The sequence below is a fragment of the Enoplosus armatus genome, chromosome 9 (assembly GCF_043641665.1).
Source record: "Enoplosus armatus isolate fEnoArm2 chromosome 9, fEnoArm2.hap1, whole genome shotgun sequence".
NCBI lineage: Eukaryota > Metazoa > Chordata > Actinopteri > Centrarchiformes > Enoplosidae > Enoplosus > Enoplosus armatus.
The window spans coordinates 3,244,582-3,316,193 of NC_092188.1; the positions used below are offsets into that span (position 1 = coordinate 3,244,582).

Below are 71,612 nucleotides of genomic sequence, written 5' to 3' on the forward strand. Positions count from 1 at the left end.
TACTGGATGCACCTTTGGATGGTGTTGGGGGGTCAAATACACAGATCCCCCCCCACACAGTAAAACCTGAAGGAAGGGCTGTTAATTAACAAAAAACAAAACATCAGGACATCAACCTCATACAAAACACAGTTTATTCGACAGTGTCTAGGTCCAAGTACCAACAGACCCCATACAAAATAAAAAAAAAGGAAAACAAATGCTACAAACTTCCAAAGAACAGAGATAACTTCCATCTACACAAAACTTCTCCTTAAAAATACATTACCATGAACACAAAAAAGTAGCGATTAAAGATAATATATGTAAGGGGGATTCCTGTCATATTTAAGTGATATTACATAACAAGCCTGGCAAGATGTTTAATGGGAAAGGAGGGCGCGGTGAAAGACAAGCGAGAGTGAATGAACGTACGCGCGTTCATGTTTTATTTTCTTCTTCCGACAGACCGGGAGAAGAGGGCAACAGTCAGTGATGCAGCAGTCACGTGGGCAGGAAAAAGAAAAGGTCAAAGAAAGGAAATGGGAACGAGAGGTAGCGAAGGGGTGCGCAGAGAGGTAGCAGAGAGCGAGAGGAAGATTTCTAGAAGAGGTAGCTAGCGGATGAACGAGGAAGAGGTAGCAGAGATACTAACAGTGCTAGCGAAGGGGGGAGAGGAGTCGTTTGAGACTTCACATTAAAAACGACCTTATTTGAGCTTATTTTCAACCTGTGTGTCGACTGCGTGCGCCACATTGTGTAAGTGTCCGAGGAAATTAGTATATAATTTACCTTTAGATCTACAAATGTATCAAGCTAATTCACGTGTCATAACTATGAATATAATTTTAAATGTTTCTTTTATATTCGTGTAGGGCTGAAAACAATCGATTAGTTGGCGAAACGATCTTCTCAAAAAAAGGTCCTTTAACAGCTGTTCTGGAGCTTTTGACTGCGTCACATGGTATTCCTCAGCAGTCGCTACGGAATTGAAGCTGTTCAAGCTCAAGAATTTTTAAGAGGAAGAAGTTTTAAGCAAACGTGGACAAAAAGTCGTTAAAATGCTCAGAAAAATGTACAATACCATGACAACTGCTGAGGAATACTGTGTGACACAGTCAAAGGCTAATGGATCTTGTAGTGAGACTGTTTCTGTTGTCACTGCTTGTTGGACAAAAACAAAGAGCACAAACTCCTGACTTCTTCAAACGTCTCGTTTTGTCCGACAAAGAAAACAAGCAGATATTCACGTTTGAGAAGCTGGAACCAGAGAACGTTTGACTAAACAATTAACGATTTCGGTCGGTGGTCGTTCCCGCCCCTTTTTATTTACTGAAACATCACCGGACACACAGGATTGGAGGACTAAACCGTGACATCATGATTGCTTCTCGTTGGCAACGCAGTATTTTTCAGTGTACTGACCACAAATAGGTGGACACACAGGGAGGAGGATATTGCTTAGTTTTCTCGTGGCTAAAAAGCAAAAATGCTGTGTGCTTGGAGGTGTGTGTGTGTGTGTGAGGTGGGGTTAGCGAGGTAGGCAGCACTAAGCATTAGGAAACCGTGAGCAGAGGGGGAAGTGGGGGGTGGGGGTGGCTACAGTATCAGCACCTAAAAACATCTAGAAGCCCACCGCGCTGAGGAAGAGCGTCGTTCATGTTCTGATGTTTCAGTCGAGCCGCGTCACAGCGTCTCCCTCTCTGTAAAGGCTGTGTGAAGGTCAGCAGGAGATTATATGTATATATGTATATGTGTGTGTGTGTGTGTGTGTGTCCAGTGCTTTGTGGCAAGGTCTGGCCAAGTCAGTGGGTGCTCACAGCCTCCAGTGTGAGCCTCAGCTTAGCTTACATTTCTGTGTGTGTGTGTGTGTTACAGTGCTGCGGTTGGGTGTGTTTAGCCGTCTGTCTCTCATGTAATCAGATCTGAGACTTTTGCATTAATGTTTAAAAGATAAGTCCGGCGATGTTGTATATTTTTCCTCACTGTCAACAAATCCCATGAAAAAGACCAACACCAACTACTAGATCTACTACCAAGTATCGTCTGCTCCATTGTGTCCAAAACAGTTTAAAAGTTTTTGCTACGTGTTCCTTCATTACCGAACACACACACACACACACAGTTTATTTTGACTCAATCCCACATATCCTGCAGCCAGAAATACTAGAGCACCAAATATGGATTAATCCACTGCTGAAAATAGTCCCAAACAAATGCATTGTTTACTCCTGTTTGAGTAACTTTTGTTAAAAAGGAAATTTCTGAGCCTTCTTTAAAAAAAATGACATTTTTATTAAGATTTACTTCCTTCAGTAGGAACCAATGAGCTGAGAGCCACAGACAGAGTCGGGAAGTCAGAGAGTAATCAGAGATAACTACACTTAAGATACTAACATATTGTTTTTATGGGATTTGTTGACAATAAGAAAAAATATAAAGCCTACCTTACACTTTAAATTTAGTCTGGGACAGTTTCTGAAGATAACCTACCAAAATGTACAGAATGTAACAGATTCCATCCTGTTGTGACAAATATTTCCAGTTGCCATCTTTGTTTGGGTCAAAGAACGGAAACACACTTTGTCGAACATAAAACTACTTTATTGTAGACTTTAGGGTTTCTTTTTTTTTGGAGCAGCAAGACAGAAGAGTTTTCAATTATTAGCATGTCTTGAAAAACATGTCCTGCGTCTTTTCTACAATTTGTACTTTTTGACCGAATAGTGTCGTATTTCTGTAACTCAACTATAGCCATTAATGCAAAAGTCTCAGAAGGAAAAGCAAAGATTAAGTAAGAGGCACAAACTGAGGTCAGAGGAGGCACACATGAATGAGCCGCCATCAAACACCCAGCTGTCTATAACATACACACACACACACACACACACACACACACACAAGTACAGTGTATAATCTAAAGAGGAGCGAGAGGTAGATACTCGACAAGACAAGAGCGAGGGCAGGCTGGGTCCCCTATGTGTGTGTTTTATTCATATTATCATCTGAATAATCTGCTTGCCTCATGTGTGTTACAGCTCAGCACACACACTCACACCCCTGCATGTCTGACCGGCTCTCTGGTCTCACTAGCTCCCCCTAGTGTTTGGCTTGAAGAAAGAGGCTCCAGACAAGAAGAGGTGTGTGTGTGAAGGAGAGACAGGAGGGGGGTTACAGTGTTATTTAAAACAGCATTGAAAGAGAAGAAAGGTGAGACAGGCGGAGCTTTTTATCTGTTCTGTCTCCTTGTTGTGTTTTCTGTACACAGTCATTCTCTCCAGCCTCCATGTGGCCCAACACAGCAAAAAACAGTGTTTATTACTAGACGACCCTTGGCGCTGTGCCCTGAGAGGAAGTCTGGATGTGTGTGTGTGTGAGAAATTGGGTTACCCTTGCCACTGAACCCTGAGTGTGTGTGTGTGTGTGTGTGTGTGTGTGTGTGTGTGTCCTGTGATAAAATGTATTGTAGTTTTGAGTGTTGAGGGGACAATACAGAGCCAGTAGCAAAGGCCATCAAAAAGGGGCTGAGGTTCAGAGATAAAGTTAGTTTTGTGTGTGTGCCTTTGTGTGTATGTGTGTATGTGGTGTAGCTCTTAGTTGTCGGCCACTCGAGCACTCGGGGGCGCTGGAGGACCCGCAACTGGTGCAGGTACCGCTTCAGGCTGTGCAGGTAGTGGGCCAGGGTCTGGAAAGAAGAAAGATGCTAGTTTTAGATCAAGAAAGAAGAGCTTTACGGGGTGACGGAGACCGCATGGTGGCTTGACAGTAGTTTCCAGCCTGGGGGTCTGCAGTCTGGATCCACCCAGGGGCCTGCTAGTTAAAATCTCAAGGATCATGAGATGATTAACAGGACAGAAAAGAAGACAAAACACTTCTGATACTGATGATGTACATACCCTTTCAGAATTTTCTGTAATCTTTGGATATTTTTTTGCAGTAAAACATTAAAAATCAAAAAGGTAACTATCTAAAAAAAGGGAAAATCACATGGCTTAGTGAAAGCTAAGAAAAGTTTTAAAATAACTGAAATAGATGTGATGGAAATGGTCCTCAGCAGATTGTCCAGATTCAATGATTAATAATCCATGACTGTTGATTGGTTGCAGACTCTACAAGGTTGGTTCAAATCAATGCAAACAACAGGCTTGCTGCGTGTGATGTGATGCTAGTAAACAGCAATGACACAAACGTTTAGCTGCAGCTGACATTCAAAGTAAATACCAGCTGTCAGCTCTCGGGTCACAATAATATTCCCATAGACACCTTTTTGTTGTTTGTGGTGTAAATACTGGCTATTAAAAACATAACCGCATCTTAAAATATACTTGTTTGGGTGAATTAAATGGTGCGCTCGACAGCAAAAATAAATTTGCCTAAAAATCTGATGTACACAAACATACAAGTTTATACACTTAAACACACACAATACAAACATAATGTGGCAGACGGAGATTTGTACTCACACATGCCGTTGGGAGCTCCAGGGTGGCGCGGGGGCATCATGGGAGGCATGCCACCAGGAGGGGGGCCAGCAGAGGGCGGGCCGGGCATCATACGTCCCGGAATGGGCTGGCCTGGTCCCATCGGTCCTGTAGTGGAGAAAGGATAGCAGGGACAAATAAGACGAGTGCAGATTTGGTGGAGAGGACGAACTGAAGCAGGAAACTTGACGCTGGGGGGGTATTTAGTCCATCAAATCAATCTTATGGGGAACTGAATGCAGTTTTAACAAAGAGGTACAAGAGTTGTCATTAAATCCATCTAACCATCCCTTTATCTCTATCCTCTTCATTTCTTACATAACATTGAACCTATCCATTTCATCACCCACTACTTACTATTACCAAAATGTCTCAAAAATAAATTCCAGCTTTATTTATTCTAATAAAATCATTACAGACAAAAGAGCAGCAGTCACAAGTGTAGTTTTACATCAAATTCATCTCGATCTCTTTTCGTAGTCGCATGTTTTGGACCACTGTCTCTTACCCGTCTGTCCTGGGTGGTGAGGGGCCATGGGGTGGTGACCCATCGGGGGGTAGCCGGGGTGCATGGCACCACCGGGTGGGGGCCCTCCGTGGTGGGGCACAGGTGCTCCGTGGTGGGGCTGGGGCCCTCCAGGGTGCATGCCTGGTGGAGGCCCTGAGTGGGGTCCAGATCCAGGAGCCTGTCCCTGTCCTTGAGCCTGGGCGGCGGCTGCTGCCGCAGCGGCGGCTTGCTGCTCCATCTGCTGCCTCGCCTTCATCTCTGCGTATTTGAGCTGCTCCATGTGGAAAGCCTGACGTTCGGTGAGCAGCTGCTGCCGCTGAAGCTCCAACTGCACAGAGAGACGGAGGAAATGCCAAGAAAAATGATTAAATGAAGATTTTTTTATAGCCAGCACCAAGAGCGATGGAGCTGAATCAATCTTCATTTGTGGTGCTCAGGGCAAAGAAAAATGACATTTCAAAGACTCAACAGCAACTTCTCTTTGCAGAAAACAATGTCCTGGTCACTCTGGATAACTCAGGCCTTGCTGCAAACTGTTTTCAGTGTTTCGTAAGGCTGCCATCTCAGAATGTGGTCGTATAAAACCAAAAGTATCTGCATGGCTAGATTCAATTAGGGCTAAGTGGAAAAATATGTCTTTTAGTAATTTGCGTGAACTGGCACTTTAAGACTATAAACCAGATGACCAGTGAGCAGCGAATTTGTATACTTCAGTGGCTACCTGCATGTTGTGCAGAGGAGATGGTGTATGTACAGGCCTGTGAAGCCTTAGACTCAATGTAAAACTGTCCTGTGTCTCTTTGCTGCTCTGTGTGTGGATCTTTGTTTTTTTAGAAGCTCAGTGTTTTATGGCCTATGGCAGCAGAAGAGGTTTGATTTCTCTCCAGTCTTTAGAAAGCTTATATAAACCAGAGTCCTTTTCATGCACTATTTACAGCTGTGAAACTGGGCTACTCTCCCGATGCCTCCACCACGAAAACATAGTTTAACACTCTCACCAGCGTCTCCAGGGATTGCTCAGCGGCAGGACACACACACACACACACACACACACACACACACACACACACACACACACACACACACACACACACACACACACACACACACACACACACACACACACACACACACACACACACACACACACACACACACACACACACACACACACACACACACACACACACACACACACACAGCTGAGGGCTATTCATTTGCCCTGAAGAGGCAGGTAACAGTTTCACTTGCCCGACTATACGGCCGCTTTGCTCTGGGAAATGTTTTATTCTCAAGTCTGCTCCCTCACAAAGAAGTAATTCAGTGTCTCCCCTCTGTGGAGGATTTGGACCAAGTGGGAAGTCACGTGTTCACTGGCCAATGCTGGCCGATGAACTCCAAATATTTACTGGCTACTTGTTTTTTTACAGAATGTTGTTTTTTTAAATGCAAACACAATTCACAAGTCTTATCATTCTAAATCATAATTATTATTTACACCTTTATTTTCACCGACTCTGAAGATATAAATTATTACGAGATGTTCAGTAACTCTAAGACCTGAGAGGACTGAAAAAGGGTTGATGTTAGCAAAACATCAAATGGCTTTTTACGTCAACTGGGTCTGGACTGGTTTCACTTGGGAATCCAAATTTAGACGGTCAATATTGAGGCGAGTCCCTGAGCAAACGTACTTGCACAGAATTTTCCTGGATCCGTATATGTGAACTTTCCCCGTAGATATTTGTACATTTAACAGTAACAAACAATGTGATACCAGTCGTAGTGATGATCAACCCTTCAGTCTCATTAAATATTAATATGTGGGAAAACTGTCCAGGAAAATAAATAAACCATCAGCTATTCACTATTATTCATTGCACCAGCGATACACAGGGCATGGCTGTAGGACACAAACCAGACGGAAACATAGTTTTAAACTTTCCCTTGCTAATGGAAACGTATAACAAGAACAACCAAGGCTGCTAAATTCATATGTAATGTTGCTCATCTCCAAGTTGTAGCTGACGGTTAATATTAACTGACACTCGAAACTGTTTCTGCCTTCTCAGACAAAAAGGAGATTAGAAATTTTGAGATTTTGTCATTTATAAATGTAATTTCTTGCAAATGTTGAAGGTTAAATGTAATTAGATTCGATAAAATGTTATCAAACCCCAACCTCTAAATAAATGTATGTATATATATATATATATATATATATATATATATATATATATATATATATATATATAGATATATATATATATATATAGATATATATATATATATATATATATATATATATATATATAGATATATATATATCTATATATTCACATTTACACTGTAGTGAGTAGGAGTGACTTCAACCCGCAGGATGGGCTTATGCTAACAGGTCACCTTCAATATTAATTACCACAGCTGAGAGCCCTTACTGAGTATGTGGAGACAAGTGAAATGCTGGAGCTAATGCAGCTGTTCAGGGTCAATGCATCAACATTTTAATCTCAACTTCATCACTCAAAAAAAGCTTCTTTTTTTGACTTACGGCCTCTTTCTCTCGGTCCATGATGGTCTCGAGCTCCTCGAAGTGCCTCAACTTGATCTCCAGCTTCTTCATCTGGGTCTCCACCAGCAGAGCCACCAGGGACTTGATCTTCCTCTCCTCCACCGCCGCCAAGTGCTGAGAGGATGAAGAAAAGAGGGGAGACGGACAGATGATAAATATCTGATCAATAACCGTTACATCTTCAAGATATTATGTGCAGACGTTTAGCTCATTCTGCAGTTATTTTGTGAGCAGAATGTGATTGAACCCCTTTCTTTACATATTTCCCAGGACGGCAGATCATTAATGATAGCAGAATAAGAGTCAATAAAAAGTGAAATATGTTGCCTTACGTCTCCCTGCATTCTTGTCTACCAAGGTCATAATACACAATATTCAAGTAAACCTTAACAGGATCAAACCAATAACTTGGAGAAAAGTTTTCAAAGATCAGACTTCCTAAAGTGCGTGTTTGCTGCTGTCTAGTCAGCACTCCTGCAGTCTCACCTTGGCCTTGGTGGCAGCAGACGCCAGCGCAGCAGCGGCCGCGGTGGCAATGTTACCCTCTTCAATGTCATGCTCCAGCTTCTTCCTCTTGTCCTCTGCCTCTTCTGTAGCTGCCTTCTCCTCCTTATCTTTCTCCTGCTCCGAGGAGGACGTCTCCATAGCCTCCTCCTTGTCTTTGTCTGACAGGGACGGAGACAGAAATGTAACAACCGCGGAGTGTTTTATGAAACTCAGCGTCATCGCACAAAGTTTTAAAAAGGACAGGTGTTTAAAAACTTACGGAGCTAATTGTAAAGAAATGAAATGTGAGCTTGTGAGACATTTTCTTATATATCTTTTCATGAATCTCATTATTACCTGCTGGAGCTGTCTTGGCCTCCCCTCCCTCTTCGCTCTCCTCCTCGCGCTCCGACGCCTCTCCTCCCTCCTTCTTCACCTTCTCTGTGGCCTCCGTCTTGTCGCTCTTCTCTGCAGACTCACTTGGCTTCTCTGCCTCGTCCTTCAACTCCGCCTGAAGGATGAGGACACAGACACACACCGATAAATGGACGATTTCGACGCCACAGGAAGTAAGAATAAGGCCCGTGTTACAAGTCTGACTTCAGGTCTAAGGAAAGATGTGATATTTAGTGTTGCAAGCTGCATAAACGAGAAAAGGATCAATTTTGGGTGGCAAAGCACAAGGAAAAAAACAACATACATAAATGCATACAGCATCAAAGAACAACCACAATAAATAAAATGTGCTTGTAGCCAAACATCATTTCAATATTCAAAATGTATCTGGCAAGCAACAGCTGGTAAATGCTGTGCTTCTCAGGGCGAATGGAATAATAGGTTGTATTGTGACCCTATCCACTTTTTGGGGACCGATTGCTGTGATTTGGACAAAGTGACTGACACTGGCTAATGGATGCTAATGAGGAAGCCATCAGCCAACAAGCTGCCCAGCAGAGTGGGGACAACGTGAATGTTAGAGAAAAGGCCATTACATTTAGCCTGTGGGCCTTTCCAAAGCAAGAGACACCAAATGTAGATGAGTGGAAACACCAAGTGGGAGAGAGTTCTGTGTTACAAAAGGAACGCACAGAAGTGAATATTAATGAATGGGATGACTGGAAAAAGACTTGCACAGTCATTAACTGATTTTTAATATACTGAAATGAATGCGTCTAACTAAGCCCAAAACTACAGGTGCATCACGGTCGAGTGCTCGCGCAATCTTCCCACCCATATACACCGTCCTACTGCCAGAAATACTCACTAGTGTATCAATCCACCAGTAAAAATAGGTCCCAACAAAGGGCACTTTGAGTAAAAACTAAAGCTGTTTTAGGAACTTGTTTATGCTTTTTTTTTTATTAAACATTATATTTGTTTTTTCAGATTTACATCTACAGTATGAACCAATGAGCTTGGGGCCTTGAGTGCCACAGTCAGGGTTGTTGGTTTTGGTCTTCACATGGGATTTGTTGACAATAAGAAAAATATTAATTACTGCCAGCTGTTCCTTGACATGTAGGATACATGAAGATATATGAAAGGTGGTCTTTACCTTATCGGCCTGCTGGGAGTCTGAGTCCGCGTCAATCTTCTCTGCCTCTGTGGTTTCTGCAAGTGACAAGTGTGGTAGAGAAATTAGCATCATGTCACACACTAAAACCGATCAAGATGGTTACAGACGTTGTGTTTCAGCCTAAATTTCCCTTGCAACCATTTATTCTCCAAAGAATTGTTTAAGCTGCCAAGAACACAAGCAAGAAACAGGGTGAGATCGGGTACAAGCATTCATAAACAGACAAAGAAATAACAGAACAAAGCAAATACTTTCAACACTTGTGATAGCTGTAACAGAAAGATGCAGCAGTGACATCTCATCCTGTTTGAAATGCATTTACAGATTCTCTGAGGCAAACACCGTCAAAAAATAGTGTTTGAGGGAGAAAAAAAAAACAAGACAGGAAAGGGTATGACGTGTGTGTGTGTGTGTGTGTGTGTGTGTGTGTGTGTGTGTGTGTGTGTGTGAGGGTTTGCACACACTCACAACTGACCAAACACACACACACGTGACCGGGTGAATACATGTGTACGGTTGAGTGTTAAACCATGTCACGGGTGCATTTGAGCGTGTGTTAAGGGTTTGAATATTGATTGCATGATGTGTGTGACGGTCGAGTGCTTCAGGCTGGGCGAGGCACTGAACGCATTTAAGCTTATTGATTGCAGCTCTAGAGAGCATTCATTCAGGTATAACAAATGACTGGTATTATGTGGAGGAGAGTGTGTGTGTGTGTGTGTGTGTGTGTATGTGTGTGTGGGAGGAAGAAGTGAGCAAAAGTGAAAGAGAGAAATATTTCAAGAAAGCAAAGAGCAAAATAGAGAAAGAGATAAGCATATGATAGAGTGTGATGACCCAGTTTTCAGCTCCCCCTCCTCCCACTCCCCTGCCCCATCTGCCACTGTTGTTTTAATCCACTGGTTACCAAGGCAGTATGCACACACACACCAATATATTTGTTTTGCTCACCCCCCTGCTGGCAAAAACTGACATGTGTACCACATTCAAATGTCGAGACAGACCAATCACCTCTGTCTGATGTTCAGGTCAAGAGAAACCATCATGTTTAATCAAAGGCGGAGGATGCGAGTACAGGATAAAATGATGACACCATCCACTCCTTCGTTAGCCTCAACACATCCTCTCACACACACATACACACACACACCAACAAACAGCAGTAATCTACATCAAAGCATCTCCCTGCCCAATAGATTGCTGTTATACTGCTACTATCTGCTGCCCTCCAGTGGCTGCAGAAGTTACAAAACATACCAAACATCCTGTGAATAAGATCAAATTTTACACGTTGCTTCTTTCTTTTTCCAACAATGTCCTGCTTCTAGTTCTACACACTTTTATACATGTGTTACTGCTCTGTCCTGTCTGGTCAGGAGACCTTAACGAGCAACTTCAGCTCCCATTTCTGCACCTCATCGTGTTTTACTCACCAGTCTTTTCTGGCTCCTCGGGGGCGGTGCCAGCGATGCCGCTGCTCTCCAGGCCGAAGGCGGGGTCCACCTTTCCTGTACTCCTGGCCGCCTCCTGCACCTTCTTAACATGAGCCTCCACCAACTCAGCCGGCACCTCCTCACGCACACGGGAGAACTCCTCTGCAGACAGAAAGAGGCCATTTATTAAAATACAGTTCAAAACGGACATTAATGTTGCAGTGAAATGGCTTCATATTTATTGTATTAATTAAAATCAATTTATAAAAACAGACAAACTATACAGATAAAGATTTCAAAGATGCGATGCTGCAGTTTCATCTTCCTTCCGTCAGTTCTCACCTAGAGCTGCCCTGGCTGCAGCAGATGCCACTCTGGGGTCGACCACAGAGGCCAGGAAGGCTACTGTGCTCATGACGGGGTTTCCAGACTGGCTGAAGGGTATGGGCTGGTAGGCCAGAGGGCCCAGGGAGGCCTCAGTGCTCTCCATGTATGGATCCTCAATGGGCAATCGCAGGAAGTGCAGGATACACTCGTCCTGGGTGCGTGAACCGATGTGCTCAGACACTTTGTTCCAGTCATCTTTGAACATCTCCAGGGCCTGGAAAAGGTGAGGGGGGTGAATATACAAGTCTTAGTCATAACATCACGTCAGTGGGTAACGTTCATAGAGGTATGCAGAGGAAAAAACAGGAGGGAACGGGCACAGAAAGAGAAAACAGGGTCTTGGTTGGAGTAAGAGACAGAGTTTCAGTGCTCATATTCACAATCCAGAGTATTGTAACAGGTTTCTTTCCTCAGTAAGATCCTGTGAGACTCACCTCCAGCAGCAGTAGAGTCTCCTGCTCGGTCCATTCCCTGGTAGAGTTCACTGCTTTACCCTGTAGGGAATCAAAAAACAAATGATCACATAATTACTTTTTTCATATTCTTTTTTTTGGCTATTTCAAATGTGTATTTCTCTTTACCCTTTCTCCATTCATTTACCATTTTAGAAACCCTAAGAAATCATCTCGCCAGCTCGAGGGAAAGAAAAACATATTACAGGATGTTAAGTGAGTCGTGTGCTGACCTTGGGGTTTTTCTTGTTGTAGAAGTCGGTGCGAAGGCCGAAGTTCTGCAGGTCGATGGACTTGTCTTTGCCTTTGTCTGCAAAGTTGGGCATTTGCTGTGGAGGAGGAATCTAGAGGGATGAAACACAGCAGCACATGATCGACAATGTCTATTTTAGTGCCTGTAAAGTCATTTATATATCGGTGTGTCTTGCAAATGAAGCTTATTATGCAAATGGCAGAAGAGGAAACTCCCTTCATTCATCCACCAATCATTCTGTCTTGTATATTTTAGTCTGCCTTACCGGTGGGGGTCGGTGGTTCAGGGGCATGAGGCCAGATGGTGTGTCAGCCAGCACGGTGAAGTGGGGTGTGGGTGGGGGGCCCATGGGCAAAGGGCGACTGTCAGCGTCGACCTGGTAGTTCACCAAACCCCACTGCTCTAAGAACGCATGAACCCTGGACACAGACAGCAATGACATTTAATATGCTTTAAATAAGCATTTTTATCTGATTTATTACAATGAATTCATACAAAAAGTAAATGTAGTCTGTAAAATAGTCTGGGATACGACATATTTTTTATGGTTTGGAAGCCTTAATCGAGCTGTGTTTGTTGAGTGTTAAATTTAAAACATTCCCAAAAACCCCCAAAAGAAAGCATAAACTCGTGGGGTTTGGCTCACCTCATGATGGCACAGACATCCCCAGTCAAGTTCCTGCGACATGAGGTGGAGGTGAGGTACTCCTGAGGGTTTAGCCGGTAAGTGTCGATCATGAAGTTACGGTAGGCCAGGAATCTGTCGAGGAGAACCACGAAAGAGATTAGCATGACAGTAAACATATCACTTTGGGTCTGCAGCGACTCATCGTACAAGATTTACATATATGAAACATGTCTGGTGGGTTTAACTTAATTTGTAAAGGTGTGTGGATGACGGGCGTGTGTGTATTTCAGCTCACATCTCTGGAGTTTTGGACTTGTTCTTTCCGTTGAAGAACTCGGGCAGGGCTCTTCTCTCAATCTCATGGATGCTAGTAGGAAAAGAAAAGAAACCATCAATGACTTTTAAATGATGAACAATTGTGGTTACCTACATTACAACTGTTGTTCAAAAGGTGCAATCTTCTCAAAGCAACAAGTCATATTTAACTGCCATAAAAGTGACAGTGACCGGCGAGTTTTCCATCTTAACTCCACCTTTAACTGTACATAAAATACAGTTTCCAGCTAATATAACTTCTTCAAAAGCCTTGGTACATGTCTTCAAATTAAATGGATGCACACACATGGTATGCACATGGGGCATTTGTGACAGAGCCCTTTAATCCTCATTACAAGAGAAGAAAGAAGCTAAATCTGAAAAACAAGCATACCAACATTTGTGTAATAGTTATGCTTTATTGGTCACTCCCCAGCCCTTACCAGTTGTAGTCGAACCATGCGCCGTAGCTGGGGATGATGATGTGGTGAGTCTGTTCAGTCACATTGTCCTCGCCAGCGTCCATCAGTCGGTTGATTTCAGCTTTGCTCTGTTCCTCGTCATCCTGCAGGAAAAGACAAAAGGGTGAGACAGGTCAGCGTGATGAAGACGGCTTCTGTGTGAACAGCAAGTGATGCAAATAAAGAACTTTTAAAAAGTCCAAAAGGTTTCTCAGCATCAAGAAGGTGTTTGCATGGAAGGGCAAAAGCTGATCTCGCACTAATATTGCAAATATGTTCACATTTTATTATGTAGGCCCCCGGGAGTAGAGGGAAAATTAAAGGGTTTCTGAGAACAGACCAGGAGCGACTGCAGGAGGAGGACTGGTTAATTCACCAAATGACAAAAAATTAATTGGCAGCAAGAAATCATTATATAAAAACACAGGTAGGAGGTAGTTATGTGCACTTTCCATCCCATATTTAGGCCGACAACAGATTCAATGAAGGGAAAAAAAACTCAAGTTATTTGACTGAAAAAGGAAACGTTTCGACCCAACAGAGACTTCGTCAGGCAAATGGCCAACATGAAAAGGAGCAAGGTATACATAGACACCATACTTTAAAGACAAAATACATTTTTGCCTATTTACATTTCATCTTGTCTTCTGTATTTCTCTTTTCAGGAATATGTCTTTTTCAAGAAATAATTATAGAAAATATTAAGATGTTTTGGATATACTGGATGTACAGTTTTTGGGTGATTCTTTCAGGCACTGGTAACGTGTCCCATCATGATTTGAATATATAATGACATGAGCATGTTGTTATTTGGCATCTATGTATACTGTATATATACGCACCGTGCTCTTTGTCATGTTGGCCAACGGTGGAAATTCTACTATTTTCTCCAACCAATACAAATGTTTTCTGATTGCAGATTGTTTAGTGTATGGTTTTCGTTCAATTTTTAAGATTTATATAACTAAATCCCTGGAGAAACAGAGAGAGGACATTGCACTTAAGTGGGACGTGCCTGAGACCATTAGTCAACACTGACGTCCTATCCTTGGGAGGTTTGACTGTGACAACATCAAGTTTGTCATTACTTTTGACATGTTTTAGTCAAAATCATTATTCATCTATAAAAAGAAAACAACAACCTTGATTTAATATAACAACAACGGTTGGTAGCTGCAGCCCTACTGAGAAGCCAGGACAACAGTCACCACTCGTTCCCTCCCTCTCACACACCTACAGTATTCGGTGTGATGAAGGCAGGAGCCGTCAATCATCTTACCTTTCCACCAGACAGCACAGAGTCATCCTCCATGTCATCTGGAAAAAAATTAAAACAGGTTTTAGTTTAGACACATCACACTTACCAATACTCATATTTAAGAATTGTTTATTGTTCTTCTTCTTAATGAAATTCATGCACAACTAAACAGTTCAATTCAGTTATAGATACGCACCCAAGTCGGCCACATTCCCTCCTTTCATCGGAGTATTCTCGCTGTCTTTCTTTGAATTTGCTGTGTACGGAAGAAACGAGAAAAAGATGAAAAAAAACTGGACTGCTGAAAAAAGAAAGAAATAATTAAAAAAGAAAATTCAAAGACTGTTTAATTCAGCCGTGGGCACGGAGGCATTAACCGGCACTCTGGTTTGCAAAAGAGGACACTAAAATAGATAGAGTGAGAAGGAGTGTGAGTGTGTGTGTGTGTGTGTGTGTGTGTGTGTGGGGGGGGGGTTTTGTAAAAGTGGGACATCCCAGATGGGACTTGGTCTAAAAAGAGCATTTTTAGTAAGGATTGTGTGTTTGGTTTTAAAGGAAACTTTAAGGAGAATGCAGATCAATCTCCGCTTGTCTCTGCCTGTTAAAAAAAACACATCCTCAGGCTGTTTTCATACTTTTCTGACTGGAACACAGTTTGTGTGTCTGTGAGAGACAGGGGGTTTTTGTTGAGCTTTTATTTGTCATGCTTATGCCCCAGTGTATGATAACCACACAGGGAATCACAGAAAGCCCACCACAGATTTCAGACTTTAAAATAAAATGAATGAAAAGGATCTCATCTAACGTGCAGTTACGTATCCGGTAAAACGTCTTGGTTCGGTGGAACGCCTGTTTTCTGTTTCAACAATGAAGTTGGAAAGCTTACAGGTAGTTTGCTTCACTTTAAAGCAAAGCATGTGGATGGTGTGCACGTCCAACAACAAATGTCAGTGCGTACACATGATGAGCTGCTTGACGTTAATGATCCACTACACACTGTTTGCCCCCCTGGCCTTCTGCTTCACACAGCATCAATGGCATTAGGAAAATACAGCTTTGTGCCAATCAAGTGCTGAAACAATCTAATGGCCAACAGACAGAAAAAATAACCCATAATTTTCACAACCAATTCACTGCTTTTCTCTGGTTTATCATTTTTGGTAATTAAATATTGTTAATTTTGGACTGTTACTCAGGCAAAGCAAGTGATATGAAGACATCACACTGGGCTCTGGGAACTTTTTATTGCATTTCTTAACATTTTTAAAAATATTTTCTGGATACAATGATTGATCTAAAAGATTATCAATAATTTAAGTTATCAGTAATCTTCCCTACGTTTGCCTTAGACTGCACATCAGACTACAGTGGATGATCATGAGCTCTTCAAAGCTCTTCAAAGCTCTTCTTTGACATTTTAACCAAACTGCTGCCTCAACCTGGTTATTCAGTGATCATGCATTAGATCACAGGGAGTGTCCAGCTTAGCCCCACACTCGGCACATACCATTCTTGGACATGCTGCCCTCCTCCATGCTGGCACCAGCCGAGGAGTCGTCCATGTCCTTGCTCATGTCCTCCTCAGTGTCCTCCTCTTCGCCCCTGTGACCCCGTCGCTTCCAGTGAGGCCCCGGGTTCCTGACACCAAAGAGAGTCATAAGTTAAGTGGCACTGAAAATCCTCAACACAAACTCACTTGCACAAATCAGCAACACTTATTCAATTTTTATCTAGAAATTGGCCTCACCCCTTCTTTCCCCCCTTCTTGCGGGATTCAGCAGGAGTGCTGGGCGGAGACGGCGAACGCCTCCTCTTCTTGCCGGCAGAGTTGGCCTTGCGCTCCTTGCGATCGGGTGTACGGGAAGACTGATCAGACAAACCCCGTGCAGCGCAGGGAGCGAGGGATGGAGGATGAGAGAAAGAGCAGCAGAATGAGAGGATGGAACGGTTGCACACACAAGGAAGGGGAAGCGGTAGGAGAACCACAGCAGGGAGGGGAGGGAGGGGGATGCCGTGGTGGTGGAGGAGACGACCAGGGTTCCTGTATTCTGCCCTCTCTCAAAATAACTTCTCTTTCACACAGACCCACTTCTTGATTTGAGCATTGTGCTGAAAGGAGTGTCTCACACAAATTATCTGCAGCAGACAAATCACCACCTACCTTTTGTGATGTTTGATTGTCTTAGTTTACATACTGTAGTTTTCTGATTTCACTGTGAACTAAATGCAAGTAAAACAGCCTCTCTGAATCAAACAGGTTTCTGATTAGCTGCCTATTTTGCTTGTTAAATTCAATGAGAGCACGGACTGGTACTTCAACAAAGTGTCAGTGAATAAGCCAAGACAAAATATAGTCCTTCACATGGCATCTAATTGCATTCATGTGAAAGCTGTTGGCCTGGAAGTAGATCATCTGTAGCTAGTTTACTTTACCGGCTATTGTTCGGATTTTTTAAATACTGGAAATTGTATAAATTCATTTTCCAAACATTGACAGAAACCCTGAAATACAGGAGACAAAGAGTGAGGAAAGGTTTAGAAAGGATGCGCAACAAACAAGACAGACACCAGACGAAGGAGGACAACGACGACGCACAGCCACATGCAACAAAACACAAACCGGCAGCAAAAACATACACTAGCACATGAACCGGCATTCAGGCTTATTTCATCAGTATTTGACCAGTTTTAAATTTCTGTTTTTGAACAGCCAATTTGAACATTCAGTATCTTCTATAGTATAATATGTCACGTTCTAACATTTGACAACAAGAAGCGGTGGTTTAAAGCCGTGCTGCAGAGGCGAGAAAACTTTCAGACTGAAAATCTTTCTCAAAAATCTTCAGGTTGATGACAAACACACACAGAGCCAACACCTACCTCCTCCTCCTTGGGGAAGATCCTCTGGCGGAAGTTGACTGGCTTCTTGTTCTCGTCCACCTCGTAGTCTTCTTCGTTCATCCACTCGTTGAAGGCATCAGTGTCTAAAACCCACTTGGCATGAACCTGAGGGGAAGAGGGAGACAGAGGTTGAAGCAAGTTGTTCACCATGAACGAGTGTCAGTGTGCCGATCGTTTATCGTTGTTTATCCTTCCAGAATCCAATCATGTCTTTACACTGCCGCCCTGATTCTGAAGATGAAGTGTTAGAAAATATTTAACTTTTAACAAACGTGAAGAGTATTTTAAAAGGGTTTTTAAAAAAATATCATATAGCATCACCTTAACATCTATTAAGCGCCGCTGGACACAATGACTACTTGTTTTACAAAAGTAGTAGCCACAGCTATATAATAAATATAAATACAATTGATGGCTTGCTAATTTTTTATTTTCTTTTTGAATAGCAAAGTCCATTTTGGGTTAAAGATGTACCCCGTGTACCCCTCAATGCTCACCTTCCATGGTCTGTCAGTGCTGGGGGGGTCCTCCACGTCTCCATCCACCTCGCTGGCTGACACCCAGGTATCATAGCTAAGAGAATAAAATACAACATAGACGAACGGACATGTCATCTCCAAGACTGAAACAGTTACCAGATCTGAGAGAGATTTTATTAGGTATGAATGGGATCATTATTTCAGTTTATTAAAAAATAAAAATCAAGAGATGTATTGAATGAAAAATAACATTTTTTTTTTTTAAAAACACAATTTGAAGCACAAGTATTCTCCACTGTTAAATTATTTGCCCCTCAGAAAAGAAAACATTATTTATTCTTCCTGTCCGCTGTCAGATTAGTTATAATTTAAGTGAAATTTAAATGTTGGGTCTGTTTCATCCCTTCAGAGGACCAGAACATCCTGTCTACCTCCCTTCTTCTACCAACTGACTATAATCATTTTAAAATGGAGGAAAATCTATGTGCCTTTGGTGGTTTAGTGAAGGGTAAAATAATGAAAAATAAGATAAGAAAAGATGTGCAGAGCGGGTTCACCAAAGATCACGAGGACTGAAAAGGAGTGTTTGTGAGCCTCCTCATCCTCCTCTCTGCTCACCTGTCTGGGGAGAGACCCCAGTGCACCAGCACCTGCTTGTCTTTCCTCATAACAGGACGAAGCCACTCCTCTGCAACAGACACAAGGCAATGTTGACATACACAGTTCACATATTAACCAATAAACTATACAAAATTATTAAACAAAAAACTATATTATTACAGAATAATTTTCAAGATTTCCAGTCACATATTTGAGTATCATTTGATGTTATTTGTTATCATGGTTGGCAATGTACCTCCTTACTGTATCTTGTATTTAAATTGCTATGAAATGACTCACTTTTTTTTCATTGCTACAATAAATAAAAACACTGGTTTTAGGTTTTAGAGATACTGAATGTTGGACTTCAGGAAATCATGTCTCTATGATGTGATTAGGAAATGACCTAATATGTGAGTTACAGACAATTCTACCGTACCTTCTTCTACTTGGGATAAAGAGGGGTAAATGTGGTGGGTGGCCTTTGACTTATCATCAGTGATGGAGCCCTGGAGAGGACAGAGTGGAGAAAACAATAATAATGAACAACCAAAGAGACGGATACAACAGAGTTTGCCTCTAGAAAGAACCCTTCTCCATGTCACTGGCTAGTTTGATGTATTACGTTTGGGCTCACCTGGTGCCTTTTGATGATGTCTTTGAGCTTACTGGCTTGTTTCTGCTCGATGTCCGACGACAGGAAGACAGTGGGTCGAGTCAAGCAGTTGTTCTAGAAGTACAGAAACATTAAGTTATAATCAGAAACAATTTTATCTATTCCAAAAATGTATGTAAAAGACGATTACTGCTTATCTACAAAAAAAACCTCAATACCAATACTTTCTGCAAGCGCTGGACAGTTCAAATAAGCAATCAAGTTTATTCAAATAAATACACAAAGAACATCTACAGACTGCAGCAGACATCAATCTGCAGCTTGTGTGTGGAATGTGGGTCATACCTGGACCAAGTTCTTCTCCACATTTAAGAACATTTCCACGTTCCTGTCCATCCGGGAAGGGTTCTGCAGGTCAAATCTGCGCCTGGGAGTGGTTGACGGAGAACATGACAAGAAGACACACAGTGAGATGCGGATGCAGCAGTCCAGCACAGTACAAACAGCAGCTACCAACAACTGGTTCAGTGTTCAATTTCTAAAGGTAAAAACATAATTGATGGTGGTTTTGACAGTGAAAGTGTGAAATCAAAAGGAAAGGAACTCCTTTGTCATGACAATGTCAACAGGTTTACATGTCAGGACTACGTGAGGGTTACAGTTATGGTCAACACAAGCCTTTCTATGGAAGTTACCACAAGTCAACTCACCATCCCTGCTCGCTCTTAAACTTGTAGACAGACCCCAGGATGTGACACAAAGCACCCCCTGCCTTGAAATCCAGGAAACACTTAGCCTGAAGATAGAAGAGGATCAATGAGGATATAACTTTTCAGCACTCAGGGTATACTAGCCATGAATTTCATAAATGCCACGAACACCACAACGTGTGTGTGTGTGTGTGTGTGTGTGTGTGTGTGTTGTGCTTACAGGTAGCTTGGTAAGAGCAGGATTGTTGACCCTGCGCCCAAATGCGTCCTCTTGGAACTGCAGCAGCTGGACCACCAGGCCCGCCAAGGATTTACTGGAGGGGGAGTCATTCTGGACGTACTGGGACCAGACAGAGACAAAAACATTAATTAACACACACATCTGGAACTGCACAATTTGTCTCAAGCAAGACAGTATCACAACTCTAATGTCAACAACTAAGGTGGAAAATTTCCACCTTCAAGTAACGTTGCATATAACAATTATTCACGTTTTTGAGTAACCTGTCAGTTACTTCTTTGAAAAATAAAAATGACCAATTACAAGTAAGAGCCCATAGGGATGTCCTAAAACTGGTTGCCTGAAAAATGGAAATTTACTCCAAAATGACAAAACTGTCCAAAGGTGTAAGGGTGGAGTTTTCATTTAAAAACCTTGTGAAGTGCCCACTGAAATGTGTGTTTTCTCTTGCTGCCCTCCCCAGATGAGGTCAAAAGGTCAGGGTCAATAACGACACCGGGAGCTTGCAGGAGATTCAGGGTCTTGCTAAAGGATGTTTCAACAATGTAGATATTTGCTTCCCATCTACCCTATCTTGCACATTAATTACTTTGTTTTCCCAGTCACAGACAAATTTTGACTCCTGCTCTGGTATAGAGCTACAATATCACAAGGACAAGCAATGAAACAAGGTCTGGAAAAATAGGACAAGCCAAACCAAAAAGGGGAAAAAGCTCACACATGACCTGGTCTATTTATAAAGAGGACAATGTCAAGAACACCTATCTCTAGCCTTGAAACACATCTTAAGCGGTTTTAGGTACAGTGACTGAACGTAAACAAACTCAAGCCAAACATCTGGATTAGCATTTTTTTCAGAAGCAAAGTTTACATGTTTAGTTCCAGGTGTGTTTCTGTGTTTAAAACGTAACTTAGTCTCCAAAGCTGCGTCCACAAATCACCATCTGTGTTTAATTAATTTAATATTTGTGTTGTTTCATCAACATCACCGGACCTAAGCGTGTCAGTGGGTTTGAATGAGAGCACGAAGAGACAGGATGAAGATTCTTTGTTTAGCTAACTTGGTGGGCGATTGGAGCCTGCACACAGTCTGGTATGCTGCTGTGTTGACAAAACTCAATACCGCTTACTCTTCAGCACAAAATACGACTGCACTTGCAAAATGCACACAGTGATCTGATGATTATTTCCTGACTACAACGTAATCTGAGCAGGAATAAAAGGCAAGGTGGATTCAATTTAGCCAGTATAATAAGTTGCAGGATCGCACGGTATCTCGTGATTAACATTCGGTTAGCTTCTTGGGCCTTTTTTCCTGATAAGATCGTTTAGCTGGAATTTTGTGAATAAAGAAAAGGTGCAAACACAAGCTGAACAACTACAGTAGCTGCAACGTCCATCTGCCGCTCATTTGTATACATTTCCCCCCTTGAGCGTGTTATTAGTAACGACACTGAATGATCAGTTAGCTAGCTAACGGTTAGCTAGCTAATTGATAAACAGCTTCGCTCAAGTAAAATTAGAGCCCGTCTATTTTGTGGCATGTTGACACGAACACATGCTAACTGCGTATCACCTGTAATTCGTAAACTTAAAGTAAACGTTTGTATAAACAGCCTAAACTTTGGCTATAGTTAGTTTAGTGTGGCAGCAGCTAGCTAGGATAGCAGCGCTCCATTGTGCCAGCGGGACGCGGGCCATCATAGAAATCAATGGAGAACCAGTGCAGCTAGCTCACCTTCTTGTAGTGCTTTCCGATCCACTGCCGCACCGTCTCGAACTGGGATATCGTCTCGGAACTTTCCCAGAATTTCGTGGACGGACCGCCGTCTTTCTTTCGTCCCACTGCGGTCCCGCCACCGACCGGGCCGGTGGCCGGTCCGCCTGAGCCCGTTCCGCCTGCCGTTGCCGCCGCCGTCGCCATTGTGTGTTTTGTTCGCTGCGTTGTCTTTCTCCTCCACGGCGTCGCTCACCGTGCAAGTTTTCGAATGATATTGCGCAGCCGCAAACGTGTTGACACTTTTCAAGTCTCGCGAGTCTCGATATTAACGTGGTTATGGGAATTGGAGGCAACTGAGGAGGTTTGTCCCGTTGTGCTTCCACATTCTTTAGATTTTAGAGACAAGAACGTGTTATTTATTTTTTCTGTTTTTATAGGCGACTGTATTGTGGTTATTTTTTAATATCATGTATTACTTTCTAATCTTATATGCCTTGTTCGTTAACAGACGTTTTTTTCCCCCTCTGTCTTAATGTTTGCAAATTAATCTTTGCTATGAAAAATACTTCTCATCGTTTTCCCATTTGAACACATACAGATGCACATGTTTAAACTTCGATCACTAAATAGTGAGTTTGTTGTGCAAAAATGCATTGAAGTCTATTGATGCCCATTCAATCCCACTGTATTTATAGACAGTAGAAATGCTCATCACTTACCTACATGAGCTCACTATGATGACATAAACAGCTATTATGAGTTATAGAATACATTGAAGTATATATACATATATATACATATATATGTATATATGTAATATAAATATTAAGAATTACATGTTTTCTATATTACACACTGATCAACACAACAGTACATAAGCTCATTATAATGACATGTACAGCTGATGAGTTATATACCGTAACACATTAAAGCAAGCAAAGCCTAATGCATTCACTCCCATTGCATCTTTAATTTGGCCAATACATTAAGGTCAGTTTGTTTTCATATGATTATATTCATCCAAATCTCATGTCAATCATCAATGCGTAGAAAAATCAAACACATTTTCAATGCTTGTTAGTTTTGTTATTTTATATTATTATGGACCTATGTGTAATCATGTGGTTTCATACTTTATTGTTTGTTTTCCTTTCCAGCATCAATATAACACTCCTGAGAATGCAAAGTACACGCATTATCTAATCAAACCGGGAAGTTATGCCTTTTATGATCTACCTGGCAGCATATCAGCAATGTTGCTATTCTCTAATTTGACTGTTTTATCTCTGTTTATCTGACCAGGAACTGTTTTTTGGTGGGAATTGAAACAGCAAGTACACGTGACACATTTTTCAGAACAAAAGGCAGCCTGTAAAAGGAAAACACATAATAAAAGTGCATGTTTATATTGTTGAAATTCAACTAATTTCGTAATGTAACAGCAATGTTCCTCTGATATACTTAACATGGTACAAGAATAAAATAATGTTTAATTTACTGGATGTGTTTGTTTTTCATGTCGTATGCTTGTTCAGCTGATACCACATTCTTACTGGCAGGAGCAAGTGTGTGCGTCAGTCCATCCAAGGCCAGGAGGTGGAGCAGGTTTACACCATCTCCTCTTCTGTGAAGTGGACAAAGCCATTTCCATTTCCATCATCATCATCATCAAAAAGGATGACCAGATCTTTGCTTATTGTTTTTAATGTCATTCTAATGCTTTTCTTTGCCTCTGTGTTTGAAATGTGCTATATAAATAAAGAGGGCTTTGACTGAATCCACACTCACGTTTTCTATTCTGGTCTAACACAGCATGGACACCGAGAGAAAAAGCAGTTGGACAAAATTGTACACACAACCTTAAAAATCACTGGTACTGAGCTGCCCTTTCTCTCTGACATACATGAGACTCACACTCAGAAGTTTTGACAGAAAATTGTATTTAAGCATAAGGCTAGTATTGTTGTGTATTTAAAAAATACACAACAATTAAAGGTTTTAGCTGAGCTTTAGTTTACACGTCACACTTGTCAATGGGCTGCTTTATTATACCATTTCTTTTGTTTGTTTTCACTTGTGTTGTCCTGTGCCCTGTTTTTATGGCTGCACATGGCTGATTCTGACAAATTCTTCGTAGATAGTTGATGCAGCAATAAATGACTGAATCGTGAACAATTACAATTACAAAGCTAACGACGGACAAAATCAAAGGGAAAAAACACCATAAAAAGCTGCAGATCCCTGATATGCTTGATAAACCTTATCTACATACAAGGAGGAAGAAAAAGTCGCCTGTGGTAAATCATCAATAAACAACAGCACGTGCCGTGACAAGATGTGCATATAAATATCCCTGTGTGGTCCACGTCAAATCACATTCATTGACACGGCATAAAGAGCAGCTCCTCCTCATCTTCTGAGTTTATTTTACAAGTCAAGGTATGTGGTTGTAGCTGAATAATTGTGCTTTTAAATACACCGTTTGGAGGGTTATTTCACTTTTGTCTGCTTACTGGGCACCGATAGTTGTAACACTTTGGATATCTAACTTCTGGAACATAGATTGTTGAAGGTCCGGGATAAACTTCATACAGTAATAATGTTGACAATGTTGATTTCTTCAGTGTAAACCTATTGTTTGACTCTCTTTTCTGCCTCAACCAGAACAATGAAACGCAGTTCAGTCCTGCTTTTGCAGCTCCTTCTGGCGACGTGCTCGGCTTCCACCTATCGTGAGTATGATCTGGCTACATCTGCAACATCTTTGTTATAAAACATTAAAGTTTCCCTCCAATCAAAAATGTGCTTTGCGTATTGTTGCTTCAGTTAGATGTTTGAGCTTCACTGTGCAGAATGACGTGCAGAGTTTGACACTAGAAGGCTGTTTTGACATTAATCTCACATTAAATCTTAGTTAGAGACTAGCTGGTGAACATAGTAGAGCATTTAGCAGTTAAAGAGCCAGACATTTCCTTCAGGAGTTGGTAGAGACCAAAAACAGAGCTAAAAGTAGAGTGAATATTGGACTTACTTTCATCAGGTGGACACAAATGCAAAACTTGAGCAAGTGTTTGCCATATCATCAATGTTGTGTTCCCAACCTGTTTCCGCTGCCCCCAAGAGGCAGGTTTAGTAATTTACAAGCATTTCTCCATTGTACATTGTGATGTGTATTTCAACTGTCTCATTCATAGAAAATGTGGCCTTGCGTGGAAAAGCCACCCAGTCTCAACGTTATATGCACACATTTGGGGCGGCCCACAATGCCATTGATGGAAACCGTGAATCTCACTTCTTCGCCGATTCATGCACCCACACCACTGAACAGACCAACCCCTGGTGGAGAGTGGACCTCCTGGAGTCCTACACCGTCACCTCCGTCATCGTCACCAACAGAGGAGACTGCTGTGCAGAAAAACTCAACGGGGCAGAGATTCACATCGGCAACTCTTTACAAGACAATGGTGCCGAAAACCCAGTGTGAGTGAATGTAATGACTTATTAAATACAGGGTTTCCCCCAGGAAATAGTTGAACAGACCACCCAGACCCTGACGCGTCTCATCTTCCAGCCAATGAGCTGGTAGACGATGAACTAAACGCTCGCCACACTCATTGAACATGTGGCATCTGCGGTGTGAAATAGTGCCACGACTCTTTCTATTATGATTTTAGCCTCCAGGTAACCATAAGATATCCAGCATTTGAGAGCTAGTCTTATAATGTTTTGCCTCTATTTTTCCAGGTAGTTTTGACTGATATTGTCCTAATTTAATATTCACAAGAGTGTTGCTAATGCCCTGTTCAAAGGTCCATTGAAAAGTGTGGGGGAGGAGCGGTTGTTACTTATCTATATTCCCTCGTGTTTAGACTGGCACGTGTCCATTCATTTCCCGAAACAGACAGTGGTGCTGCGGTCTATGTGTATGTGATGAAACCACATTTCGAATTTCGAAATCAGTCATAATTTAAAAACTCCGGCTGTACCTGTGAAGCTGTTTCCTCCTATCGGCTGTTTGTTGTTTGCCTTGAAAACATGTTGCTGAAATACTGGAACTATATTTAATATATCGCAACAAAGTGAGATAGAGTGACTGAAGTTTTATGTTAGTTTGTTTGTTGGCAGAGTGGTCAGGTGCTTATTTCTTACTTTATATTGTTATACACCTTTCAGGTAAATTATAAAACAAATTCCTCTTTCTCTGTCTCTCGTAGGGTTGCTGTAATCCCTCATATTCCAGCAGGCAGGTCTTTAAAGGTGACTTTTACCAGACTTGTGGAGGGACGCTATGTGACAGTGGTTCTACCTGGTTTAAAAAGGGTCCTCATGCTCTGTGAAGTGGAAGTCTATGGGTACCGTGCCCCAACTGGTGAGAATTTGAGCTACATGATTAAATATGATTTTCTAGGTGGTGCCGCCGCCTCGTTTTCTATTTGCATTTGAAACAAAATGCATGTGCCGGTATTTCCTGGTACTAACATATCACTCCTTTGCAAAGTGGAAGCTGTTTGAGTTAAATGTGTCGTAACTCTAACACGCAATATAGTGAAACTCAGCCGAGCCGGTTTATTTTGAACATCTTAAAATTGGTAGTAAGAAGAAACAGTTTCTCAAAAGTTACTGTGATTCTGGATAGTTGCAGAAAAACATTTACAAATGTGTTATATGTACCGTAGATGCTGCCATACAAACCACTTCACACATTTACTTCTGCTAGCTGCTGCTGTACTTCAGCTTTGCAGTGCTGATCCAAATAAACAACAGGCATCCACGCAACTTTCCATAACCTCGCCATCTTTTACTGCAGTTTCTTGCTGCTGGAAATTTCAGGTTCAAGACATTCACAGACCAGGGTCAGTTTGTTTTCTGCAGAGAGCATCAAGGAAAACTAGACGTCAGTGCTGATGTTTGCAACTGTGTCCTTTGTACAGGAGAGAACCTAGCACTCCAAGGAAAAGCCTCACAGTCGTCGCTGCATTCGACAGGCATCGCATATAATGCCATAGATGGGAATCGTGCAAGCAACTGGGCCCAGGGCTCTTGTACTCACACAAGCAACGACTTCAACCCCTGGTGGCGACTGGACCTGGGCAAAACCCATAAAGTGTTTTCTATTAACATAACCAACTACAGAAATTATCCCTTGAGAATTAATGGAGCTGAGATCCGAATTGGAGATTCTCTTGAAAATGAAGGCAACAACAATCCCAGGTAGCTCACAGTCATTAATTAAAATACTACTATAACTAAATGTTTGTGATTAATTAACACATTCGTGTTCAATTAGAGTCTCCATTTATTAAACTGGCCATTCGATGAGTTAACGAGGTCATTTCTTCTTCTGCTAGGTGTGCTGTGATCTCAAGCATCACCGGAGGTTTCACCTCAAGCTTCCAGTGTAACGGGATGGACGGACGCTACGTTAACATAGTCGTCCCTGGAAGAGCCGAGTACCTGACCTTGTGTGAGGTGGAGGTGTATGGCTCCAGACTGGATTAAATCTGGCGAATGACATTTCACATTGCAGTTGTTAAGCTGATGCTCTTGTACAGACTCATGTTGCCATCATACCTTACGCTTCATTCACATCATTAGAGACAGCAGTTCAGTTTCATGGTTCGGAGCGTATTAAAGCTGCATTAATTCATTTTTTACCACTAGGGGGCAGAAGAACTCCAAAACAAGCTGACATTTGGAGTCCTTCTAGCTCTGGTTTGGTGTCCAAAATATCTGGTTACTTTCATCACCAGCTAGTTGCTAACGTTATCAGTCTGCTGCTTAGAGCTGGGCAGGTAGCGTACAGCAGGTTTATCACTGAAAACTGCTGCCTGCTGTTGCTAGTGTTGATAAGAGCTGAGAGACTGAACCATAAATTTGTGTAAAACAAAAACAATAAGCAAAAGAGGCTAAAAAGCTCCATGGTTTGTCAGTACGAGTGACACCCTGTACATAACACATAATCATTTTATTCACTGTAAATAGAGTTGGGTTATGCTAGATGAAGATGCATGGTACCATGTTGGAAATTAAAAGTACTTATATTTGTTCCGAACAACCACACCGAAGGCTGAGTTTATTTTAGACACTAATACGTATATTTTGTTTAATATTGTGATTGTATATATATATGATTTTGTATTTGGGTCATATTTTATTTTGTAAAGCTGTTTTTTGAGTGAGTTTCAGGTCTGTCACTGCCTGCAGATGAATATTATTTCACCTTTGCTGAAATAAATTGAAACTATAAAACCAGCCTGCCTTGTCTTAGTTTTGTAACATGTACCATCTTCCTTATTCTGCCGTTGTTGCTACTAATATTTCTGTCATGATATGCGTTTGAATCATCTTCACAAGGTGTTACATTGGGGTACAAATTTCAAGGTTTTTAATTGTCCCCTCTTATTCAAGCTAAAACTCAACATGGTTGTCCTCATTACATAAACCCCTGTATCTACAACTGAAAGTGTGGCCTGTTAAAATCGTGTAACGGACGCCTCAAAGTCAAAAATAGTTCTGGCCAACAGTTTAACAACCACTCTAAATCAGTGCACAAGGTATATTACACTGCAAGTATCCATAGCAATAGTACCTTCTTTAGTTACCACTTGCTAACAATTAAAGGAACAGTTTGGGAAATACTCTTATTCACTTTACTGCGGAGAGTTTGATGAGTAGATCGATACCACTCTCATATCTGTGCGTCAAGTATGGAGCTAAAGCCAGGAAGCGATTAGCTTAGCATAGCATAAATACTGGAAGAAGGGGGAAACAGCAAGCTTGTTGAAAAATATACCAATAAAGCTCTAAAGTTCACAAATAAACATGTCGGATCTTCTTTGTTTAAACAGTACGCAAACAGAAATGGAAACATTTCAGTTGGTTGGTGGTTTTAATTTGTAGGAGTTGTTTTTACAGTTACAGATCGTGTTCATTGAGCCGAAGAGGTGCTGGTGGATCCAGACTAGCCGTTTGATCTTGCTCCCAGTCCTGCTAAGCTAACTGCCTTCTCACTGTAGCTTCATACTTAACGTACAGACACGAGAGTGGCATCAATCTCCTGATTAAACTCTCTGCAAGACAGCACAAAAACATACTTCCCAAAACCTGTGGTAAGCAGACACGGTATAAGTACAATAACGCACCCTTAGGTGTCCTAATATAGAAAATAATGGACTCGGCTTTACATTGTGGTGTTCTCTTCTCCGCATCATTATTGTATACAGTATCACGACACCTCTGAGTGTGTTATCACACACCAACTATCATATTACGGCTCATAATCCGAATAAGGCCTAACCACATGCTGTAACACCTTAATATTCAGAGTTAGAGATAGAGGGATAAATTGGAGAGGTGTGTTTGTGTGTTTTCAGAGAGGGAAAACTGAGAAGTAGCAGAGCATCTGAAATGTCGAAACACCAAAACATTCAAGTGATGATGGAATAAAACAGACGTTTCAGTGAAAGGGCACGTTGCGCAAAGTAAAAAATCTGCCACTTCAGCGTTAATGGTTACTGTTTGTTTTTATTCTTTTCCTGCTTATTTGGCGTATTGGTAACTTCCCATGGAATAAAGTCAGAGATATAATCAGGGGTCATTGTTTATGCAGTGTTAGTGTCACGGATGCCCGCAGTTTGCACCAACCGACGCACACTTGCAGTACTGCACTGCAGAAGACGTCTCCGAGACCACACGACACGCCTTTAATGTGTGATACACGACACTAAAGAAGCAGACAAACATCTGTGCTCGTCTGAACTGAAGTGGGTGGTTATAACTCAGATTCCAGTTAAAGCTAATTAATATTATTATTATTATTAAATTCCACAAGGCCTGCTGTAATGATGCATTTTAATCAAGCCATAGTCTGCAGAGGTCATGATGGTTGTCCAGTGACACCAATAAGTACTCATATATTGTACTTAAGTAAAAGCAGCAATACTAATCTTTAGTATACAGTAAGAACAAAAGTAATATCAGTGAAATGTACTTAATGTATCAAAAGGTACTCCTTGGGCAGAGTAGCCCCTTTGATTGTGTCATATTGTTATTGTTATGTTTTAATTTTGCTGTATTTTAACATCACAGCTGGTTTTGTTTTACTACATTATTTATTTATTTATTATACGTTTAATCGATAACAATGTACCACACTTTATAAGTTGATCTTATCTATTGTATAGACATCAGACAAATGTGGTGGAGTAAAAGGCAAAATATTTGGAGTAGCAGTATGAAGTAGCATAAAATGGAAAAACTTAAATATAAATACTTCTAAATTGTACTTACATACAGTACTTGATTAAATGTCCTCAGTTACATTGCACCGCTGCCTCTAGTGTAAAAGTAATTTTATTACTCTAATACTGTCAAAGTGAATGTAAGCAGTACACTCTTGAGCCAATGAGTGAGTATTGTGTAATCTTTGGCATGTACTTGATAACCTCTGAAACTGATATCATGAGCGGGGACGTGAAATACACGTGCACCCGAGTAAACCAATGAGATGTGATTGGATGACGCTGAAGATGACTGTGATCTGATTTCTGATGATTGGTTCAAACTGAGGACCGCGATGCATATAAAGAGCACAAACATGCAACAAGCTGAGTGTTTACAGAGTTTGGAAGCTTTTTTTTTTCTTTTCCACTGAGCTCTGTCAGGGTCTCCAGGTAACACATTTAATTTTTCTGGTGCATCGTCATCAATGTCTGTGTATCCTGCTCTCTTTTCTGCTCTCACTGCCTGAGCATGTGTTACTATAGCTGTAATACTTTGAATCTTAATCCTAATTTTGAAATTTAACCTCTACGACTATACTATTTCCAGCAGGTACTTTCAAGCAATGCTTGACTTGAAACTTAATTGTAAATATGTTTTTAATGTGTACAAATTCAGAGCAGATAGAAAATCCAAGTGTCCGATACTGTAAATAAATATTTGCTCAAATACAATTAGTCAGATTCCGGTTCGAAAATCAAGTCAGGTCAAAAAAAATCAGGTTGCTCAAATGGGATTGGTGAAATTCAGACACTAAAAATTCAAGCTAAAAAAAGTTGCACTTTAACACTGGAGCTTCCCAGGAAACGTACTGATCGATTCCATACGAGCTGGACTGACTGGTAGCCTGAATGATCAACGTAAACTATTTCATTTTGAGTCTGAATTCAATCCAGTTTGAGTTACTTGAATACAGTTTTTTTTATGAAGCCTGGAAATACTTAGATGGTAATACCAAACATTTACATAGACTATTATTTGCTTCCAAAGCAGCCTCTTTTTTGGACAACATCAAACACAATTCAGTTTTCACCGACAAAACTACACCATTTTATTATAACAAAGTATGTTTCTGATGGCCAGGCCGTCAGTCAATGTGTGAGTGTGTGCGAATCGTTATTAAAAGTGCTATTTGTGAAGTCATATTTTCTTAATCATCATTTTATTAAGCGCAATGAGGTCCTACATGAAGATGCATTTTCTGCAGAAGTAGTAAAAGACTTTAACTTTGATTGTTGCTTATTCAGTCCAGAATATTTAAAGTTATGGAGAAATATTTAAGATTTGACATTTTTCTGGGGCCTTAATTGTTTTCACCATATTTAAGCAACAATGAGCAACGATTCTCTCACACAGAAACTATAAACAGACGTGTTGACGACTTTCAGACTTTTTTCTGCTCATTTTCACTCTTTTCAATTCCCTCTGAATCTCAATTGTCACTTTCAGAATTACAGGTTTAACAGTAATAATGAAGAATAAGAAGTGTAAATGTTTTGGTCTATTAATGACTCTCATCTGTCTCAACCAGAATGATGAAGCTCAGTGTTTTCATTGTGCTGCTCCTCCTGTGGACGTGCCCAGCCTCCATGCACCGTGAGTATGATCTGAGAATATACATACAGTGGCTTGCAAAAGTATTCAGCCCCCTTGAACTTTTCCACATTTTGTCACGTTACGACCACAAATCTAAATATATTTTATTGGAATTTTATGTGAAAGACCAACACAAAGTGGCACACAATTGTGAAGTAGAAAGAAAATTATATATGATTTAAAAAAAAATTTACAAATAAAAAACTGAAAAGTACGGTGTGCAAAAGTATTCAGCCCCCTTTTCTCTGAGTGTAACCAATTGCCTTCAGAAGTTGCCTGATGATTGCTGAATGATCGAATGTTGACCTAATGACTAAATAGAGTACACCTGTGTGTAATCTAATCTGAGTACAAATACAGCTGTTCTGTGACGGCCTCAGAGGTTTGTTAAGAGAATATTGGGGAGCAAACAGCATCATGATGTCCAAGGAACACACCAGACAGGTCAGGGATAAAGTTGTGGAGAAGTTTAAAGCAGGGTTAGGCTATAAAAAGATTTCCCAAGCTTTGAACATCTCACGGAGCGCTGTTCAATCCATCATCCGGAAATGGAAATTGTATGGCACAACTGCAAACCTACCAAGACACGGCCGTCCACCTAAACTTACAGGCCGAACAAGGAGAGCACTGATCAGAGATGCAGCCAAGAGGCCCATGGTGACTCTCGACGAACTGCAGAGATCCACAGCTCAGGTGGGGGAATCTGTCCACAGGACAACTATTAGTCGTGTGCTGCACAAATCTGGCCTTTATGGAAGAGTGGCAAGAAGAAAGCCATTGTTAAAAGAAAACCATAAGAAGTCCCGTTTGCAGTTTGCCAGAAGCCATATGGGAGACACAGCAAACATGTGGAAGAAGGTGCTCTGGTCAGATGAGACCAAAATTGAACTTTTTGGCCTAAATGCAAAACGCTATGTGTGGCGGAAAACTAACACTGCACATCACTCTAAACACACCATCCCCACTGTCAAACATGGTGGTGGCAGCATCATGCTCTGGGGGTGCTTCTCTTCAGCAGGGACAGGGAAGATGGTCAGAGTTGATGGGAAGATGGATGGAGCCAAATACAGGGCAATCTTGGAAGAAAACCTGTTGGAGTCTGCAAAAGACTTGAGACCGGGGCGGAGGTTCACCTTCCAGCAGGACAACGACCCTAAACATAAAGCCAGGGCTACAATGGAAGGGTTTAAAACAAAACATATTCATGTGTTAGAATGGCCCAGTCAAAGTCCAGACCTAAATCCAATCGAGAATCTGTGGCAAGATCTGAAAAATCTAATCTGACTGAGCTTGAGCTGTTTTGCAAGGAAGAATGGGCAAAAATTTCAGTCTCTCGATGTGCAAAGCTGGTAGAGACATACCCCAAAAGACTTGCAGCTGTAATTGCAGCAAAAGGCGGTTCCACAAAGTATTGACTCAGGGGGGCTGAATACTTCTGCACACCGTACTTTTCAGTTTTTTATTTGTAAATTTTTTTTTTAATCATGTATAATTTTCTTTCTACTTCACAATTGTGTGCCACTTTGTGTTGGTCTTTCACATAAAATTCCAATAAAATATATTTCTGTTTGTGGTCGTAACGTGACAAAATGTGGAAAAGTTCAAGGGGGCTGAATACTTTTGCAAGCCACTGTGTGTGTGTATATATATATATATATATATATATATATATATATATATAAATATAAATAACATTTGGCTATGGCATTTGATGATTGTGTAATGACGTATATAGAGTAAAATATACATTTTAGAAATAGGAGGTGGAAGAAGGTCTGTTATGTTGTTAGCAAGAAATGTAAATAGTATTTTTACAAATGAAGTTTAACTGTCTGGAGGTGGAAAGAAGCAAGTTCAAATTCATCAGCAAGTCAACTAATGTTGGGTAGCAAAAGCTTAAATGCAATCTTCATTTTTAGGTGTTTTTGAGTTGTGTTCTGCAGGAAAAGTGGAATTTCGTGTGTTATGTTTTGCTGCTGCACTAGCTGGTCTGAACTCTCCAAATGTAGTATTATAGTAAGACTGTGTTATCAGACTAACGTCCTCTTTTCTGCAAACTTCCTGCAGGATTTTTGTATCGAGTAAAACGTTTGCTTATATGGTTTAATCACACGGTGGCCCCGAGAGCTCAACCTGCAAAGAGACAAAACACGATTAAATACAGAAAAACATCTCCACCAATTCGACAAAACATACGCAGCAAAGAAATTAAAGACTGAGAAACACATTCATCAATTTGACAACATGTGCAGCGTAACGACGCGAACGGTGCTGCAAGTACAGGCAACCAATCACAGAAAGGCGCTACACATCAGTGGTGCTGGAAAATGAGCTTCAACGGTTTATTACGTTTATTTCAGTTTTAACTCTCTGATTGCATCATTCAGGTGTTATTGCAGATATATTTCCTTTACACCCAGTTTATAGGAAGTGTATGTAATGTTCAGTGTTCATACATGTGGCCTAACTCACACTAAGTCATAGAGTAATTAACGTCATGAGCCACAGTCATAGCAACGACTCTCATGCCTGCACATTGTTCTTGGTTGTCTCTTTGCGTGTGTTTTCTTTAGTTGCAGTGTGTTGAGTATTAGTTGAGACACTGATTTAAGCTCAGCAGTTCACAAACAATCTAACATTACGTCTTTTATGCGTATTTCAACTGTCTCATTCATAGCAAATGTGGCCTTGCGTGGAAAAGCCACCCAGTCTCAACGTTATGTGCACAATTTTGGGGCGGCCTACAATGCTATTGATGGAAACCGCGATTCTGCCTTCCATTCTGGATCATGCACCCACTCTGCTGAAACGACCAACCCCTGGTGGAGAGTGGACCTGCTGGAGCCCTACGTCATCACTTCTATCAGCATCACCAACAGAGCAGACTGCTGTCCAGAAAGGATCAACGGGGCGAAGATTTACATCGGCAACTCTTTAGTAGATGACGGCATTAAAAACCCAGTGTGAGTGAATATTAACAACCTCAGCCCAGTCACAACAGACCTGTGTCTTTAACCATGACACGACTGTCTGCGTCACTGAGAAACCCCCCTTTTTGTGTCTCTTTTAGGGTTGGTGTAATTTCTGAACTCCCTGCAGGGAACTCATTCACTCTGACTTTCACAAATCGCGTGGAGGGACGTTACGTGATTGTGCTTCTACCTGGTTCACAGAGGGTTCTTACACTCTGTGAAGTGGAGGTTTATGGGTACCGTGCCCCGACTGGTGAGAATTTGAGCCATACCATGTTGTATAGATGAAATCAATATAATTCTGTTATTCTCACTTTATGATGAGTTGCTAAACCTGCAGGTCCCACAAGACCTGCAGCAGGTGATTTTAGGGAATTTGACATTAAAATAGATAAAGACAAATAATAAATCTTGCACACTGAGCCGTGCATGTGTCGAGCTCCAAATATGCTGGATCCAACTATATCCATAGTGCGACTCAATAGTGTCTCTGCTTGGGCCCTCCCTGACTGATAAAGCCCATATCTTTAACTATAGTATATCTGCAACTCCACCACCACTGGTTGTGACGCATATAAGAAAAGCCTTAATTTGTTCTGACCCCCCCAAACCTATGTATTAGTGCTGATACTACATTGCTTTTGCAGGGGAGAACCTGGCACTCCAAGGAAAAGCCACACAGTCGTCACTGCAGTCATTTGGCATCGCAAACAACGCCATAGATGGGAATCGTGCCAGCACGTTCGAAATGGCGTCCTGCAGTTACACAAAGGACGACGTCAACCCCTGGTGGCGACTGGATCTGCGCAAAACCCACAAAGTGTTTTCCGTTAAGATCACCAACACAGACGTTGACTCAGAACGACTCAATGGAGCCGAGATCCACGTTGGAGAGTCTCTTGACAACGAAGGCAACAGCAATCCCAGGTAGTTTACAGCCTGTTAATTACAATACTAATATAATTAAAAAGTCTCTTCGTTGGAACGGGAGGAAGAATATTTCACTCTTTCTCCCAAACTTTCCCTGTTTCTAAATACGTTGGTCACGTTGGGATTAAAAACGGTGAAGTCTTGGTCACAACACCACATCAACAGTCTTGTTACGGTGTACAGCAGCATTGTATGGCACAGCCCAGCCCATAAAAGTATTGATATTTGGGAGTTTTATCCCAGCATTTCTGCACAGCAATTTCTTGTTACTTATTGGCCAGATATACAGATATATCTGCAAGCTTTGGGAAAAGTTCCAGCTCTTTGGAATTGAAAATAAATGTGATAACTGTCTCTTTTTTTTTTTTTACATGATCAAGTTCTAACAAAAACATCTGCCTCTTCTACCAGGTGTGCTGTGATCACAGCCATCCCGGCAAGCGCTACTGTTGAGTTCCAGTGTGGCGGGATGGATGGGATGGATGGCCGCTATGTTAACATAGTTATTCCTGAAAAGAAGGAGTTCCTGAGCCTGTGCGAGGTGGAGGTGTATGGCTCCAGACTGGATTAGCTTTAAGATTCACTCAGTATTGAGCCAATACTGGTATATGTACTCAAACTAATCCAAAAAGTAGATTAGGCTACAATTCGATTTTTTGCATGTAAAATAACCAGTTAACCAATAAAACTGAGTGCACAATAAATCACCAAACAATATACTTTTGAGGATAGTCATTTATATATAAATCCAGACACATATTTGTGAATCCTTCTGTGCGCATTCAGAATGATTGAGATTGATCTGACTCCACATGTTCATACTGGAGAAGAGACAAAATAAAGTATACTTACAACAGTACAGCATGCAGACTAAATACAGTCGTTTTTTGAGTGTGCTGTTCGTTGATACTATTCTCCCACAATGCAATGCACAAAGGAAATGGAGGAGCTGCTGAGCTGCTGTTTACTTTAACTTGCAGTGATGGATGTCTGACGTTGCACACATTGTATAACTTCCTGTAAGCGGCTCTCCTCAAACTGTCGTCTTGTCTTTTTGTGGTGTGAAACTTCATTGAAACAACTTCTGTGTGCTAAACATTCCTGAATAGACTAAAGTTAAGATGGATAATGGAAGGAAAAGTGTCTGAATTCTACTTTTCCAACATAGATTTAAGACAAAAAGGCATCGGTGCTGATGGCAAATACTTTATTTTTCAAAATACAGACAAAATAGACAAATGTTATAAAAGACATCTGAAACACACCAACGCCTGCGACAGGAATAAACTATTTACGTCAAAGTGTTTCGGGAAGTGTGTCAACAGCCTCCTTAAAAACACGCACTTGACTTATAAGATCACTTCAACACTGTGACACATCAGTCTTCGTACGAGTCGTACTTAAACAAGCGGCTCCGAAATCAGATTCAATGTGTACTTTATGATTTGTTCAACCGCTCGATCTGGCACATGTATTCTCACCACAGCAGGACTTTTTGAATTGTGAATATATACTAAGTTAACTCATTCACTTTCATCTCATTCTGGTTACCAATCAATGAAATCACCAGCACCAAAGTAGGCTGTACCGAAATGATTTCAACAAGTTCATTCACATAAAATACATTAAAGCTGAGAGAAACTTGCAGCCTTTTTACAAACGAAACCCATCGCGGAATATTTGATAAGAAGTTACCAAAGACTGTTTAAGGACATGCCATCATGTTGGAGGAGTAGACAGAAAACTAATGTCAACAGCAAAATGTCTGCCAGGCCGTGGTTTAAATTCACGCTGCAGGAATCAGGGAAGAAGAACTGCTAATTCGTTTCTCCTGCTGCCACTCCTCCAACATGGTGACTCCTCCCCTTTTATAGGAATAATTCAACATTTTGGGAAACACACTTTTGGCAAGAAAGTGAATGAGAAGATCAATACCACTCTCACATACTGCATGACTGTTAAATATGAAGCTATAGCCAGCAAACGGGTAGCTTAGCTTAGCATAAAGACTTAGCCTGGAACCTCTCAGACCAAAATCAGAGCAATGACGGAAAAATGTAAACACGAGCTGTGATAGTGTAGAGAAAAACAGAGAATATATATCGTCCAGTTTGTTTAATACTGACATGACAACGGATTCAACAGAACGTTCCACATCAGCGGCAGCCATCTTTGTTGTGGTTTGAAAATGCCTCAACGGCGCTCCTCTGTCAGTCATCGTATCAAACCCGCCCCATATTAGATAAGCGGTTGTGATTGGCTCGAACCGAGCCAGATCAGCTGGAAATCTGTCTGAACGGGAGGGGGGGGGGGGGGGGCAGACGCATCTGCCTGAGGCTCCGAGGCTAATATAGACTGGAAACAAGGAGAAACAGCTAGCCTGGATCGCTGCAGGGGTAACAAAATCTGCCTACCAGCACCTCATTAATTAACAGGTTATTTCTCATTTATTTAATCTGTACAAAAACCAAAGTAAAAACAAGAAATTTAAGTTTAATTTAAGTGTAAGTTTATGGACTATTTCTTTGCCAGGAACAGTAACTTGTCATCTTCTTGTTTAGGGTGAGGTTGCCAGGCAACCAGCGGAGACAGCTGCGCCCAGCCAAAAAAAAATAGTCCAGCACATAACACCCCGTAAAAACCACAACCATTTTTACACTTTCAGACGTCTTATTAGGCGTATTTTTTAACAAAGCCAGGCTAGCTGTTTCAAGCCTTTATGCTAAGCTAAGCTAACTGGCAGTATTTACCGTACAGACATGAGAGTGGAATCAATCTCCTCATGAAACTCTTGGCAAGAAAGTGAACAAGCGCTATTTCCAAAAATTGAACTATTCCTTTAAAGCCACAGCTGGTCCAATCACGATAAGACAAACTGCATGTTGACTCTTTCTGTGGACTGGAAAGTTTTGTAGCTCCACCTCGTTCTGAAAAATGGCACCAAACTTCGGGAAGAAAGAGAAGTCAACTTTAAACTATAGAGCGTTCGAGTTAAACTGACTGCGACTTAAAGCGTCCGATTGGTCAAACCATCAATACAACATGCAGCTATGGTGCCACTGCTAACTGAGCCTACAGTGTGTGGAAAGGACACTTACTGACAGTACGAGCTACGGGTAGATAAGCAAAACTGTCTGTCCTGACTGTAGCTTCATGTTTATCACACAGACATGCGAGTGGAATCGATCTTCTTGTCTCAGCGATTCGAATGAGCGTATTTCCTAAAATGTCAAACGGTCATTAATGAGGCCGGAAGAAGGAACCAACCACTACCACTCACATAAAAGTCACTGCTACAAATAGTTTGGATTGGCTGTTACAGAACTCACAAGCTGTCTTCTTTCATGTGCTATAGTACCCCGAACGCGCAGCTTTAATAACAAGACTTACTTTGGCAATAAAAAATAATTCAAGAGACAAAAAGGAACCTTTTAAAGGCCGTACATTGGTATTTTACAAAAGAATTGTTTGGTGTTTACAAAGAAAAGTTGTTACACACAGTTGGGGGAAATCTACTTTACATTGTTTTGTCATTGAAAAAAAAAAACTTCTTTCCACCAGTTTATAACGGAATTAAAAATGAAAGCTGTTCTATAATGTGAAGTTTTCTTAAAAATCTTCTTTTGAATCCCCTCTAATGAATTTCATTTAGACGCCGAGGCTGAATGATATGTATTAAAAAGATTTTTAAAAGCTTCCAAACACAAGAACAGATAAAACTATGTCTGCTTCTAAAGAAAGCGTCGTAACACCTTGAAGTTTGCATAAAAACACTCACACAAATAAATTATAAAAATAGTGTAACACTGAAAAATCTTTTCAGAGATCAACACTGTGCATAACAAGAGAAGAAGTCAGCGTTTGTCAAGATTGCAAAGAGTATTGCTTCACAGTATGTGGACATCATCGATTGGTCCCGCCAGACAAACTTTACTTCTTCAGCGTCAAAGAAAACGTATTCTATACAGTAAAAAACAATACTGATGTGTGAACAGCGTTTCTTAAAATAAGGATTCTATGTAACAGAACCAAAGCTAAACTAAATGAAGAGCTACGACACCTTTTGGCTCTCCCTTGGGCACCAATGGGAACGTCGCTGGAGGACAAAGACGCAGCAATAAGGACGATTGGCAAAATGTGGGGAACAGGAACTTTCTTTAAGTCACAAATACTGAGAACTGTGTTCTGAGAGTCATGGCAAATTGATTTGGCGTGTCCAACCTGTTACTAGTCCAGCGCTCAGTGAAACAGCCTCGCAAAAAAGTGGAGCTGAGGAAGTAAAAAGTAAAAAGCAGCAACGGCAGTGACCAACCAAAACACACACATATATATATATATATATATATATATATATACATACATATAAAAAGAAATGGTGGAAAGGACAACCAGTTTGGAGCTGAACTAGTCCGTCCCACGATGTTATCTGAGATCTTTGGTGGCTTTGGGAACTTTGAGAACTTTGTAAATGTCATTGGAAAAGACCGTGGTGAAGTGGGGTCGTGAGTTCTTGGACATGTGGGTGCAGAGGGGAATTTTACCAACGTTTTGGGAATCCTCAACGTCCCAGATCTCGGGCATGCTGCACCCGGGTCTGAGCGAAGAGAGAGGGAAGAAAAAAAGATGAAGAGAAGAAGAAAGGAAAACAAGGTTAATCAGAAGTAGACTAGCATTTTAACAATCTTCCAGTTTGCTCTTTGTAATTCTCTCTGGGTAAAAGCACCAGCTAAATATCTAAAATGTGAAAGAAAATGTGGTCCCGGGTAACAACGTGCCCCCTTCTGTGAGAGGGAACTCGTGGTGTCGAGGTACCTGGTTCGCCTGGTGCACCAGGAATCCTCCAGGACGAAGAAGTCCACTCCCAGCTTCATCAGGTTCCCCTTTACGGTCTCTCCAGACATGCGGCTGTACATGGAGTAGACCAGCTTGGTTCTCTCCCTGCGAGGAACACAACACAGCACCAGAGAACAACGTTATATGCAGTGGTACAGCAGTCAAATAATAAAACAGAGCTAAATGATGAAAAAGAAAGAAAAGGCCTGAAAATCACCAATATTACAGATGTCATAAACGGCCCACAACGTTATGGGAATGAGGACTGAATCAACCACAAAAGGTGGAAAAAGGTGCTTGAAAGCTTTCTGTTATATAATGAAGAACTTAAAACCTGCAAATGTTTGGATGATGGGATCCACTCTTACTCTTAGAATTAATTTGTTTTGATGTTTGAATTTTGACCTTAGTATTATGGTTTGATGTGAAGCACCGTAACAAGCAAGATACGTTCAGTGTTTCATGTGAAACATCCTGCTGTGTATTATTTCCTATAGCTGTGAAAAGATTAACAGAAACAAGATGTACTATTGTTTGTGTGGCAGAAAACGCGCATTTGGGTTTTTGAAATAAAGACTGAAGAGAAAATTGATTGATTTCAGTCACTTTTATTATTCAAAAACTAAAAACATCAAATCCTGGTCGGAGCTGAATCGGATCTTATTGAATCGGCTTTGTGGACTGTGTATTCAGATGCGTATTGAATTGTCTGACAGTGACAGAAACACACCCATTATACTGTATGTGCTGTATATACACCCGGGTGCAGAACTCTGAACTGGATTGGAAACTGCTTCTGGCCAATAGGGACGCTCTGTTGAACAAACTCTTTTTCTTTGCGTCTCTGATCTGAGTACAAGAGCAGTTGTGCTGCAGTGAGTTCCACTGACCTCAGACCAGCGTCTTCATAGTGGGGGTGGTTGACGATGGGCCGACCTGTGGAGAGCTTCACGCTGGCCATGGTGGGCATGGCCCCAGCAAACACTGAATCTGCATCAATCACACACAAAACCAGAAACAGAAACAAGACAAAAAAGTCACTAAACTACCAGTAAGTGTACTTAGTATTGAAACTTTTACGTAGTTCTTTCTGATTGGCTGGCAGGCGTCCATTCAAATGGTAGAGTTCTCCATTTCCATGGAGGTTAGGCCATTGAAGTTCATATTGGAGGATGTAGTTTGTGGTGCTGTTGAACTGTATTGCGTTATGCTGACAGGTGTTTGTATTATTTAGCCTACCCTCACTGACATAAAGAGGGGGGCAAAATAATAGAAATACCCGTTACAAACGACACACAATTGAATCAACACCTCTCTAAAACACTTTCAACAAAAACTGAACATTATAACCTTTGTGATGGTAGGACTTATTGCAGGACTGTTGGACTCGTTTGAGCCAATAAACTGGCAATAATACTGACAACAAAACAACCGTTACCATTTCAAACAAACAGCCGGTTTAATCTTAGATTTCTAGATCTTTTGACCTTCAAACACGCCAAAACAAATGTCACCTGCTTGTCGTGCACTCCTTGACCTTTGGAAGTAAATATTATTTTGTTCAGCCTGTTGTAACTGACAGTATTTCAGATATTGAATTGACCTGTCCGAGCAGATTTTGGAGAGCACGTGCTGTACTGGAACCTGACGCTCTCTTGGTGTGATAACATGATAACTTTGAGGTTATTTAACTCATTATATTGAGCAGAATAATCAGGATGACTTAACCCACCAGGACGGGTGTTGTCCTGGATCCAGTCCAGCAGCTCCTCCTGCGGCAGGTTGCTGAACTCTCCAATGATCGCCCACTGGGCCTGCAGGTTGGCCACTCCCTGTACGGCCATGATGGCCATGACTGCAAACACGGCAACCTGGTGTTTAAACTTCTCCCCGATCCAGCCAAACAACTGACATAACAACCAGGGAGAGAGAGAGAGAGAGAGAGCATCACTGAAGGACAGGATGGCATTAGGGAAACAAATAACTATTTTTACATGTAGAAGGGATCGTTTTACTTGTGGTGAGAGACAGACCTGCTTGGAGCAGACGAGCGAGGCCATGATGCACATGTGGGGCGTCAGGAAGAGCTTCAGACGCATGATGAGGATGGCCAGCACAGCAAACGCCAGCAGCTGCAGACTGTGGTACACCAGCTGCAGAGGGACACGTTCACACACAGTCTGATCAACAGTGACAGGAAGGTGCAGCGGAAATAAAGCAAGCGAGATAATCTACCAGGAGTTGTAACAGATCTCTTCTGCAGCCGAGGCAGTGTGACACAGACCAGGACGCATGTTTGAGCCACCAGTTTGAAACAGCTCCTCTGGATTCATACTACTACTAAATATTACTACATTACAATACATCACTGCAATATTCATTACTGAATACAAAGTACATTTAAAAATGAACTAAGAGAATGAAAGTTGAATATAATTCCCAAAATTGACGCTTTTGTTACCGTCAGGTACTGCTGAAATAATTAGTTAATTAGTCAATACTTATTTTCATAATCACAAGTAATTTATTGAGCAAAAATGCCAAAAGAAATATTCAGTCTTTCTGACCAAAACGCATTGTGTGTATGTTTACTCCCACATAAAACATTTGGCATCTAAAATATTTAAAATTCTGCATTGTTTACGTCCATGTCTGCTAGCTTACGGTCTTCTTCTTCTTTACCTTTATTGGCGCACTGCTACGTTTCTTGGTGCATTACCGCCGCCAGCTGTCGATTAGAGGTAGAGCGTAAACCTTTTGGTACAAATATCGCTTCAGAGCGCTGCTAGCTGTCAAAAACTCCACAGGGTTCCTTTAAAATTAGCTGACTTTCGAACTACCGGTCGAACACATTCAATATTCAACCTGCAATGATGTGAATTTAAATGCTTGCCCTGTTGCAAAGCTAGTTCTCTATGCTAACACAAAATGGAGAAAACCAGCGAGCCATCAAACTGAGGAGATGTGATGCGAGGTAACATTTTGGATTCGACATCATAGATGGAAAAATTGTGGATTAAGGTAAAGTTGCCTTCAACTTCCTCGCAGGAACTAGCTCGTCACTTAACTGAGACAGAGTAGGTGTAGATTACGCTACATGGATTGCGTTCAAATTAATAGAAATGAGTTTCGTGCTCTAAATTGTTCATACATGATATATTTTTTTATACTTTATGTAACGTGACAGCACTAATTGATAATGAGATCACAAGCTGCTGCTCTGCTGTCAGAAGCAGCTCCCCTCCAACTCAAACTGATCTGAACTGAAGAAACGCTACCTTTGCTGGACAGACTGTATAATGACATTTGCCTGATGCTTTGATCTTCATTTAACACACTTCCCTGGTGAGGAGTGAGAACACCCTTGGCTCTCTGCAGTGTTACTCATTGAGCCAGAAACATTGAGGCAATTATCTGGGAAACTCTGGAAACACACTCGTCGCTGGTGGATGAACATCTGAACGTTTTTCCTGCCCTGGGAGAGTTATTACAGAAAATGACATGAAGCAGCTGGGAGAACGCTGACAAAAGGCGGCACCGTGTGATTTCAGAGCAGAAGGGAAGCTGCCTTTCATTTCTTAGTCAGGAGAAAAGGGGATGGAAATCACTTTGGGACACAGTGACTGAGCAGACATTACTGTACTGTAATCAAGAAAGGAACGACGCTGTAAAAAGAATTGACACTGAGGTGATAATGCTTGTGCATATATTTAACAATAACATGAAGGATGTGAAAAGCGTTTTTCTCACCTCTCCTTTTCCAACTATTTCAGACCTGCAACGCAAAACAGACATTATACATAAACTCAGTTGTCCACTTGGGACAAAATAATGCTGAAATATTTTGACAACATATTATTACAAATTTAAAACTGTTAGCAATTGCTAGAGTGAATACAGTGAAATCAGCAACCAGGCCGGCGAGGAGGCCTGAGGACGCTCACCCTGCGGCTTCATCAGCATCGTCAGTCTTGACAGATGCCTTCCCTCCGTCCCTCAGGAACCGGACTATATCCTGGACAGTCTGAAAAGGACAAGTGGTTAGAATAAAATGCAAAAGACATTCCTTTAAATGTTTCCGAAAAATGCCGCACTGTGTGAGAAGATCCTCCTAACAGCACGCTCGTGTTAATGCATACCATGCTTTGTCAAATCGACTCATGTATTCTTAGCTTAGCGTGGGCAAGGCATAATGAGATTAGACTACATAAAGAGCAGTCCCTGAAATGTTTTCTTCGCTGATGTTTCCCCCCTAAAATATTTCATGTCTCCAGAATCAAGAATAAATCTCCCGGTTCTTTCTTTCTCGAGGCTCAAAAATACACATGTAAATGTCAACTATGCTTCCCATGCAGAGCAAACAAGACAACTGCAATTTAAAAGTCTCTTCCTAAATTCAAGCAGTTCAACTCGCGGACAGAAACGCATGCAGAGTAACCAGAGCAGATAGACTCCCAGCTTTGTCTTCCTGCCACCGCGAGCCAGCGCCTCATGGCTTTCAAGTGATTTGTACTTCACGTCTGACTGCCTGCTGCATTGTTCTGAAATGTGGGATGGGAGGCTTTTTCCTTATCACTCTTAAAATGCCATTATTACCTAGCTCTACACTGAAATACAAAAACAATACTATATCTCCATCTCCATGTCAAATACATGGACCATCAGCTGGTGGGGAGGCTTACTTCATGCTTTAGCCTCATTCTTTTAGCACGATATCATGCAGCCATTAAGTGCATATTCAAGATTCGAGTCAGCCGGAAACACTACACGACAGCATTTTCAACCAGCTCACACAGCTGATTATTATCTGCTGGCAACAGTTGTCATTTAAGAAGGCAAAGTCGTCAGTTAGATATGAGAGGCTGCTTCTGTCTACCTCTGTGTGAAATCAAGACCAATTGTTTCAAAAATGACGACGAATTTTGAGTGTTAAATCTTATTTTTATTTTTATTCTTATTTTAGCTTTTATATTCTACTTATTTGTTATCAAAACAATAGCACCTTCAGACCACAGCAAATTCCTTGTAATGTATGTTACTTGGCAATAAACAGTTTCTGATTCTGATTCTGATTCTGTTACCTTTATCATTCAAACTGAATAAATGGTCAGTTTTTGAACAGACTTTGGGTGAAACATAATAGAGCTAATGACTCTACTGATTGAGATTTAACAACATGCAGATCTTCACTCTCTTTAACGTCCTCTTTATGATTTGCAGCCAGACTTTGTGTAGTTAACATGCTTTTTTTTTCTTCAGATTTGTTCTGCTGCTTTGAAAACAAACCAAAGTGTTTAGTTCATTTCTGAGCTTTGGTCCAAAACCTACAAGAAGACTTACCCTCCAAGCGATGAGAGCAACCACCAGCATGTTGATGGGCAGCAGCAACGTTTTGAGGTAACGTAGAGGGGTCTGAGGGAGAGAGAGGTAATGTAAGAACTGAGAGAGACTGAGCTATCAAATAATGTACCTTCTACTTTAACCACCTGCATGCACAGTCACAACAGTCAGTCGCACAGAACTCCAAATGAGCTGCCAGGTTTCTATTTCCTGTTAAACATTCAGAGCACAGATCTGGTTCCCACTTCACTGAGTCCTGCCGCGATGAAAATACCAGCCGCTTTGATACAAAACAGCCAGCATTTCTATTTTCTTATTCTGATATCTTCACAGGAGACCGAGAGACATTTTGAAAGCAAATGTTTGGCGAGATTTTCACATCAAACCACGTGAAGCTTGCATTTCATCAGAGAACGCTTCAGCACACAAAGTCACACGGATGATAAAAGCAGACTCTGATCAAAGGCCACGTTTTGGTCAAAACAAGACCTCACCTCTAACTCAATGAAGTCAAATTCAGCAGCACACGTGTACATCAGAGTGTGGAAGTCCTTGTAGCTCGTGAACTTAGACTTGATCAGTCCACTGATGTGAGCCTGGAAAAGACAAATAAAACAGACATGCTTCCTGTACATTTTGTATTTGAACTTTTGCTTTTATTCCTGACTATTAAACAATTCTATACATGTATGTAAACATAAAAGTCTATTTGTTCTCTTTCTAGGAACACTTTGTAGTCATTACTTTGATGTTAAGTTAAAATATTAGCATTATCATATCAGGAAATATAATTTACTGTAGACATAATTCAAACTGAATATTAGCAGCATTTCACAAAGTTAGAGTAGCTTACGTCATCCGAGGCACAGAGGATTGTGGACAGCATGAATTTGAGCAGAAGTGTGGAGGCAACCCAAGCCAAGCCCTGCATGATCTGAGGAGGAGGAGGAGGAGGAAGAGACAAAAAGGACAGACATGTGCGATTAAGAAAAGGTCAATGTGAGATAACTTAGAAACGCTGAGAGATATAACCAGTAACACCCCAGAGGATGAGTTCTGTGCTTGTGGGAAGTGTATAAAGCTTATGGGTTTGAGCAAGCTTGTATTGATGTAGTTAAGTTGTGATATGCTCAATCAACAGTTCAGGTTAATGTGAATTAAAAGAGGTGTCAAACCAGGTTGTCCATTATCAGCCACCCTCCAAATTTTAGATATGCACTAAAAATATTTATCAGAAAATAAACGAGACATTATGTGGCTTGTATCAGCTGGCTGACTCGAGCGGTGGTGAAGTGGAGCTATTTTGTTAAAATCAAAATGTGCCCTCTTGACAATTGCTATGAAGATGAAACTACTGAACATTTACTTTTAAAATGCCAGAGGTCTAAAGATGTGTGGAGGAAACTGACAGGCGTTGGTTTTAATATTAATGTGAATTAAAACATCTGAATCTGAATTTGAACATTTAACATGAAATGACGTCTGGTTATTTCTGCCATAACAAAGCGGCACAGCTATGTGTACCCCTCTACACAAAAGAAGAGGCAAATTCAACATACCCAGAGGACGATGCCAGGTTTGAAGACTTGAGCAAAACGATCCCTCAATGCAATGATTCCCTGATAAAATCATCAAAACAGAATTGAAAACCACCAAAAAAATAAACTGAAAATGATGAAACGCAAACATACATCATCTCCACTATGGTTTTGTAGTTTCAGTCCATTTCCCTCTGCAATGCCATTTACTCAAACAAATGTATTTGTTATTTCAGAGCAGGTGGTTACATTGACAAAATAAAATCTTGACTGATCCAATAATTCTCAGAGCATTCAATGACGGTACATACAACACATCGGCCTCTAAAAAAAAAAGGTCTCACTCACCCAGATGGAGACGAGCGAGGAGGCGTAGAACGACGTGAGCAGCATGGAGTTTCCAAACATCAGGATGAAGCAGGCGGCTAGTGTGATCTGCAGGAGGAGAACAGGACGGAGAGGAGGTGTCATTCATCACAATCATGTGGTTTTCACACGGCTGGGGAGCGTACGGCGCAGCACATCCAGCTACAGCAACCGGTGTCTCCCAGCAGCTTGATGTGCATGATCTGTCGGTGTAATTACAAATCATGCCAAACAGGCGAGCTTGGCAGTGAGCTCAGAGGCACAGCCAGCTTCTGTAGGTTTCCAGTGGTCTGATAAAAACACTCCATATTCACTGCCGCCTGCAGAAAATAACATCTGTCTGTCTATAGCGGGAGGGTGGGAGGGATGGACTGTAATAAGTGTCAATAATAAGTCTTTCTGTGCAACAGAAAAACACTCCAGAGATTTAAACCAATGCAATAAACTTGGAATAAACAACCTCTAACACAAAATAATCCAGTTCAATGACTTCTTGATGCTTAATCCCACAGTGAGGAGTGAAATAATGCACCACTCTGCAGCATGTGGACAATGATTGCCAACCAGAGGCACTTAACACTAACACAGGGGGTACTTAAGAATCTGCCTGGTAGTATGTGGAAAGATTGTAGAGTAGCTTTCCCAAATTTCCCAACGCAGGTTCATATTTAAATTGCTTGTTTTCCAAAAACCCAAAGATTTTCAGTTTACTATCATAGAGCAAAACAAGCAAATATTCACATTTGAGGAGCTATAACCGGTGACATTTTTGCTTCATAAAATCATTTTTATTATAGAATTTTCTGCTGATCAACAAATCGATCTTTTTTGACATTTAAAGACTAAAAATTCTAAACCTAGAAATAACTGGCAGATTTGATGACAGTTGACAAAAAAAAAATATGTGTTAGTTGAAGTCCTTCAGGCTCATTAACAACGCTGTAGGTCGCAGAGGACACCCATGTCTGGCTGTGGGTCTGTATTTCTTTTCTTGAACACAAACACACACAAAGCCAAAGTCATCATTGCCAAGCTCTCTAAATTATGCAGAGCCATATGCCTTCCTCTGACACAAATCTCCACCATCTCACCACAAAGGGCCTTCTCCTTATCTGCGGAGCACACAGGCCCTGGCTCACAGCCTGGCATGCTGAGGGGATTAGGGGGAAAGAATGTGGAGGAGAGGGATGAACGGCCAGAATAACACACACACACACACACACACACACACACACACACACACACACACACTCGTTACACTTTCTCACAGCCACAGATATACTTTTGTCCTTGGCAGGGTGAACCAAGTTGCCCACATATCCTCCCTCCTTTCATGCTAAAAAGGCGCAGTAGCATCGTTAATGCTAAAGAAAGCCACCCCTGTCTCTGCTGGTGTTGTCCTCGCGGCTCATGAAATTCTTCTGGCCGAGGAGCTGAGCTGAGATAAGGAGAACCGAGGCAGAGCACATTACAGCTCAGGGGACAGCAGCTGGAACGACTTCCACTTATGCTGCGATCCACACACACACACACACACACACACACATACATACACACACACGGTGAAAGCTAATGAACATTTGTGATACATCAAACTACTGAGCGAGGTCTCCGCTCTCCGCTCAGGTTAACATGTTGTTTCTTTTGAGGTCCTGCTTTCTTCCCTTCCTTCCTTTTTGCGTCTCACAGTTTGGTAATTTGCACTCTGAAGGACTGATTGAAAGGACATCTACTGTACCATATGAGTGACCAGGATGGATTGCATCTTGGCGGCGCCGAGATAACCCAGGATGTAAGAAGCAAACAGAGAAGCCACCTGGAGAAGAAGGAGAAAAAAACATAGATAACCTTAACAATATACTCCAGAAAACTCCAACACCAAACAACAAACAAACAACTGTTTGTAAAGCTTTAATATCTGGCACAGAGTGGGTGTGTGTGTGGGCGATACAGCTGGGGGCCAGTTTCTCTGCATGTCTTCAGTTAAATTCCACATATTGCAACACCTTGATAAAATATTGATCCATACAGATAGACCGAATAATTCATTAATCTCAATAGAAAACTGTTATTTCATATTAATCGAGAAGGCAGGTGAGAAACAAAATATGCTGAATCTAAATCTACGTGTCATGTTATATGTTTCTTTTATATGGAGTCTGAAAGGTGCTATACAACTTAACATGGCTTTCCTTTAACTCTTAATATAAACTAGTGTCACTGAGTACAGCACGGTGCTGCATTGGAACAGCACAGATTATAATGGAATTACACGATTATACAATAATTATACATTCGGAGTTTTCATTTTGTGATACATTTATCCAGGCTGAGGAGCGAGCAATGTGGGCAGATGTTCCGGATGTTGGCCTCAGGTTGGGTTACACATACAGTGGATGAGGCCAATGGGTTCAATTAGCAGCTTACAAATGTAAAACAAGGACATAATAGCTGTTAAATAACTCTTCTCATGTTAAAATCCCTGTACAGAGAGCAGCAGTGGCCTGAGGGGGCTGCCAACAGCGTGGGCTAAACTGTAGCAGAGCACAGATGCTGGCAGCAGCGACCTGTTTGTTCAGGAGTCGAGGTTCAAACTCCAGCTTTTCTGTCTGCCAGCCAACACTCTTTAACTCACTATTTATTTCTTTAACTCGCTTGCATCTCTGAACTCTCACAGTCGAAAGTGTTCCACTCAAATATTCTTAGGATTTTAGATGCATGCTGTATGTTTGAGTGGTTTACGAAACAAGCATGTAAATGGTATATTCTTGCACACTCTTTGTTTTCCTTGCTATCCTGGCCAACTTCTGCCCTCCTTGCACCTTCCTCGCCAGAGTCCTCTCTTCTCGCCCTAATCTCTCTGCCCCTTCTTCTTTCTTCCCACATTTTCTCTCAGTGTTTCTCTTGCTCTCTGTTTACCTGAGTGAGCAGCACAAACTGGGCGAACTGCCAAGGCAGCATAAAGCACAAATTGGAGATCCCCAGAGCGACCATGGCTGTCCTGCTCGGGTTCCGTGTCCTGGGGAGAGAAGAGAGACAGAGGAGGGGGGGCGGGGGGAGAAATAGAGTGGTGAGAGTGTGAGGGTGTAGAGGAGATAAGAGAAGATGCATTAAGACGGCTGAGAAAACACACACAAACACATTCAATTTCTACTACACAGCCTCCGAGCCAGCCTCAGAAATATGACACGGAGTTCGTTCTCCTTTTAAAGCTGCTGGTGGAAGAAGTCACAGTTTACTGACTGCACTCCTGCAACACAAGGTGGTATCCACTAGTTGATGTGCAATGAGACGATTACTAGTCTGTCTGACAAGTACATTAGCTCAACACGCCGTCTGCGTCAGTGCACTATTTAGCAGACAACAGAAGCCAGCTTTGCTTCACTTCGGCATTTACAACACACAGGGCGAAGTGTTTTATAACCTGTATTACTTTAACGTCACTTTGATCATGTTTTACTTCTGTTATTTCACATATTCAACAGGGTGTTAAACATGACAAGTTGAGAAGATTATGTCTACTCTTGCTTTATTTTTTTTATTTATGGGGACGGGGATAGGGCTGAGATAACGTAGAGCACCGTGATTTTAAGGCATGGAGGCTGATGGTGAGTTTACCGTAGGATGTAGGTGAGAAGGAGCATCTGCAGGACTAAGAAGGGGTAGGCAAAGCTCTCTCTCAGGGGCGGAGTCCACATCACACGAGTGCTCTGAAAACATACATGAAGACACACAAATTAAACTAAACAAACATGCACATTAAAATGCAAATCAAAACCTCACAGTGGATGGAACATTTTTTGGAAGTTATGCTAGCTTGTAATGCTACAGTGACTTCCTGTTCGCAGTGGACTGATCTTGATTGGACAGCGCTATAGATGTAAGATGCCTAGAAGTAACTGAGCTTTGTCTTATGTGCAAAGATCAGCGTAGAAAACATTCAGGAAGCAGTTTCTCATTTCTCATTGTTGCTTTTGCCGGCTTAAAATGACAAACGGCTACGGCAGCAGATCATATCAGCTTTGATTAATTAAAGTCAATTCCGTGAGTAACTCGATGGCAGGACTAAGTCAAACTTGCTGTGTTTGTGTGCTCTCGACAAGCTGGTGTTTGTACTCGACCAAAGATCATTTGTGTGGGAAGAACCTCCAGTCTGTGTCACCACTGTACAACCGCTCCTTTTCAAGTTGTGGCTTGAGTAACTTGAGCCAACTGTATTATTTAAGTCAATATAAGTATCAGATTTGACTCTGTATCTGCAGATACTCTGTATTAAAGGATCGGGGTCAAAACAACTTGATGAGGACATCCCTAGTTTGCTGTTCAGCGGCTGCCACACATTCTTGATGGTTTGTAAAAGGGTGCCGTGTCTCTATCGCTTGATAAAATCCCACATATTTATACATAACAACACACTTTACAATCTCACACAAGTGTTTGTCACCTCAGAGCACGCAGCTACATTACCTTCCCACTGCTTCCTCAAAAACACATAAATGAAAAAAGGGGAAGTCACAGATGCTGCTGAAATGTCACAAACCACCACTGCAGTCTGGGCAAAGAAAAGACTGGAAAGAGGAGAGCATGGTGTCTGAAAGGACGAAGAAATACCTCTGAGTGTGTGTGTAATTGAAATGTTGCCGTATTGATTTTGAAAAAGAGAGAGTTGCTATTTCTTATGGAGGAAACTGAACAAGGAGGAGGTGGGTGGAGGGATTCGGCTTTGAATGCCAGCCAAACCCAACTCTAAGCTCTTTTGAAGGCTGAAATGAGTCCCTATTAACCACCCTCTGCTTTTCTGAGTTCTTTTTCATTCGGAGTTTTACACATTTCAGAAGCTTACACCCAGAGAGACTTTCACAGAATTATAGTACAAACGCTGAACTCCCCTCACTCGCTGTCACCGATAGTAAGGGCAGTGCACTCACCTCGCCGTGATTGAAGAAAAAACACATCGTGGTAACAATGCCGCCCAGTCGGCTGCCACTAGACAGGAAAAATGGAAAGAAGTGGGGACACAAGATAAGAGAGGCAGAGAGCAAACGAGATTCAGAAAGGTCATCTTCGGTCTGATGTCTTCAAATCTGTGTTTGACAGAAGGCACAACGCAAAACTGTTTTTCTCTCAGCTGACTGCTGAGCGACGAGATGGACCTCTGGTGCTCATCTGAGCCTGACAGGACGGAGCCCCACGGGGAGGAGGGAGGTTACCTGAGGTAGGCTCCGTAAACGAAGAACAGGCTCATCATCGCGCCGTTCAGCAGGAACACACAGCTCACGTAGAAATACGCCGGGTCGCCCATCCCTAATGTACACAACACACACACACACACAAGATGTTGAGCCTCTTTCAGAGTTAAAGGTTACTAATGGAGACGAGTGCTGAGGAGACTGAAGCTAGTGATGCAACTGCTGATTACTTGATGAACAAAATAAGTACTTGACACCAATTTTGATAATTAATTAATCATTTTAATAGTTGGTTAATGGTCACTGGTTCCAGCTCCTCATGTGAGACACTGTCCCCGGTCGTACCCCGTCTCTCTCTCTCCTCTCATGTTCCTGGTATCATTGTAAATTGTATATCTTTGGGGTTTCAACTGTTGGTTGTACAAAACAAGCAACATGAAGACATCACCTTGGGGTCACTCAAGTTTCACTAAATTCTGATATTTTATAGACTAAATTAGATGATAAAAGACAGATTAATCAGTCATGAAAACAGCTATTAGTTGCAGCCCTAACTAAAAACACTAAACTATTCTAACAAATACAGAAGAAAGGAAATTCTATGGTCATAAAACTATAAGTTAGGTCGATGCAAAAACAGCCCATGAACCAGGTAGCATCTCTGCAGAGCTCTTGGCCAGGCTGATGAATTCATGTCACATACCCCACTCCCCTGCAGCAGGCTATCAGTGGCTGTTTATATTTCTGCCCTCTCATTCCATATTACCTAAAAAACACCAACACATGTAAAGTAAATATGTGCTGTGTTACATGTTCTCACTATCAAATATTCTTTTGAGCAAATATGATCAAATTAGGTATATTTTTGCTCTGTATGGGAGATACAGAAACTTACAGCTGAATATGTGGTATATATGAGATCTTACAGAACACGTTCCCTTTGATAAGCTAGTGTGTTGTAGACTGTAGACTTCAGCATATATTACACTGAATAATAATGCATCTAATTTGGTGGGGAGACGCAGGTTTATTCAGACTTTGTTTCACATTACTAAATTAGCAGTACACAGAACAGATTGCAGAGGCTGTGATGACTAACAAGGAACTTGTGACGATGTGACGGTAAAACACAGGACAAACAGAAAAGAGAAGCTTATTTAAACAGCAGCTCAGTGAGAAAACGTAATATATAGAGTCCCAGTTCTCTACAGTGTCATTCTGCGCCTCACAAAAATAACGTACTCGCTGACAGTGACAGGAAACGTTCCCGCTCTCTGTTAGCTGTTATGCAAGGCAGCTTGCATCAGGTTTATGTAAACACTGTGAAAACAGTCTGCGTACATCGACCCTGGGGTGCCTCGCCTCACTAATGAGACTGACAGAAACATACAGATTGCAGCTCCACAAAGGAAAGCTGACAACAGTTTTTGCCTGTTTACTGTCAGCAGATTTACCCTCCTAGGAAACGTTCCTGCAAACAAATACCAGAAAACCATGTGTGTGCAATAGGTTAAGAGCATTTTCTTTCCCTCAGGGCTACTACTATAATAATTATAATCTTTCTCCGGCTGTGTTATACCTGCTTTGCTGTTTTGCATGCTGGAGATGTCCAGCGTGATTTTATGTGCTTTGCTTTGTTCATCTCACCGTTCTCTCACCTCCACTTTTTTCTTTTTAATCGATAACGGTGCTGAAACAATTAGTCAATTAATGATAAGTAGATCAGCAGAAAATTTAGATGATTGATTAATGCACACATTACCTAATTCAGCTCCTCAAATGTGAGGATTTTCTGCTTTTCTTTGTCTTATGTGATAATAAAGTCATTTATTAAAGAAATAGTTCAACATTTTGAAAATACCCTTAATCTTAGCGGGGCTAGTGACTTCCTTGAGTCTCCACTGGTTGTCTGGCAACCCCACAGTGACAACAAGACACTGCACCCGTCCAAATAAACAAGATATACCATGTTAACTAGTGAGCTTTAGAGGTGCTGGAGGGCAGATTTTGTTACCTTTGGACCGAGCCAAGTTAGCTGTTTCCCGCTGTCTCCTGTCTCTGTGCTAAGCTAAGTTGACCAGCTGCTGTTTTTTTGCTGTTTTATCTAATTTAAAGTTGAACATCAGTGAATTTTGTCTTTTGTATATTTTGTTTTGGCAATTTTAATATGTCATTTTAGGCTCTGGGAACTTTGATGGTCATTGTTCACTGTTTTCATTGACTAATCTCATTGACCAATTAATAAAAATACATTAATCTTTTTACTGCCTTTAATCTGTGCACGTAAAAATCATAGCTGAGGATTGGAGGGAAAAACAATGATTCATCAGAAATCTGTTCGTGTTTCGGTTGAAAGTAAAATTCCTTCTGTATATTTATACATTTTCTCTCGACTGACAGCTCCCCATGAGGCTGCTTTGACTGCATCTGTCCACGAGTGGAGAAAATCATCAAAGTCTGTGAAGAAATTAGTCATCCAGTCAATTCAGCGTGAGACTGTGTGAGTATTTGAAATGTTAATGTAGCTCCAGGTCATTACAGGGAAACATTCTGCTTGTGTAATGTTGTCATCATTCAACCTCCTGTGTGTGTGTGTGTGTGTGTGTGTGTGTGTGTGTGTGTGTGTGTGTGTGTGTGTGTGTGTGCAAATGAGCGTATTTGCAGATCAGACTGGAGCTCCAAGGAAACGGTCTGTACCTTCACAGCTGTCCACAGGAGTCAGTCCCTCTCCTCTGTTGATGGACCAGCACATCTTCGTGGGAATCCCAAAGTATCCCATTACACCTGTGTACATCCGGTACCAGCTGGCCAGGACCACCTGAGGAGCAGAGACGGAGAGAATCAGCGCAAAGCCTGTTTAAACAGCATGTTTGAAAGGCCTTTCTGTCCTGTTCTGTCTCTGTAGTACAGACATACGAGATTCCCATTGTAGTTCTTTCCTGCACTGTTTTGTTTAATCGAGTAAATAGTGTGGTACCTAATACAACTGAACTGGCCATAGAGAATGCAGCAAATGTGTGAATGTCTTATTCATTTTTGAAAGAGATAATGGAGTTTTGTTTGGAGAAAAGGATTCATTTTACACCTAACTTTTCTTAAAAAATTCTGTATCTAATGCAGGAATAAAGAATAATTTCTAAAGCATCAACATTACCTCCGGATAGAGATTGAATCTCTGGAGTGTGTTAATAACCAGGGGGTACTCTGTCAGCCGATCGTTCATGACCATGTGGACGCCATCCAGGAAAGAGGGAGCCTCAATAATGGTCTTGTAGTAGGAATAGTACAGACCCTGGAACCAAAAGATACGTACACATGAAAAACTCAAAATGAGAAAGAAGTTAGAGAGAGAAATGTTGAGGCAGAGTGAACGAGAGTGAACAGCAGACAGACACTAAATATAACTCTAAAATAGGGATTGAGACAGTTACCGGTTTCACGATAAACCATAAAATTACGGTTAGTATTTAAAACCGTGTTTGATTACCGCTCTTTGAAAAACTGATGGTAAATACTGTCCAGCATCAACCAAAGTTAGCAACAGTCTCCCAGATGCAGGCGCCGCATGCAACCTGGGTTTCTTTTGTGTCAATGAAAACATGGCAGAAGAAAATGTTCATACTGTCACATCTACATACAACTCAGACAGAAGAAACAGGAACAAGTTGAACAGGCTCAGTAGATGGCAACAGTTCACAGCCCATTTGGTAGCACACAGCAGGGGTGAGGGAAGAAGAAATATCCCATTTGCATATGATTAAATCGTCACCTTCAGTATCACCTCTCAAAAGGGCATGAAGCCTGCGCTGCTTTTTAAATATCAGCAACTTCTACACAGTTATAGTGATGGTGATGCATAAACATATGCTGACACATTTGCTGATTGTGCTCTTGTGCCGTTGCCCCTGCAACCGGAAAGTGACTGAAAACTCTGGCAGACTCGCAGGTCAAGAGTTCACCTCTGTTCAACTTTGTCTTGCTGATTTGCTTAGTTGTCAAAGAGAAACACAGATGCAGTGTTTGGAAATGTCAATGTCATTATTCTGGCGCTGTGTCGTAACCTTGTTTTGTACAATAACATAATACCAGATTATCAAGTGCAGCATCGCTCGCACAAACTCTTCACAGTTTGTGAACGCTCTGCTCGATGTTCATTTATAACACACATCGAAACTGTGATTTTAAGTCCTTTTTCGAGGCTGTTTGGAGCAGATTTGTTGAACAGATGGTTAATGTGACTGTACCTTTATGTCATAATTTCCTTAAGTCCAAGGAGCTGTCCCTAAATGACTTGGTAACAGTCCAAAACCCCAAAATATAACATGCTCGATCACATTAGGCACAGAAAAGCAGAAAATCCTCCTATCAACATTGCTGCATGATTCATTTCCTGTCAGTTGACTAATAGATGAATGGTTTCAGGTCTAATGATGACATGGCCTTACACTGTGATCTACATTCAGATTAAATGTACCTCACGTCAGGGTTCATCACAAGCTACAATGGATTGAAATGGCTTTAAATGCAAAGGAGGGTAGACATGTGGGCATTGACCATCACAACGAATGACCTCATTATATTGTTGTCTCAGAGAATCTTCTGCTTCATTGTTCTTAAATATGATTAAACAACTAGTCAAATGACATTTCCTGGCTTCAACCTCTCAAATGTGAGGATTTTAAATTGAATCTCTTTGGTGTTGGACTGTTGGTCAAACAAACCAAGACATCTGAAGACGTCACCTTGGGCTCTGGGAAAGTAAGCAATGTTTTCTACATTTTTTGAAAATCTTATACACAGAACAGTGAGATGTGAGAATAACTGCAGTATCATGATCCTTTGAAAACAAGGCTGTAACCTTAAGATTAAAATGTTTTGAACTACAACTCAAACATGACTATTGTGTGCTGACATCAGGAAATAGTCTGCTTCAAAACAATGTTATTAGTGCATCCCTAATAAAAAAACAAAACAATGAACTATTTACCATTTCTGTCCGAAAAGCCATTTCCTTCTCCAGGCTGGACAAGTGTGAAAAGTGTCTGTCATTCTCAAACAGCTGTGAGAGATGATGCCTAATCATGGGAGGAGAAATACGTGAGCCAAGAGCTGCATCCACAAGTAAACACTGCAGTGATGCATGAGTAATAACGTGCTGATGGAGCAACTCACCAGTGGAGATATCCAGTCAGAGCAGCTGTGGGCAGAGAGAATCAACTTTAACTAACAGCTAAATAAATGCTACTTGATGTTTGACAAACTGCAGTAACGTCCAGAGAGAAGCCACGAACACAGAACCAGTTAAACTACAGAGGTGAAGACCTGGATGGATGATATGGGAGGCTACAGAGGTGCATTTCGAAGAGAAATCCTATAAACCTTAGCTTGAACTTTGCCAGAAAACCTGTTAACACGTGTGGAACTGACATGTCACATAAACAGAGACGAACACAGACTACTTTGATGCGATTTTAACGAATAGCAACAATAGGTAGCTAACGCCGATGAGCTAGCGTTTAGGTGAGCTAACGTTAGCCAACTGATCGGTGGCGGAGATAACTTAATTCAGCGGATCCGCTAATGCTACTATTGTACACAACGTTAGCAGCCGTTAGCTAGGGGTCCAGCGAGAAGCTAGCAGGCTAACGCTCCTAACTTACCGAGGAGAAGTGTAATTCCCAGCTTCGCGACTGCAGAGGGAGTTAGCCCAAGCTTGTGTCTGATGCCTGAAAGCCCGTTTGGGTGAGAGCTGTTGAAAGCTTTGCCCTCCCTGCCTGGTCGCCTGACGTTACTTTTGCCAGGGGGCGAAACGAGCGGGCTCTTGTCGCGGTCAGCCTGGGTCGCCGGACCCTTCCCGGTCTGTTTTCGGTTTTTAGCCACCATGATTTCCAGGAGGAGCCGAGTGTTAGGCAGCGAGGTGCCGTAGAAAAACCCGAGGGGTGTGAGCTAAGCAGCCCCACAGTTGCTCGTATCAGGTCCTCGGATCTGCCCCTTTACTACCTGAGCGATGCTTTCACTGGCTCCTCGCTTCAGACACTCGTAGAAATCTTGTGAGGCTTCGCCCCCAACTGGACGTTTGGCGCCACTACAAAGAGCTTCTGATGGTAACCATGGCAACGCCTGCTAGAGGGTACCACACATGTACTTCAATGGTACTACAGTTTCTCTTCAGTTTAGCAGAAAGAAACAGATAAAAAAAACACACTTCGGCCATGTCGTCGGTACTTTTCTTCTACTTTGTACTTTGTTTTAACAAACAAACAAATATGGCGGCTATTTTTTTTTTAAGTTAATATGTTTAAAGTGGACCCTCAGACTTTTATTGGCAATGTAGGTCAAGAGACTGCTTCGAAACAGCATTTAGATCTTCATTTTGGGAAATTAAGTAGTAAATAAACAGCTCACTGAATAGGGCCTAATTAAATATGATGATGGTCAACATTTTCTAGGGGGTTTGGGCTTGATAAAAAAAACAAAAACAAATAAAGACTTGGATGATGAATAAAAATCATGATATTGAGTCAAAATTACTTGTGTCTTAGTAAAATGATGAAACTATCTCTTGATTTTGATTTGAGCAAAACTTTAGGTAAATCTGAGATTTATTTGATTAAGTTTGGACTTAGTAAGTCAAACTTTTGACCCAGACACAAATTAATGACTTAGTAATTCATAATTTAAACCCTGCTTAGTCCAAATACTTAATACAGCAATACAATACAACTGGAATCACTGCCTCACACACACACACTTTTCTTAACAAACTTTGTTTATGAACATAATAGATTTCCACAAAGGTTTACAACAATATATAGTACAAAGACAAGAACATAGAAAAGGTGAAACCAGGGGGTAGGCTAAACAGATCTTACCAACACTGAATAAAAACATAATTCATTGCAAGTATGAAATGTTTACTATCAGAGTATGGAAGTAAACTTTGACCATAAGTGTGAAAGAAATTATCATTCCTGTAACTGTCATGCAGCAAGTTCCACCAGCATTTTGAAACCAGTAGATGTCACTAAAGGACCACCTGGAATCTGTATCTTTAAACTGCATCTTACAACAGTGGCTCTGGTTGTCTGATGCTGATTAGAAATTTAGTGTACAGCATTATTTGAAGGGGTCACATGGGCTTCATACGCCCCAAACCTTCATATGTTTTTCTTTTATTTCTTAAAACTTCTTTTTCTTCACATTCTTCACAAAAATTCCACGTCTTATTGATAGCAGCCGCACCACAGCTGCAGCCTTGTTATCATCACCTGTGGATGGAAGATGTTCTGCAGATTCCCAGGCCATAAAGGGGAGAAGGAAAAAAAAAATGGCAATTGAGGAATCTGGCAAATTGAGCGGACGTGATGCTGGTCCCTCCGGGCTGAGACATGGGTGCCGTGGTTTCAAAGTGGATGGTGTGGAGCTCTATCTGGAGACAGAGACATGAACATCAGGGAAGATTAGTTTATCTCATCTGTTTAGCTTGGAGAAGCACAGGGAGGGAGCAGGAAGGGGGGAAAAAAACTGTCTGCCATCTGGTGGTAACATCATGACAGCCTCCCTCAAACTCCACAAAGAAAGGCCCGCCGGGTGATGTGGTGGCGGACTTGGGAGGCGTACGTGGGTTGAGACGACCAGGGAGGGATGAGACGTTTTGGGAGACCGTGTGTTTGTTTTCTCCGCCAGCACGGCACTCAGAGCCAAAGGCTGCCTGTGAGAATCTGTGAGAATCACCAGAGAAAGAAGGAGCAGGAAGAAGAACGTGGAGTCAAAGCTGTCTGTACGGACATCTGGCCAGAGAGTCTGAGCATGTCATACTAGGAAAAGGAATAATTGTTGGATAATTTGACCGGATTTTGACCTTTGCACTTCATATAGTCATAGAGTTTATGTTTATTTTGCACTCCAACAATGCAACAAGTATTCTGGTAATGCTTTATTTAATGGTGCAATAATGTCCACATCAGTTTTTAAAGAAGTTCTGTGGAAATAACTATATAATTTGATACAAGGAAAATAGAGACAATCATTTTGAGACGGTTGTTTGAGCTTACTTAGATGTGTTGAGTATATAAGCAGTTGTTGATATTCAGAGGAACTAAAATCTTAATTAATTGGAAAAACTGATCAATTTAAATCCAAGTAAATATTCATCTAATTTTGGATACTTTATGTTTGACTGTAGATTAAATTCACATTTTTGAACGTTCAAATGACACTAAAAATACGAAACGACTGGAATTAATCAATTGGAAGAATACAAATCAAACAGTGTTCTTACAAAGTTCTCAAAGAAAACGTCCAAAGAATTTACAGAATTTCCTTCGAGGGAACTGCTTGGAAACTACTGCATTAAAGCACTGCAGAAGAAGAAGGCGCAACGAGATGACGTAATTAACTGAGCACCGGTCAAACCTCAAATTAGCTGACAGTCTCCTCACAGGTCTGATTTCGATCTGTCTGTTCAAAAAATGTGTTGCTAATACAACATTGTAGGTAAGCTAACTGTTGAATTACTGTTGGGCTAACTATTATGTGTTTTACTCTTTTTACTTTTACCGTAGTAATTTATGTTTACAGCTCCTTTGGTCTAACTCTCCTGTAAGCTATCTTATGTTTAAGTAGTAATCTATGTTTTTTTTCATACTTTCTTATTTTGTTGTTGCATTTTCTTGTACTTGTATTCCTCTGTACATGTTACTTGTTACTGTTTGCATTTTGAGTTTGTAATGAAATATCTTTAATACATAAAGTGATCTTGCCTTGCCTTTGCAAAAACAAACAAACAAATACTTCTTAAAATCATCTCTATCTAGACCCAACATGTCCCAGTTGCCTCATCATAAACACGGGACACAAAGCATGCTTCTCACTGTGTTGGTTCATAAACTGGTATAATGTAACTGCCTTGTTCAAACAGGCTTTCTCACTGCCCACGCACATCTGACAGGATGCTTATTGTTACACCACCCTGCAGCAGTTGTTGTTGGAGCGCCATGCGTTTGTGCCTTCCCCCGTTTCGTCTGTCCAAAGCCACGCCTGAAAACCCACCAGCACATGTGGACATCGCATGGGATATAAACCCTTCCCTGCGTGCCACATCTCTCATCATCGACTCCGATTTCCAACCCACCAAAAAGCCCCCGCTCCTCCTCGCTCTCATGGTGGTATTTTCTCAAACTCCCGGCTGATTCATGGCTGGCGGGCCCGGCCGAAATACAATAACTGAGGCTGAGTTTTCGTCAGGGCTGTCAGAAACCCAGAGGTGTCGCTGGACGGGCCGACGGTGAAGGACGAGCTATTGAAAACGGTTAGCTCAGCTTGTGATTGCACACAGGGAATTTGTTTTTACACCAAACACAGCATGGCAGAGGCACTGGCCGGGTGAGAGTGTAGGCGGGTACAGTCGGGGGGTTTTGGCCGAGCCAGTGTTGTTGGCTGGAGGTTGATGACACCCTCTATCCAAGATGTGTTGCTTAAGGGACCTCCTGCTAATTAAAGACAGCTGCCCCGAACAAAAAAACAGCTCTGAGTCTGAGTTAAACAATGCACACTCAGCATTTAACAAACTCAAACTACAGGATTTCACTCAGATCTGTAGTTTCCTGTCATATGGCTTTTTCATGTCATCATAATCCTGATCACGTGGTTCATTTTTTGGGAATCTAAACTCTTGGAAAACATACAGGTGATGATGTAATTCATAAAGAAAGCGTCTGACTTCAAAACAGCACAGTGTGTGTGTGTGTGTGTCCTGTCAGTGAGCAGGCTGAGGTGTGAAACAGTTTATAAGTTGAGCTTTCAGAGCAACGAGGTCGTCTCTGCTGCACAAACATCTCCCAGATGGCTGCAAGAACTGAGGAAGCAGAGGAGGAGGAGGAGGAGGAGGAGGAGGAGGAGGCTTCTGGCCCGGACAGCAAGGCGACTCATTGGTGCCAAAGTAACCAAGGGACAGTGGGAAGACGGCTGTGTGAGAGTGTTTTATTCAATCATGAAATACAATGCTTAGTAATTACAAAAGTATGAATCCCTTTTTGTTGAACTAACCTCCTCGTTGTAACAGTGGAGCAATGGGCGCAATCCAGTGTGTGTGTGTATGTGTGTGTGTGTGATGATTCATATTTGTTTGTTCACATCAGCACTGCCATGTGTTCAGATCTCGTGTACTCTTGTACTTCTGCTATCTGAGTTTTAGACGTCAAGACCGAGGACATCTTTGTAAAGTGAGGACAGGGGTTGTTGTTTGAAGAGTTGCTTTCAGGGTTAAAGTTAGGTTCGCTTCAGGTTAAGATGATGTACAGGTTGGGGTTAGACATCCCTTCTTCGCCACAGGAACTTTTCCAGGAAGCCAGGAACCTTTTTTTAGGAACTCAGGAAGCTGAGCACACATGAGCTTGCTGCAGTTCTATGTGTTTGGTTTCCACTTTGTCAGCAATGTTCTTATAATGTTCCAATAGTTTTAAGATTGTTATTTATTTTATTTACTATATTGGAAGCCTATGATAGTCTGGTTTGAATCATATAAAGTCCTAAAATCACCTAAATACACCAAAAGCAAAACATCATCATCATTTATTTATGTTAAGTTTATCTAATTTGATGTCTATAGTGAAGCCTGACTTAGGTTGTCTGCAAATACTGTGTGTGTGTGTGTGTGAGAGTGTGTGTGTGTGTGTGTGTGTGTGTGATGGGACAGGATGGGGGGTCGCTGTGACATGTTTATCAGGGAGCAGAAACACATGCTGTCAATGATCACTGGTTGTTTGAGTATCAGTTATCTCAACATTAAGGCCCATTAGTATTCTCTGGAAACCAATTCAATTAGCGCTCTCCAGGGGCCCCGGGGGCCACAACACCACATCAGTCAGGTGGCAACCAGAGCGTGTGTGTAAGAGAGAGTATATTTTGCCAATTTATTCCATCTTGTGAACGGCTCACTGCATGGGTGGAATATATTTTTCATGGCAATATGTCTTCATCAGGGTTATATTTTGCCTGTTCTGACTTCTTCTAGGGGCTGATTTAGGGTTAAAATCTGGTTATTTAACATTAACATCAAGCATAGAAAGAAATCTAACCTTATTTTACACATGCATATATACTTTTATTTAACAAACATTTTTAGATTCCAGGTGTTTTTTTTGTTTTGAATGATTTTTGATTGAACTTCTTGGTCTTCTTCTGTGTCAGTTTGTGAGTCATTTCATTTTGCAGAGATGCCTATATAAGCTGAGATAACAATACAACCGTAGAGTGAGTTTTGCCACTGTTATAAAACTAAACACAACTCAAAACACGACATCTTGTAGCTGCAGTGCATTGAGGCTTATTTTCTTCAACTTCAACATGTAGAAATTGATCTGTTTCTCTTTGACTTTTAGCATCAGGTACCAAAACTTAAACAAGTTTTTGCTATCAAATGTTAGCCTGAGCTGGATGGAGTTTCCCTGTATGTTAAGGTTAGTTAATGCCTTCTGAATAAATGAACCAGTAAATGTTAAGTCCTCATGGTGTAGTGGCAGAGAAATAAAGGGTCAGTCTGCCTGATTGTGTGGGTGATTGTAGCCATGTGAGTGTTTATGTCAGTCTCTGTACGTGTGCATGAATAGATGCGAGAAGTGTGACGTTGTGAGGATTTTAATCTCAGGCTCAGATGTTTTGTCCAGCACTGTCTTTAACCCCAGCAGGTGCTGCAGCTGTAGTGCTGTGTTTTCCTCAGGTCGTCATCATGGTAACACCTGTTTTAGGTGGACACAACGATGGCCTTGGCCTCGTCTTAATCCTGGTAACACAGCTGCCTGGATTACCGGCGCACCTTGACCTCAAGTGTTTGAATCCTTCGCTTCCCGGGACAAAGCTGTCGGCCGGTTCACCTGCCGCTCGGCTGATGGAGAGATAAAGTGAGGAGGAGACGTCAGGCCGAACACAGTCTGATACACATCAGAGACGTCGCTTCATTTCATTAAAGGAAAGCTGCCGGTGGCTCGGCACAGTGTTTCAGTTGATACAACAGAGTCAGAGCCATTCATCTTTGATAAGATGGGAATGATTTATTGTTGTTGAAGGTAATGCTGCATAGATACCCACGGATGTGTTGGTGCCCCATAGTTTCAGAGGCTTCTCCAACAGGCATTTTAGTGAAAAGACAACTCATTTCATGGCACATTGCCAAAAAACATTTTGTCATAAAATTCCTGACTAAATTTCTAGTCCTATCACACCTTTGAAAATCCAGTTAAATGAATATCCTGAGAGATGTTAAGGCTAATTCTGGTATTTTTCAAGCTTGGTCTTATTAAGAAGTATGAGCCACCTAAAACTTTCCCAAGTAAACATATAAAGTAACCCCGCGGATCAGCTATTGAAGCTAACTGCATCTATAGAGATCTTCAGCTAACCAAACTAGCTTTATAAGTTCACACATTATATATTTTTTGCTGGACTTTGTGTTTCTGAAATCTCTACAACAGAAGTGACGAGTGCAAAGACTTTAGTCAGAATGGCCACAATTATGACAATAAGACCCAAATTGAAAAATGCCGTAATTTTCCTTTAACAAACTACAAAAATACAAAAGTCTTTCTCAGTCATGCTTTAAAAATACCCAATTTGAATATTTAATGTCCACAACCAAATAATAATGTCTGATGACATTTTGTTGAGTCCCAAGTTTATAAATCAAGTCACATCTGAGGACTGAGAGCACACAAAGTACAATTAAAGACGAAAAGCTGAAAAAGAGAGACGGAGGGCAAGCGAGGGGCCAAGCGGCGAGTTGAGGGAGAGGACATGATTGGCTTAAGTCAGTGCAGAAAGATTGTTTCCTTTGGCCCTGTGCTGCGATTTCCTGCCCTGTGATCATCTCTTCCATATGATTAGGCCGATGTGCAGAGCATGCAGTCATATGACGGGCTTTGCTCCACGCTGGCTGTGCAGACAAATGAAGCAGAGCAGCAACAGAGTCAGCAGGCCAACACACAGAGGATTAGCTGCAGCAGGGAGGAAGACACACAGGTAAGCTAGCGGTTTAGCTACCTAGGCTAGCTACATGTTCGCGTTGTTAGGGTTTGCTCCCTGTTTGACTCACTCAACTCTTCTCCATCTGTCTGCTCCCTCATTGAAAGCGTTCCCTAACCCTAATGTTAAGCATCTCAAGTACATACCCAAACCCAACTCTTTAACTTTAACCTGAGCCTAATCGTAATCTTAACCTTAAACTAAACTCTAAACCATCAAACAGGCCCGACGATTGGAGAAAATGTGCTTTCTTCCCCAAAATTGTCATCACCCTCAAGGTCTAAAACTCAAACTGGTCCTCACAAAGATAGACGTACAAGAGCACAGGCACAAACATATGCACACACACGCACACACACACACACACACACACACACACACACACACACACAAATGGAGACCTAACCAGCCCTGAGTACGGTCATTGTAATATAATTAGCCCAAATCAGTGACCTCCTTTTCAGACCCTACACAATGCCAGAGGGGCCCTGTTCTCCCTCACACACACACACACACACACACACACACACACACACCGTCATCTCGCCACCAGCACCACTAACCTCCAGAGTCACCCAGCTGGGACCTTCTGCCTAATGGAGGCTGGACCAGTTAAGACGCTAGCAACGTGGGACCGTCTGCCAAACATATTGTGTGTGAATGACGTGATGAGCTTTCTGTTCAACTGCAGCCTGTGTAAAGGTAAAGGACGGGCGTCGCCAAAATAAAATGCCAAGAGAACACTTCATTAGGTTTATGGAGTAAAAATCTCAAGCATGGCATTGTCTTGGATTTTTATTAATTCTGACTAGTTTTGCTTAATCTCAGATTTTATTGTCCGTCATTTTCAAAGCAGAGACATGTAGATTTTCTGGAAATCCGAGATCAAAGTGACGAGTATCATTATTAGTTTGTCCTGGTTTGGATAATGTGAGAAAAATATCAGTTAAACGATACTACATTGGATTAATCCGTAAAATTTAAATAACGGCTACTTTTGTTGTAACTACTGAATATTTACAGCTTCTTTCCTCATTTTACATTTTCTTTCTTATTGACTTGTATTTGCCTGTTACTCACTTCACATCTGTTGTTTCTTATCTGTAACTGTGTTCATAGACCTTCTTGAGGAAAGTCACATGCACAGAACAAGTTTCTGTCCACAGAAAAATACTTTTATTTAAAGAACAAAGTTAGAACACGAGAATAAAAAACAGAAAGGAGTAAAAGACAAACATATAAATAAATAAGCATGAAAATGACAAACCTGGACAACAGTCGTGCAACAGTTCAAATCTGCAACTCATTTTCAACCTGCTGTGACAATATTAGTACTTAATTACAGACATGAAGCCAAATGTAACTAACATTTCACACAGAGAGAAAAGAAATACGTCAGTCTGCACGTGGGCAATCTTCTGAACGAGGGATGTGAATGAGTTGTTTATTCGTTCTCTGTTCCTGATCTCTTTGTCTGTTTATTTCTCTTTCTCTCTCTCCCTGCTCTGCCCTCCCTCGTCCTCCAGCATGTACCCCCCCCCCATTACCACAGCGATTTTTGACTAATCTTCTGACTAATCCTCCGCTACGGACGCACCTGATCGAGTATTGGAGAAGCAACCTGGAAAGCCAATTGCAAGGTGAAGAGGCCCTGACCATTTGGAAAGGTGGGAAGCTCCTGCACGCAGTGTGTGTGTGTGTGTGTGTGTGTGTGACTTACACACTCGACGAGGTTCTGTCATTTGTCAACACCCTGACGGTTTAATCTCTCCTGCCTGTGCAAGTATTAAAAGATTATGAGCGTTCTGCATGGTTTCATGCACGCCGCATAAGGGGCTGTTTCTCCTGAGGCCCTTCACTGGGGGTGAGACGGAGGCCGGCGGGGGGGTGGGGGGGGGGGTGGGGGGGCTTGGGGCATGGAGAAGCAGCGGTGATGGAGGAGGAGGTGGTTGTGGTGTTTGGGAGGCAATTTTTCAGTTTCTGATACCAGATATGGGAGCGAAATTATCCAAAACTTTGGCCATTTCACCACCGTACCATGTTTTTACCAGCAAATTTCAAAGTGCCACTGAGACCCACGGCGCCGGATGGTTTTCCTGATTCATTAAATGTAGAGCTGCAACGATTCCTCGATTAATTGATTATTCGACCAAAAGAAAACAAACGACTGATGCCGTTGTTCTTCTTTGGTGGAAAACCTGATGCCGTCAAGTGTCGGTGAGATGATGCTCACGAAATATCCACTTTTAACATCACAAGAGAGAAGACAGTGGACCAGAGAAACGTTAGCTGTACCTTGGAAACCAGCTCCAGTCCGGAGCAGACACAGGAACATTATAACCTCTATAACAGTTCACATCGAGCTTGGACCAGATCTCTGGTTATTTGATGTGTGTCTGTAGGATACAAACATAAATGAACAGATTTTTACTTCAGCGTAGACAAACATTCCCGCAGAGCCTCCCTGCCAGTCTGTCCATCTGTATGCTCGTCCAACGGGCCGGGTCAGATGTAGACAGTATATATTTCTTCCAGGCAGGGTGTGTGTGCGTCTTCATTAACGCAGGGTCCAGGTACTGAGGCGAGGTGTAATAGGCTCTTTCAGCGCCTCGGCTGGCCGGCGTGCTGCGGTGATCTTTCAGCGGCTGGGCGCTCCGCTGACACCTCTCTGCTCACTGCAGTCCTTCAATTAGCAGTTTATTATTGCAGGGGCCCTCAGCTTCGGCCCCCGGGCGCTTATAGCTACATGCCAATGCCGCTACTGACAGTCTGTGAGCTTGTGTGTTCGAGAGAGACGGGGTGCCGGAGTGCAGAGTGACACCTTTCAGCAGCAGTCTTTGAGGTTTTTGATGAGACGTGCCGTGAGCCGACCAAAGATTTCATGTACGTGTGTTTGAGCGCTGCGGAATAGACAGATCCATTTATGTGTGTTTGTCTGCATGTGTCCCGTGAATCCTGCGCGTTGTGTGTCGTGGAGAACACAGAGTGTAGCATGGCAAAATGGCCGCCCAATCATTGTAACTTTGCAACACATTCCTGGACACGTGAACAATTATTCTAGCTTTATTTTTACAAATAGTAAAGGACTTGTTTGACATTTTGGGGGGAAAACCTTTATTTACTTAATTTCATTCAAGGGTGAGATGAGAGAATCGATACCACTCTCATGTCTGTGTGTTACGAGTCAGGAGGGGAGTTGTTTAGCTTAGCATAAAGACTGGAGGCAGGGGGAAACAGCTAGCCTAGCTCTATCCAAAGATACGCCAACCAGCACATCAAAAGCTTGCTAACTAACCAGCCCAGTATCTCCAGGAATCACCTCACTATTTTCGTGATGCAGACGTTTAGAGCCAATACAGGAAGTAGTGGGCCTGTTATGTCGCACGACGGACAGTAAAGTCAATCATATTGGTTGTAATTACAAACCAGTCAAAACACAGTGCAAAAATAGCATTTAGAAATTCACAAGTAATTTAAATCAAAATCATCATCTGTATGAAAAGATCCGTTCATCATCAGCATCATCGACACCAAGTCATCGGCTGTGTAATCACACAAAAACACTTTTAACGAGAAAACACACATTTTAGGTCAGCATGAGATTATATAACTAGTTTGAATTTATTTTCCACACCTCGCTGCTGCTTTGTGTGGAGAAAAAACACACTCACTACTGACTAACTGTGGGCTTCTCTCGCTTGTTTTTTGCATCATCAGAAACCACACACACACACACACACACACACACAGAGAGCCCCCCCCCCCCCCCCACTCTCCTCTCCTGCCAATGCGCTGCTGGTTAGATATTGTTAGGATTCCATTTGCCATTTACATTTTCTCTGCTTGACATAATTGAGGAATGGATGCTCTTATGAAAATTAAACTCGCAGTCCTCCCGGGTTACTGTAACCCTGTTAAAATGTAATGAGATTCTTTATGCGTCGTCTTGTGATTTTTTTATTAAATAGAATATCAGTATGACTAATTCCCTGGGCCCAAATGTGGACTGGGACACCGCATTATTGATAGGCCAGTGCATAAGTGGTCTCTCTTGGCCTGCCTCTAATGGCCTAATAATGCATTATACCAGTATCAGTGGGCCTGTGGCTTGCAGTGCTTATTGTCGTTATTGAAAACACCTGGGCGGACCATTCATCAAGGTTAAATCACCAGGGCCCATCCGTTCATTAGGCTGTCAGTAAACATCTTTATTTAGTTTCGGCTGCCGATACTGACAGAATGGAGGCACGAGGAGCCCTGACGAGCAGCTGTGGCCCCTCAGCGTCCAGGAAGACACGAGGACGCGAAGCCCGGCCGTGGCGGTTGGTCCACGACCGCCGGACCGAGCCTCCCCTGTCAATTGGACGGATGATGGAGCGGAACGGATTAGGTTGGCCGTTCCCGGAACAGAGGCAATTCTTACATGCTGTGCATATTTATCTTCTCTGATGATTGTTTTGAGTGTAAGCAGAAGGAGAGGCTGAAAAACTGTCGGACCATCTCTGAGAATTTGGAGGGTTTTTTTTTTTTTTGACGGATGGCTGGAGGCCCTAACGAAGAAGGATTGGCCCGGGGAGGAGGAGCCGGTGGAGAAATGATTAACCTCATTGACTCCCATCTTTAGTTAAAGAGCAACTTGACAAATCATCACTGCACAGCCTGTAGGCAGCCATATTAACATATTCATATGGATACTAAATAGCTCTAATTCAACACACATCATACGTCATCATCTACGCCTGACAAAGTGCAATTAAATTAAGATGACAAGTGACAGAAAGGCTGCTTAATCTTAATTTGAAACACAACTTGTTTGTCTCATTAAAATGAGTTTTAACTACTTCGGATTAATAAATATACGCTCAGTAAAGTTTGAGGTTTATATTCTGGTCAGATCCGTGATATTGAAGCGTCAGCTGACCGTCAATTGACACACATTTGATAAAGTGTGATCAGCAATATTAGTGATCAGTGTCCTTTAAATGGTAATTTAGATTAAAATAATCTATATACAAAGTATCTGCGTTTTCCATATTTCCGTGCATTTTTAAACACAGTCCAAACAGCCTGGCTTGACTTTAATTAATTAGTAATAAAATGATATAAACGTTTGGGCTCACACTAAATAATAAAACATCATTAAGCTGTAATAAGACATAAGACTCATTTGTTTTATCCCAGAGCCCAAACATGGATAAATAATTCATTGTCTACTCATAATTAATTTCTTTACAGCCGCTGGACTCTTGTAGCAGATTTGGACAATTTAATGAATAAATTAGGCAGCTTTGAGAGAATAAGTGACGTCTGCTGCTGTGTGCTGCAGCACAAATGGGACCTAATACGGTTCACCGTGACATTAACGATTAATTCAGAGACAATAGCAACAAATTAAGCAGATGAGATAAAGTTTCAGGCCTTAATTTTTCTTTAAAAAAAAAAAAAAAAACAGAACTTGGCTTTATTGGTTTGGATACTAATCTGGAAAATGGGCT

The 71,612-nt window shown here is 41.6% G+C and overlaps 4 protein-coding genes across 4 annotated transcripts; 2 read left to right on the forward strand and 2 right to left on the reverse strand.

Moving 5' to 3' along the window:
* Positions 1-1,495: 1,495 nt before the first annotated feature.
* Positions 1,496-22,260, reverse strand: smarcc1a (SWI/SNF related BAF chromatin remodeling complex subunit C1a). The gene is made up of 28 exons (XM_070911502.1): positions 22,075-22,260; positions 20,316-20,435; positions 20,096-20,181; positions 19,731-19,812; positions 19,407-19,499; positions 19,209-19,278; positions 18,788-18,857; positions 18,188-18,263; positions 17,670-17,795; positions 16,537-16,655; positions 16,297-16,427; positions 14,986-15,045; positions 14,811-14,848; positions 13,514-13,635; positions 13,051-13,122; positions 12,774-12,887; positions 12,393-12,546; positions 12,108-12,218; positions 11,857-11,916; positions 11,378-11,636; positions 11,036-11,197; positions 9,582-9,637; positions 8,384-8,537; positions 8,027-8,205; positions 7,520-7,654; positions 4,969-5,296; positions 4,443-4,568; positions 1,496-3,664 (listed from the first exon to the last, which is right to left on the reverse strand). Exons 1-28 carry the CDS (start codon positions 22,258-22,260, stop codon positions 3,573-3,575), a joined length of 3,381 nt encoding a protein of 1,126 aa, XP_070767603.1. The 3' UTR covers positions 1,496-3,572.
* A 2,464-nt stretch (positions 22,261-24,724) lies between these two features.
* On the forward strand, positions 24,725-27,555 carry LOC139289717 (fucolectin-1). Its single transcript, XM_070911336.1, has 5 exons — positions 24,725-24,788; positions 25,251-25,536; positions 26,271-26,425; positions 26,988-27,267; positions 27,405-27,555. The coding sequence occupies exons 1-5, from the start codon at positions 24,725-24,727 to the stop codon at positions 27,553-27,555; spliced, it is 936 nt and encodes a 311-aa protein (XP_070767437.1).
* A 4,313-nt stretch (positions 27,556-31,868) lies between these two features.
* LOC139289716 (uncharacterized) lies at positions 31,869-36,486 on the forward strand. Its single transcript, XM_070911335.1, has 5 exons — positions 31,869-31,932; positions 34,610-34,895; positions 35,003-35,157; positions 35,552-35,831; positions 36,246-36,486. The coding sequence occupies exons 1-5, from the start codon at positions 31,869-31,871 to the stop codon at positions 36,403-36,405; spliced, it is 945 nt and encodes a 314-aa protein (XP_070767436.1). The 3' UTR covers positions 36,406-36,486.
* Positions 36,487-40,256: 3,770 nt separating this feature from the next.
* Positions 40,257-58,983, reverse strand: dpy19l1l (dpy-19-like 1, like (H. sapiens)). Its single transcript, XM_070912370.1, has 21 exons — positions 58,761-58,983; positions 58,273-58,297; positions 58,088-58,175; positions 56,255-56,392; positions 55,798-55,918; positions 53,122-53,215; positions 52,840-52,897; positions 51,530-51,621; positions 50,831-50,930; positions 49,650-49,727; positions 47,894-47,980; positions 47,567-47,626; positions 46,861-46,941; positions 46,502-46,603; positions 45,950-46,079; positions 44,418-44,431; positions 42,701-42,820; positions 42,400-42,574; positions 41,554-41,657; positions 40,647-40,768; positions 40,257-40,428 (listed from the first exon to the last, which is right to left on the reverse strand). The coding sequence occupies exons 1-21, from the start codon at positions 58,981-58,983 to the stop codon at positions 40,257-40,259; spliced, it is 2,184 nt and encodes a 727-aa protein (XP_070768471.1).
* Between the last annotated feature and the right edge of the window lie 12,629 nt (positions 58,984-71,612).

Bases quoted from the DNA above. Each gene is read 5' to 3' on its own strand.
- dpy19l1l (XM_070912370.1), bottom strand. From the start codon at position 58,983: ATGGTGGCTAAAAACCGAAAACAGACCGGGAAGGGTCCGGCGACCCAG. The intron at 58,298-58,760 runs GTAAGTTAGGAG...CTCTGCCCACAG, and splicing joins GGGAATTACACTTCTCCTCG to CTGCTCTGACTGGATATCTC. The intron at 46,604-46,860 runs GTAAGCTACTCT...TGTCTTTTCCAG, and splicing joins TCCTCTGTGCCTCGGATGAC to GCTCACATCAGTGGACTGAT.
- smarcc1a (XM_070911502.1), bottom strand. From the start codon at position 22,260: ATGGCGACGGCGGCGGCAACGGCAGGCGGAACGGGCTCAGGCGGACCG. The intron at 13,123-13,513 runs GTAAGGGCTGGG...TTTTCCTACTAG, and splicing joins GCATGGTTCGACTACAACTG to CATCCATGAGATTGAGAGAA. The intron at 9,638-11,035 runs GTGAGTAAAACA...TGTCACTTGCAG, and splicing joins CGAGGAGCCAGAAAAGACTG to AAACCACAGAGGCAGAGAAG.
- LOC139289717 (XM_070911336.1), top strand. From the start codon at position 24,725: ATGAAACGCAGTTCAGTCCTGCTTTTGCAGCTCCTTCTGGCGACGTGC. The intron at 25,537-26,270 runs GTGAGTGAATGT...TGTCTCTCGTAG, and splicing joins AATGGTGCCGAAAACCCAGT to GGTTGCTGTAATCCCTCATA. The intron at 27,268-27,404 runs GTAGCTCACAGT...TTCTTCTGCTAG, and splicing joins GAAGGCAACAACAATCCCAG to GTGTGCTGTGATCTCAAGCA.
- LOC139289716 (XM_070911335.1), top strand. From the start codon at position 31,869: ATGATGAAGCTCAGTGTTTTCATTGTGCTGCTCCTCCTGTGGACGTGC. The intron at 31,933-34,609 runs GTGAGTATGATC...TCTCATTCATAG, and splicing joins GTGCCCAGCCTCCATGCACC to CAAATGTGGCCTTGCGTGGA. The intron at 34,896-35,002 runs GTGAGTGAATAT...TGTCTCTTTTAG, and splicing joins GACGGCATTAAAAACCCAGT to GGTTGGTGTAATTTCTGAAC.